The 72089-nt window shown below is 40.6% G+C and overlaps 1 protein-coding gene across 2 annotated transcripts; it reads left to right on the top strand.

The window, feature by feature from the left end:
* The first annotated feature begins 15496 nt into the window (after positions 1–15496).
* Nrip1 (nuclear receptor interacting protein 1) lies at positions 15497–60266 on the top strand. 2 transcript variants are annotated; one of them, XM_036203622.1, is made up of 2 exons: positions 15497–15551; positions 52690–60266. In XM_036203622.1, the coding sequence occupies exon 2, from the start codon at positions 53071–53073 to the stop codon at positions 56560–56562; it is 3492 nt and encodes a 1163-aa protein (XP_036059515.1). In that variant the 5' UTR covers positions 15497–15551; positions 52690–53070; the 3' UTR covers positions 56563–60266. The 2 variants fall into 2 exon arrangements, with proteins under 2 accessions (XP_036059515.1, XP_036059516.1); XM_036203623.1 differs by lacking the exon at positions 15497–15551 and adding an exon at positions 28237–28255.
* Positions 60267–72089: the final 11823 nt, after the last annotated feature.

The raw sequence follows: 72089 nt of genomic DNA, 5'->3' as shown, positions 1-72089 counted from the left end.
CTTATGTGAAGTCTTTTGCTTGGTTTTATTTTGTGGTATTCTTGGCTCCTGACTGCCAAGATGCTCTTGCACTGGAAAAAAAAAAACAACCTTACATCGAGGCACCTAGAAACGACACTCTCCAACCTGTTAAGCTGCCTGCAGGCTGTGCAGTATGTTCCAGGTTCTCAGCTTTGTGAGCTGTCACTCAGTATTGGCGTGGGAAAGCATCTGTCTTGGAGTCATTTCTGCTTCTTTAAGTTACCCTTCACCCTTATGCCTGTAAATAACCCCGATAAGACTCACTGGTTCGCCAAGTTGACCTTTGGTGGTATCTCTACTTTGCTCTGTCATGGGATCCCAGTCTCTATCTGGAGTGAGTAGACCTGTGGTGTGGTGTTTCACCTCAGGGAATGTTTTGTCATACCACATAATTGGCACTGGAACAGGGACCCAGCAGAACCAAAGATGAATTGGGAGGAATGAGTGGATGGTGCTGGCTATGGGGTAGCAAGGCATGCGACCAAGGTCAGGCAGCCTGAGGGGAGAGCATCCATGGAAGAAATTCTGGCAGTTTTCTTTTCCTATGTGGTGTGTGTTAATGTGCTTTTGTGCTATGACGGGGGTTGCATGGTTCTTGGTATGTGTATCGAGACCTGCAAGTAAAGGCTAAGCCATCAGGATTAGGAGTGTCTGTGGGAAAAATCCCAGGAGGGCAGCCTTTGTCTACGTGTTATTTGGTGGTATGCCTGCTGGATGAGTGGGGTCTACCACATGAATATGGAGGTACCCGGGAAACAGTTAAAGGTTTGGAGAAAATTTTGCACTCTTTAGGTGTAGTGCACAAGGGTGGGGCTCAGTAACAAGCAGTATCAAAAGTTGCCTGGCTGGACGCTGTGTGTGGTTTGGAATGGACCTGAGGAGGCGGCCAAGCTGACCTTGTTTGTGTAGAGGAGCAATTGCAGGAAGAAAGGGAGATGTGGCCAGCATCCTCCTTGGTAGCCTCTGATTTGGCAAGTGAATTAGATGAAACCTCTTTTTATCTAAGAGAGAGCTGCTTTAAAAAAAAATAGAAGACACCCCTCAAGCCCATCCTTCAGTAGAAAAAGTGGGGACATCTGTGGTCCAGTGTTCAGATAGGGGCCTTGATGATGGCCCAGAGTAAGAAACGAGTGTGATCAGGAAATACTCAGCCCTTGTGCTGTTGGAACTTGGGAAGGCTTTTCAACAAGCAATAAAAGCCTGTCACAGTCTAGCTAGTGCGGCTGTTGACCCCGGGAGCAGACGGGATCATTCTGACTGCTGTGGAGGCAGAAAAACAAGAGTAATATTACAGTGTTCTATCCTCTCTCAAGACAAAAAGCAGTATAATCTTGAGACAATGTGAGGGAAATCAGTGCCTGATGGACTGGCTTATTAAATCCATTAGGAGTTCTGGGTTATTTCCATCTGAGGTGCCTACAAATAGCGGGGCCCGGAGGCTCGGAGAGGAAGGCCAGATGCTAGTGAGGAAGTGGAACCATGAGAAGCTGTGTTTGAATAAGAGAAGCCGTGTTGGAGCACTGAGCCATATAGAAGAAGGCTGACAGAGCAATTAAAGAAAAGGAGATCCAGCAGGGGAGCTGGAGGCTGGCGTTGAGGGGTGGCGGCTTCGCTGAGTCTCTTGGTGGGACAAGATCTTTATGAAGCAGGAATGGCTTTGACAGATCTCAGGAACTTAGACCAACATGGGAAGAGAGTTGGTAAAGTGAGAGAGCGTCCAAGGGAGATAAGAAAAAGGCAAAACAAGAGAAAGGTCTGTCTGGATGACTGGAAGACAAATGTGAGGGTTTGTTTCGAGCTAGAGTTCATGTGGAAAAAAAAAATGACAAAGAGCCAAATTGTGTGCTAAGAGCTACTGGAAGGCTTGGAAGCCTGAGGAACAGTTCATGGAAGACACCAATGATAGAACAGTATGGGTGAAAATGATTAAGCCTGTCCCAGGGGTGGGTATGTATCCACCCAGAGTAAGGGGAGCTACATTTCCCTCCAATAAGAGGGTATGCTAGGGGTGGAGATGGTTTGCGGATCCAGAAGCTCCTTAGCAGCCAAGTATGGTGAATGCAGAGGCAACAGCTTCAGCCATAGCCTCTGTGCTGCTAACCCAAGGCCACTGTGACCCAGGGAGCCGGCAGGCACAACAGGGCAGAGCAGGGCCCTCTTCCCACCTTGGCCCTGAGGAGGTCTGAGCAAATTAAGTCACACCCTTGAAGTTCATCATGCATGGAGAAATGTGGGGGGGCTCCATGGAAGAGCTCCAGGATATGGAAATGTAATGGCTCAAGAGAGAATGACCGAGGGTTCCAGGGAGCTAATTAAGTTAGTACCTCCAATCCAACTTTGATCTGTGGGGGAAGCAACTAACGAAAGTGGATCAGACCTTTCTGTGCTGTATTAGAACTTGCTGTGTTTGACTTTAGTTTAATCTTAGTTGTGAGACCCTGGGGTCACCTGACACTTGCTCAGAACAGATGTCAACAGACTTTCAGAGTGCTTCGCCAAGGCTATCCTTGTAACCCCACTATTTGTTATGGGATGGAGGTTCAGGATGTTGTCTTGTCTGGCCCATCCTTTAGAAAAGGTTTTGTTGTATAGATGACATGATGATAATCTCTGGGTATTTCCCAGATTTGGAAAGCCTTTGGAGAGGCAACCAGGTACGACGGTTTGCCCACCTACCTCAGAACCCTATGGGACTGGGCTAATTAAGAAAAAAGAAAATCCAAGATGTACCCTACCTGCGTGGAAAAGGACACTCCCAGAGCCATAAGGTTATTGAATGAAAACCTTGGTGCCAGGGATGGGTGACCTCCCCGTGAACTGTTGGTGAGGGAAGTCCCTGAAGCCCCCCAGACCACAAAGGTTATTGCTACTCTTGTGGTTATATGCCAAAATGAAATGGTGAGCCCTATTGCTGAGGACAGTGCATGCACTTGCTGTGAGTTCCAGACCATGAAGAAATTAAACTGGGACTGAACGGGAAACTCCCACCCTGGAGACTGGCTTTCATAGTGCCAAAGCATCATGCAGGCTGCTGGTAGAAAACTGTCAGCAACATTCCTGTTTGGCTGTGGACCCTGTGTGCTAAAATATCACATGCCAGGCAGGAAATGCCTGCTTGTGCAATAATGACTCGGCTGTCAAGGGTAAGACCAATGGCCTTCTCTGGAATTTAAAGCCTGTTCTACAAGAAGGAGTTCACCATGTCTGGAACTGTAAGCCGGGATAAAAACCTGTGCCCAGAGAGGTCATAGAACCCAGCAGAAAAACAACCTTTTTTTTTTTTTTTTTTTTTTTGATAAATGTGTGTTTACACCCATAGATCACTTGTGGTTGTCAACCTCACCACATAACCACTGGTGAGGCTTCTGAGATCGTGTGACTGTTACTAGGGCATGATGGCCTATTTCTTAGCCATAGGTGGACGTCTGTCTGTAGTCACCCCCCACCCCAAGGCTCAGAGTAAGCAGCAAAAGCTAAGAGTCTCTTCCAGACAAGCCAAACGACAAAGAAGAAGACTCGTAGACCAGGGGAGAAGCAGAAACCAACCGAGCTGTCTGGAAGAGGTTTAGGCCAACTGAGTGTGTTGTGTCTCCTCAGGAAAATTTTTGTCATACAACACTAGTGTAGTTCACGGTCAACTTAGAATCCAATGCAAATGAAAGCTATCAGGGTGAATCAGTGCTGTGTCGCCATGGGATGTTGAAATGAATGGCTTTTCTTCCCCTTTTTTCTGAAGAGGTGTTAGTCAAGATGTCAGATTACTGCACTCATTTGAACTCGACAAGGACAGTAGCTAAAAACTTCAGTGTGCACATTCCATGACCTGCTCAGAGCATTTCAGAGTACCTTTAACATGATAGATACTGTGGAACTGTTTAAATAGAAAACTTGATCTAGAACATGATTATCATTTCTTATTTAAATTTTTAAAAATAATAACAGGTTTCCTACAATTGTTTTCCTTGAGTGATAGGCCCCGCCCCTGAAGCAATGCCATTGGGAACCTTGGATTTAATTGCTTTGGGGCTAAAAGCAGTCTATAAGGAATATAAGGAATTCTTTGTTGGGCAAATACTTTGCTATGAAGGATGAATTAGGCTTTTCTCATGACCCTTTTGCTCACCATGCCATATCTATGACTGGTGGCCTGTGTCATCAACTGAGGAGAGAAGGCTGTGAGGACCTGGGAGCTCCTGAGGAGCACTGGTTGACTTCCGTAACCATCTCCCATGTGATCCGCTGACATGAACCACAAGCTAGTAAGCACTTGCGTTTGAGACCTTGGTGCCTTCATGTTCTTCTGAGTGTGTGCATCTCCTCATATACTCCTCTGCTTTTATTATTCATTCTTAATTAAGGGAAAATCTACGGCCGAGCAGTTCGTGTGCATATGTGAAAACGTTTGAGATACACACACCAGCAGCTTCTTCTCATGGTAGAGTTCCATTTGCCAAACTGCAGTTGCTCATCTTATGTTAACTACGGCTCTCTGTAAATGGGGATACACTTGATTGTTCCCTGTCAGGAGTGCTCCAGACTTCAGAGTTCATACCGTTCTCCAATATTTGCCTGGATTTGACTGGTGCTCACAACCGAACACTATGAAATACTCCAAAATTGGAAGGTTTTTGATGTCATGTTTGAGACTTTAAAAGTTTTAGACTGTGAAGCATTTTGGGTTTCCAATTCTCAAATGAAGGATGCTCACCTGTGCTTGCATTATGAGACACATTATTGAAACAATGTCCCACGAACGGGCCACCTACTGCAAAGAGAACTTCATTAGCACAATGCGTCTCTCCTTACCCACACCTTTGCGTTACCACTACTGCTTCTGAATTTTATGTAATTAACTTAGTTTGTTCTTATTAGTGCTGATTTTATTTCTCCTGGATATTTAAATGCTATGTATTTTAATTTTATGCTTTTGTTAAGTCTCGTGAAATCATAGTATTTTGTACATAGTCTCCTGAGATTTGTTCTTTTTAGTTCATTGTGGGGTTTTTCAGAAATCATTTCCACTGCTGTATTTGTCCATTTATTCTCTCTGCTGGATAGTATTACGCTGCCGGAATTCATTCACTCCCTTGTTGGTTGATATGTGGGTGCTTTCGTTTGCTTACTTCATTTCGGTTTTGGACTTGTTACTTTACTGTTTCTGTGATAACATACCATGACCACAAAGCAACTAAGCCAAGAAAGAGTTTATGAAGGCCTGCGGGTGTTCCCGAGGTTAGAGTCCATTGTGGCAAAGGAAGACACAGCCCCAGAAGCAGGAGCAGGAAGTTGGCCGGTCACATCTTTCATCCATACACAGGACATAGAGGGAAAAGGAGGATACACAGGAAGTGAGGTGAGCCCATAAATCCTCTAAGCCTGCTCCAGGAATGTACTTCCTCCAGTGAGGCTGCACCACCTGAAGGTTCCATAACCTCCTTAAACAGTGGCACCAACTGGGAACCCAGTGTCCATTATGAGCACAGCAGCCATCTCTGTATTGGTATATTGATGCGCACCTATGATGCACTTACAGTCATATATATATATATATATATATATATATATATATATATATATATATACACACACACACACACAATAGCTGTTACAAAGCATTGTCAAAGTCAACTTTGGTTTCATGTGGTTTCACATAGGGAAGACTCTAGATTGCATACCCAAAAGAGAAATGTTGACAGCATTCAGTTATTTGAGACTGTGCTAAAGTGTTTTCAGAAGGTGTTATGTTTCCCTTATCATTGCAGAAGCTGCCATTCAGCTACGGCCATGCCAAATCATGGCACTATAAGGGACCTTAACTTTTCCCAGTTTGGTGGAAGCAAATAGGATTTTTCTTTTGCTTTTTGAAGCTGGTTACGATTTATTAATTAAAGAAGTGGGTTTTTTTAAAATTTTTAAATTTATTTTAAAGGATGGTGGTAGCACATCCCGAGAACTTCAAGAGATAGAGTTCTGGGAGATGGCATCTTTTTGTGGTATTATTTGCTTTTCTGTGCTTTCAAACAAGGTGTTGAACACTGCTTTACATCACTGTTCACTACTGTGAGAGTCTTCCACAAAGTGATTATGTGTGAGTGGTGTGGATATAGGTCAGTTGGTATAGTGCTGGCTCGCCATGCTCAAGCCCTTCAGTCCCCAGCACTACAGATAATAATAATTCCAATTTTTGTTATTGTTGTTTTGGGTTTTTATAGAGGAGGAAAGAAAGGAAGGCTTATTCATGTCTTCTAAAACTTTTCATCCAATAATTCACATACAAGTTGAAAATTGGTTAAGGCTACCTTCTCTGCACTTCATTTTTAAAATAAAATTTTGTGGGAAACACACACATACATTTGCACATGTGTGTAGGTACTATTTTTTTTTTTACCATGAGTTTTACAGTTTATTTTTTGTTTTTCTTTATTATATTTATTAATGAATGGATGTTTTATTATTAGTGCAATTGGATTTATTATTCTTTTTCGTTAGCCCTTTGTGTGTCTTAAGAAGCCTTCTCTGGTTGTTCATATTCTCTTTCTCTCTACCTCATTCTATTGCTTTCTCTCTCTCTTAGACAAGAACCCAAACTAGCCTTGAACTTGCTATGCATGTAGCTGCGGATGGTCTTGAATTCCCCATGCTTCTGCCTCAGCCTGTAACACCGCCCAGCTCAGGGTTCATAATCTCTTATGTATCGTTTGTAAAATATTAGACTCCTGCCTTCATGTTGGAAGCTCTAATTCCTCTGGAATGTGTGTTTTGTGACAACAGTGGGGATCCAGTTTGTTTTTGTCAGGCAGTAGGTAACTAATTGTTTCAGGACACTGAGTGACTGCCTCCTTTTCTCTGTCATGATCTGTGATGCAGCTCCTGTCACATGTGATGGCTCTGTCCAGAGGTCAGTTGTCTGTTTCCGCAGAGTGCGCTAACTCTACTAACTTAACTCTCAGAGCTTCATGGCGATTTCCGGTGTTTGGCAGAGCGAGGCTCCTCTGTAGTCTTTGTGGCTCAATGGTGTAATGTGATTGGCTGTTTCAGGTCCGTTCGAGTCAGTTTATAAAGGCTTTGGAAATTAGATGGACATTGTGTGGCGTGCGTTGGCTGGGGTTGGGAGGAATAGATTTCTTCCACCATGGCTTCCGGCTCATGATGAGGTGGGTTGTTTAGTTTCTACTGTTAATATCTCCCACATACTTTCCGAGACGAGAGTGGATGGTGTTTAGAACTTACTTGTATTCTTTAGGTATGTTTTGTTGTTGAGGGTTTCCATGTAAGTTTCTGGATTTTTTGTTTGTATGTTTTTTTTGTTTTTATTTTTTATACCAATGTGCTATTTTGTTGACTGGTTTCAGGAAGTGTAATAAAATTGACATGTTTGTAGAATGCAGCAGTACTTTCTTCTTTTTTTAATGGTTGAGTAATATTCCACTGGTGAAATTTAACAGATGTTATTCATGGTCTGCATAATGGACACCTGGGTTGCTTTTAGCTGTTTGCTATTATGAATAACACCCATGGGATAATGGGAATTCTTGTGTGGACAAAGTTTTCATTTCCCTTCTCCCTATACTTGGAAGTAGAATTTCTGGGGGCTATAGCAACCATTAAATTTTAAAGGACTGTTTAACCCTTTCCAGAGCTGCTGTACCACAGGCTACGTTTCCCCCACAACCTCCCTCCCCAAGTGTTCAGGAAGCGTCAGTTTCAGACTGCATCAGAATTCTCTGGAGAGTGATTGTAATACATTGTTTGTGTTAGATTGTAAATTTTTCTTTAAATAAAGAAGAACAGCATGGCTTATCTTAATCAGCTCCCTTTTGAGGCAGTTTAGTTTGCTAAATATTGTAGCGTGTGTTTTCTTAAGTCTTTGCTCCAGCTAGCACTGTAATTGAAACACCACGGAGTTCACACACTGGCAGGTATTGAGTTTGATGATTTCAAGTCAGTCATCGCAACCATTGTTTTTTAGAAGATCGGGGTCTCTCCAGTGTTCCCCTGTTCATCTACGGTAATGTCCCTTCTCTACCCAGGAGACAATCTACTTTTCCTACCTCAATTCAGCTCTTCTTACTGTACCATTACAGGAAAAAGGCAGTGCAAATATGGAGCTCCCTCTCCTCACTTATCGTTAATCTCTGAGCCTTGTTCCCTAGCCATTAGTGCCTTGGGTTTGTTGTTGTTTTGTTTTTAGTTACCACCTTAGACTTATCCCTTCATCAATGGATGTTTGCTTTGCTTACCGGCTTGGCTAAGAGGCTTGATACTGATCTCATTTGCATACAAGCTTTGGACTTGGCTTTGGTTTCTCTTGCTTAAATAATTGTGTGGGACATTGTTGGGACATTATGAATGTGTGTGTACATGGGACTGTACAGAACTGCTTAGCTCTTTCCCCAAGTGGCCAGGACTCTTATGTTCCCACCAGGAGTATAGGAGTGTGCTGGTCACTTTTTTTTTTTTTTTTTAATCAACTTGACCCAAGCTAGGTAGTGCCTTCTCAGAAGAGGGAATTTCAGTGGAGAAAAAAAATGCCTCTACCAGATTGGCCTGTAGGCAAGCCACAGGGCATTTCCTTGATGATGATTGGTGTGGGAGGGCCCAGCCCACTGTGCAAGGGTGCTACCCCTGGATAGGTGGTCCTGGGTTGGGAAGCCAGCTGAGAAAGTCAGGAGGAGCAAGCCAGTGAGCAGCACTCCTCCATTGCCTCTGCCTCAGTTGCCGCTTGGGTTCCTGTCCTGACTTGCTCTATTTGTGGACCGTTAATGGGTAAGATGAAGTAAAGCTCTTCCTCCCCAGTGTGGGTTTTTGGTGGTGTCTTATCACAGTAGAAAGTGAGTTTGTACAACAAGAACCATCCCCCACCTCGTCCAACTTCTGATTTTTTTTTTTAATTGAAGAAAATGATAGGTATTCTCGTGTGTTTGTACTGAGATCTCTCTCACTCCATCTGCATTTCTAGTGAGCAGTTGGGATGTTCACCTTGTCATGTGAGGCCTAAGCCTTCCTTGAAATGCTTTTCAATCCTCATCCAGTTTACTTATTTTTCTTTGGTTAGATTATCTCATTGTTCAGACTTTTAATACGTGCTGGACGCAATGTCTTTATCGTGCATATGAGTTGCAAACATTTTCTCCTGCTCTGCTACTGGCTTTTTAGATAACAGGTATCTCTGAGGGACTTCAGGGGAACTCACTTGTTCAGTTTTTATAGGTTGTGCTTTTATGGCTTTACATAATGTATCTTCTCTAACCTAAATTCTATGCCTTCTTCTAGAAGTTTTGATCTTTCTTGTTGCTTCATACAGCAGCCCCAATAATTAGTTTTTTTTCTAGGTGGTAAGCTAAGGGGTAGGATGTACTTATTTACCCATGTGCATGCTTTTGTGACCGTGTTCTCCCAAGACTGTGCTTTCTCCCTTGAATTTCTATGGCCCCTTTGTCAGAAAGAAGCCAACGTTAGGTCTGAGAATGTATCCTTGTGTCTCCTGCTTCTGTCCTGTTGTGTAGGAGATCTTGCTTTATATACCTGCATATTAGCTTTAGAGTAAGTTTGGGCGTGGGTGATTTTAAAATGTTAACTTTCATTTTTTAAAAGATGTCCTAAATGTGTTCTTGTGCGTGTGTATGTGTGTGGATATGTGCACATGAGCACAGGTGCCTGCAGAGGCCAGAAAAGGGTGTTGGATCCTCCAGAGCAGTGGCTCTCACCCTTCCTAACGCTGCAGCCCTTTAATCCAGGTCCTCATGTTGTGGTGACCCCACCAACCATAAAATCATTTTTGTTGCTATTCCATTAACTGTAATTTTGCTACTGTTATGAATTGTCATGTAAATATCTGCATTTCCATTGGTCTTTGGGGACCCCTCAAGGGGTCATAATTCAGAGGTTAAGAACAAGTTATAGGCAGTTGTGTGCTGTCCCACAAGGGAATCAAAGCCAGGTTCTCTACAATAGGTACAAGTGCTCTTAACCACCTCGTCACCTCTCCAGCTGTCATCTCCATGTTCACAATGATTTTAGACATCCTGGCCTATGTAAATTTTCACTTACATTCTCAGAACTAATGCCTACTAAAAGAAAAAATCGTCATAATGGCATTTGCAGGATCAATTGGAGACACTGAGAAAAATCGTATTTATTCTTGCAGTCAACTGAATCTATAGTCCATTAGAAGGACAATATATATATATATATATATATATATATATATATCTTTGTTTCCCTAGATCATTTTTATCTCTCTTAGCAGTTTCTAGTAGTTGGCACTGTACTGGTTTTTCACCGATGGTTAAGGTTGTTATTTGTATTTAGAAGTTTTCCTGTCTCATGCCTGGTCCCACAGCTGCTGGAACCCAAGTAATCACACAGAGGCTTATATCACTTCCAAACTGTATGGCTCATGGCTTCTTGCTTCTTGCTAGCTAGCTCGTATAACTTAACTCAACCCATTGCTATTAATTTATGCATTGCCATGTGGCTTTGTGGCTTACTGGCACTTTCACATCTTGCTTCTCCTGGTGGCGGTTTGCAGTGTGTCTCCGGCCTCTGCCTTTCTTCTTCCTGTCTGTCCAGTTTGAATGTACCACCTAACCTTATTCTGCCTCACCATTGGCCAAACAGCTTTATTTGTCTACCAATCAGAGCAACACATATTCACAGCATACAAAAAGACAATCCACAGCAGTTCTCTTCTTTTATTCTTTTGCTACCATTTAAACAAGTGTATACTGTTTTTGTAATCACTTTATTGTTAGCAAGTAGATGCGATGCAATTCTTTTGTTTTAAGTCTTGACATTTCTCATAATCTTAGGAGATATATAGTAGATGGCATACAAGATCACACTATCTGGCAACAAAGAGGATAATTAAAAAAATCTTTATGTATAGGTGTGTGTCTGCACGTATGTCTAAGCACCTGCACGTATTTGTGTTGGGTGCCTATGGAGGCAAAGGAGCGCATCGGATCTGGAACTGGAGTCACAAGTAGTTGTAAGCCACTACGTGGATACTGGGACTAGAACTCAGGTCCTTTGGAAGAGGAAGTGCTTTTACCCTCTGAGTCATCTCTGTAGCACTCAGATAGGATAATCGTAACTTTCCATGAGCTCTCTGTCTTCATATTTCTTCTTTTGCATTGAGTGGATGGTATTACTCCACCTTAAGGGACAAAGTCTGCAATCTTTTACCATTACTATGATGTTAACTGTGTTTAGACCAGCAAGGAAGGGGTTGTTTCAACTTTGAAACAAATAACGCAATGCACATTAATAATGGAGTAGACAGCAACCCCATGTCAAGTCAGGAGCTGTATAGTAAGAGCAGGTGACAATGTCCAGCACAGGAGTAAATGGACAGGAATGCACAGATGTTCCACTGATATCACAGCTGATAGTGAAGGAATATTTTCCTCTCAAAAAAAATGTGTTTCCTATTGTCATAATTCAAAGCACATCTGAAACATTGAGTTGTAGACTTGTGTTTGAGACTAACTTAAACATTTATTCACATAAGAACCTTGTAAATGAATATCTGTGAAAGCTGTTATTCTATATTAACCTTTGTTGTTATGTTTAAATATATATATTTTCTCTCTGTGGTCACACATAGCTCAAAAGACATATAACAACACTGGTGGAGATCAGTCATTGAAATAAATAGTCCTAAAATCTGTAGTAAGTATCCACTTAGATGTAAACTTGATTTTTAACTCTTTCCATGGAATATACAGACTTCATTTGGGTCATTGTTATTGTTATTGTTATTATTATTGTTATTATTATTATTATTATTATTATTATTATTTGCAATGTGCATGTGATTCAAGAAGGCTGTAAACAGATACTACTACAGAAGACTTATTAATGTTCCAAATAATTCCCAAGGCTTGGAATTTTTTCAAGTAAAATGTTAGTTCCCAGGTTTTGATTTCTCCTCCTCCTCCTCCTCGTCCTCCTTCTCCTCGTCCTCCTCCTCCTCGTCCTCCTCCTCCTCCTCCTCCTCCTCCTCCTCCTTCTTCTTCTTCTTCTTCTTGTGTTTGTTTCTTTTTCTTTTGTTTTTGTTTCTATTTCAAGACAGGACCTACTACATAGACCAGGCTGGCCTTGAACTTATAGAGATCTGCATGCCTCTGCCTTCCAAGTGCTGAGGTACAAGGCATGTATGTCCACACCTGGCCAGAGTTTGATTTCTTCTTTAGTTTTGTGATTTGGGATAACTTAATTTCAGGTTTTTTTTTTCATCCATCAAATAGCAATAATAGTTTCATGGGGCTATTTTAAATTTCTTGTGTATAGAAGGCTTCGCATTGTGCCGGACCATGATAACTGTCCGTCCTTGTGTAAGCGAGATTTGTGTTATACAGGCTCCACATGCTTCACCATTGTCACCATTTAATATGGTACTTTACAAATCTTTGCTCTTGCACTTGTCAGGAGCAGGTCGTGTTCCTCGTAGAACCTCCCTGTTCGGAGATAGTACTAAGGAAGGTAATTGCTTGCAGCAGAGCTTTGAAAGTTCCATCTATGCTGCATTCTTAAACACAGTCAGGTCATGTTCTTCTTCCAAGTGAAGACCAAGGAATGGTATTTCTCAAGAAGAGAAGAAATATAACAACACTGAAAACCTACATTTAGTAGGATGTCTGAGGTTTGGTATTGTCTTCCAAGGCAAGGTGGACTTAGAATTTATATATGTGTACACACACATACACACACACACACACACACACACACACACATACACACACACACACATACACACACACACAAACACACACACATATTTTTTAAATAATTTTTTAATCTTTATTATGTAAGAAGTGTTCTGTCTGAATGTATCCCTGCACACCAGAAGAGGGTACCAGATCTCATTACAAATGGTTGTGAGCTACAATGTGGTTGGTTGCTGGGAATTGAACTCAGGACCTTTGGAAGAGCAATAAGGGCTCTTAACTCTGAGCCATCTCTCCAGCCCCTAGAATTTATATTTGTAATAGCTTCCAAGACTAGGAATTATGATGTAGAGAACTCCCCAGGTCTGGTATTCTAATAAATATAATCAGAAATATGGTTGTAAGTTCACATGTGAATAACTTCCATATATATATATATATATATATATATATATATATATATATATTCAAGAAAAATGATTTTTGAACTGGCTTTTTGGAGCCCATTACCTATGATGGGACACCTTGCACAGCCTTGATGCATGGGGGAGGGGCTTAGACCTGCCTCAGCTGACTCCCCATGAGAGGCCTTACCTTTTTGGAGAAGGGGATGGGGGGTGGGGAGTGGTTGAGGGGAAAGGCAGGGCAGAGTGGGAGGAGAGATGAGAGAGGGATCTGTGGTTGGTATGTAAAATGAATAAAAAATGTCTTAATAAAAAAGAAAAAGAAAAAAATGAAAAGTGATTTCCCCCCTTACTCTTCTGAGAATTCCAGTCTAAATTTATCATCAGGGTCTGATTTGACTCTAGAATATAGAATTTGGGACCTTCCTCCATGTCTGCTGTTCCCATATAACCTCACTATAGAGGCCAAATATGCTCAAGCCCAATAAAGTGCTTTGTAACTGGGAAAGCTTGAAGCTTAATGATTGCTTCCCTGTTTCCAGTTTGCCCTCCCCTCCCTATTTAGTAGGTCACGGTGGAGGTGGTGTGGTAGCAGAGCTATCTCTGTGACTTGGGCTACCTCTTAGATGCCTTTGCTTTATACCTCTACTAGGTGGGAACAATTTTTCATGGTTGTTATTTTCATCTTTTATTTGTTAGTGATGTGTGTTTTGGGGTGGATTTTTCTGTCCCGCCTGCCAGCTCCCAAATAACCACATGGAGACTTCTTATTAATTAGGGAGGTATGGCCAGTAGCCTAGGCTTGTCCCACTAGCTCTTATAACTTAAATTAACCCATTCCTATTCCTCTCTGTGCTGCCCCAAGGCTTGTTTATCTCATCTACGTACCGTCCATTCTGCCTGCTTTGCATGCTGGCATCTCCTCGCCGCCGTGCTTCTTCCCAGAGTCTTCTGTGCCGACTGTCTACCCTATACTGTCTGACTAGATAATGGCTGTTCAGCTTTTCAGTTAAACCAACAAGAAGGCACATTGGAGAAGACACAGTATACAAAAAGACTACTACACAATGTATGTTCATTGAAGAAAATTGCAAAATATATATCAGCACAAAGAAAAAAATACTATTTTTTGAATGCAAGAAGGATGCCTTTATTTTTGTACAGTTTTAATGCAAAAGACTATTTATGCTAAACATAGGATTTTTCTTTAATTCTTAATAAATATTCAGTATAACTCAAATTTTTATATAATACTCTATGTAAGATACTGTATCATATATACTATAATGGTATAGTAGATTGTTAACTACTTTCAGCTTTTTAAAATTTGACATACAATAGCTATTTCTGATTTTTGCTATTAGAAATAATGTATATAATAAATATTCTTTTTTGCTAAATATTTTTACATACTCTCCAAGTTCTTTATTTTCTTCTTAGGCTTGCAATTGCCAATTAAGGGACATAAAACGTTTTGTGACATTTCAAGTCAAAATAAGACCATCACCACAATTTAAGACAGCACCTGTTCAGTTCCCTTCCGGCGTACTCTGCTGTCCCAGAAAATCCCATTGATCTCATGGTTTTTTTCCATAGTAGATTAATTTACATTGTCTGGGATTGTATGGAAATGTTTGTTTGCATTGTATGCAAATGCAAGTTTGCTTTTATCTAGTTTCTGGTTCAAGGTAATTTCTCTGTTCATTATTGTTATATCAATAATATAGTAGTGCTGGGTTCTACAGCTGCATGGACTTGCCAGAGTTTACCTCAACTGGCATTGTGTTTCTCTTTTTCCATTTGACGCAGTTAATACCAAACCTGGTTCTAACTCTGTTCCACTGACTTTGTACAAATGTAATGCAGCTGATATTATTGTCTTGGAAAGTTAAATTGTTGATATTTTAAAAATGAAGAAATTTAGTATGAGAAAACTACAGTTATTTTTCTTTTATATTTTCTGTTTTGGACATGACTTTAGGGGCACGTAGAAGTATGGGGTGGGTCATAATGGATGAATTTGTTGGAACACTAGGAAATTTGCAATTTACGTAATTTAACAAGCTCTTTATAGCAACAACACACTTTTGTTATGGTTTATTTTGTCATAGCACCTTCTTCTCATGAGTTAATGTATTTCTCCATAGCAAGGACCCTTTCCATTCCTTTAATAAGCTGATATTCATTAAAAATTTATATTTACCTGTCAAATGGCTCCTTGTGCATTGAATTTGAACAAAGAAGGATTCTGAGATAAATGTATTGAATGTCACAAAATAATATCCCTAAATCCGGTTTGGAGTAGTTGCCAAACTGTCCTTTTCCTCTTGGTAAGGTGCGCAGTTGCCTGAGGAGGCCGGGGGAATCTGAAGACTCCGATGACATCAGAGCTACTTTTCAGCAAGCTTCTCAGCTTCCTTTCCCACATAGCAGAGGCTCAGCCCGCAGACAGACGGTGAGAATCCCTCCATTCTTTGGCTTCCTCGTTGTGGCTTTAATGTGTTTGGACACTTCTTTCGAAGTTGTGAATGAGCTTGCAGTTACCAGATATGTATTCTGTGTTTTGTCTGTATGACTTATTTTATTTTGGCAGTATGGTTAAGAAAACACTTAAGATCCAGTCTCAGGAATTTATAGTAGAGAATCAAAGGTTAAGTGCATCAGAAAAACAAAAAATCAAAATTGTTGTGACTAGAAATGGGTAGATTACTTCTGTGTAGATGGACTGAGAAGTGAAAATAGGGCTTGTGTGGATGATATTTAATTTCTTATCCAAACCCATAGAAAACGTCAAGTCATTAACAGAAGTAGTGGTCCTATTTTATGTAAAAAGTTAATTGTTTGGAAATGAAAATAGAACTATGTAATTATTGTGGGCATGTCATAGTGTAGGTCAGTCATTACTTTTGGAGCTGTATAAAAATGGCATTTTTGAGAAATGATAAAATATTTTGTTTGAGTTAACAGAAGAGATGGGTGAATAAGAAACTCCAGTTGAAAGAACAGTACTATTTTTCTGGTGTAAATGTAGCCTTGGACCTTATGTGATTTATTCGTGGGCTCCAGCAGTCTGTGCAAGCTAGGAAAAAGCAAAGGGATTCATTGTTGTGTTTGTAAGTTTTTAGGAAGAGTTTGCTTTCTGCTAGAGAACTGAAACTGTGGTCAGAAAAAGTAGCAGCTTCCCCCCAGATTCACCTTGTATTAACCGACATGCTCCAAGGAAACAGGAGTGGTAATTTTGAGCCAACTGCTGTTCAGAAAACCTAGCCATGTGGGTAGCTTAATTGTCTCCTTAATGTTTATATTTCCTTGTCATTTTACGAAGAAAATCCTTAAAATGTTCTGTTTCAAAAACTGCATGAATTTAGCAGTATTTGGTCATTTGTTATTCTTCACATTTTTATACATTCTTTTCCTCTAAGTTAAAACTTATATCAACTCTGTTTCTATTTATTAACAACGGTTATTTCATTCATGAACATTCTGTATTCCCACGCTGAAATCTGTTTATATGGTGAAACTTTGAACTCCCTTCTCAACTTTTAAGTTGATTCATATGAATTCCAGAAGGTGGACCCCTCCCAGGTGTGATGAGTTTGCCGGTGTTAGCCAACACCCTGTTTTACTGAGTTACCAGAAGGTGCTATCACTTTGAGTTGAACAGGACGTTGACGATGAACAGAAAAACATATCGGCAATATGAAGTTCTTAGAAAATCAGCATATTTAGCTGCTCTAGTGGCCCTGTAATCCGGCACTGGAGGCTGAGACAAGGCAGTGTTTCGTTCCAGGCCAGACTGGGCTACCTGGGAGTGGTGCAAGACAGCCTCTCTCAAGAGAAGTGAGTGAGGGAAACAAGTGTAGAGCTTCCTTCTCGGTAAAATAAGATCATTGAGAGCAGTGGACAACTTTGAAAATACAAAAATACATCACTGAATGTGGTTTATTTGTTTATTTACTTTACATCCTTTATATACACTTTACATGAGTCAAGATTTTTAAGGTGAATATGTCCGGTTTTTATTTTCTAAAATGTGTTTATCAGGATTGGAGGTATAGCTTGGTTGATAAAATACAAGCACAAATACTGGGTTCAGTCCTAACATTGCATAAAACCAGACACCAGCACATAGGAGGCAGAGGCAGGAGACTGGGTACAAAACCACCCTTGGTTACATAGTAAGTTTCAAGCCAGTCTGAGATACTCTGTGTGAGATACACACACACACACACACACACACACACACACACACACACACACACACACGCGAACACTTGTTTGTCAGAGCCATGGTCAAGTAAGCGTTTTTATGGCAGGGTCATGATTTCTAATGCCATCAACAGGCTTTCCGTCAATAAGTGGACAGTGTCACCCTAAGCAAGATCTGGTAGGCCAGTGTTTGACAAGTTAAAGATTTCTCTATATTTTTTAAATCAGAGTTTATCATATAACCACACTAAAACCAGTTATACTTTTAAGAGCAGTAATGTCTTTTTTTAATGGAGAAGAGGATTGAAGTAACAATTTCTTTATTAATTATTGAGAACCATATCAAGTATGGCATGTGTATGGAGCTTTTAATGTCCTATGCTAGTTTATCCATATTTGTTAGCTCAGCCCTTTCAAGAAACGGAGTCATCCATCTTATGTAGTAACTAACAGAAGAAATTTCCCCTTAAAAGGGGGATTTTATAGGACTCTATACACTGAGCGCTACTCACTTTCTTTGTCCAATATTCATTACCTTATTTTTATAACAAAAAAATGAAAGAAAAAGTGAATATCTTGAGTAGAATTGATAATGCTAATTGACTGACTGTGAGTCAATTTAGCTTAAATATCTGAACATAATAATTTTTCCAGAGAAGGAAATGCTTTCTGTGATAGACTTTTTCACTAAGAAAATTTGTCTATAATGTAATCTTTGTAGCCTGATTAAATTGTGGGTGACTTTCAGCCAGTGTTTTGAGTATTCAACTTTTATGTCAGAGAAAGAGATTTGTATAATGACATAAAAATGGCCGGAGATTTAGTTGGTTCTGATAGACTGGAATGCCAGGTCATTTGGTTCAGCAGAAAAAAATACCTGGAAATGTCTTTCTAAAACTTCCTGAAACAGTTCTGGGGCTAGCGATACCTCAGTACTTACCTCTGGGACACCTGAGTTCGATCTCCCGGACTCACATGGTGGAAGGAGAGAACTTACTCCTGCAAGTTGTTCCCTAACACACACAAACTCACTAAATAAATGGAAAGAAAGACTGTTAAAAAATAAACACTCCTGAAAGAGTAGTACTCCTTCAGATCCAGAGAGCCCCAGTGGAGGCCTGACATCAGGTATTAATACAGAATTTCCTAGGTACTGTTCACACCTGTGATGAAGTCTAATTTAAAGCTAGCTGTCATAAGAGATTAATAATAATAACTAATGATAAGGAAGAATAATGTAGAAATATGGTATAATAAACCTTTTGTGGAGATGCCTTTATCTTGACTCACCTTACCCTGAGCTAACTGGGGTGGGCCAAGGGTCCTCAAACTGGAAAGCAAACTCTTAGCTATGCAGAGCTAATATTCCATTGCCTTTTGCTTAGCACAGAACCCTATGGAGGGCATTTCAACTTCTACACAAGGCCACAGGAATGTGGTCCAGGCAAAACCCAGATCAGTCAATTTAATTGGAATTAATTGCCGTAAGTCAAGTTGGCTGCCACCAACCAGTTTGGCTGCCCCATTGGAGCTTCACTGGCTATGGGCAACCCTGGTAAGAGGATCTAGATGCCTGGCTCAAATGAGGTGTTGTTAATCTCCAGCATTGCTTCCATCTCCTTATAATTCCCTTCCTCACAGCCAGCCATCTCACTGCAGAGGCTTAACCTCTACTCTTTCCTGAGGTCCTCACCCCAGTGTCTTAACTGCCAAATTTCCCCCAAACTCCAATTTATTTGTGTTGTATTTTCTAGACATTTAATACTTGAGCGATTCTCCCAGCTTAATGATCATAGAAAAATAACAAGGCTTTCTTAATTACTCCTAACTTACCATTACAATGGGAAAAACATAATTAACATTTCTTCTAAATTTGATATCTGTAAAGAATGGCCTTTCCTTGACTCTTCGGAATAATTAAACTAACGTCATTTGGGAGGAAAATCCCTACTGTACTAAACTTCCTGATGTGCCTGGAATTTCTGCTATTCTGTGATGGGTTCAAATGACGTAAATAAAACAATGATGCGGAACCAGCTGTAAGCCCACTCACTGTCTTGCTCTTTTTCATTTGGGTGGCTAACTGGATCTTCTTACCTCACTCTGGGCCATCCAAACTTGGCATGGTTCTAACAGCAAGGTTTTGGATTTGGGGAGCACAATTTCCACTTCTGGTATCAGACTCAACTCTCGTTTTCAAGTCCCGTTGGTCCCTTTGCGCTACCACACAGAAAGCTCCTTCATGGAGTGGCCTGAGCAACCCTTGGTGAGCAGTCTTGTCTCCAATGTTGCCACTGACTCCATCCACACTGCCCTTGCCACACATACCAGAGTTGTCCTCCAGTGTGCGCACGGTGAAGGTCCTGTTTCTCTTATGCTTGCCATTTTAGTGCGGCGGTAGCACACACGCTCTGGTGTTCAAAGGCTTCTGATGTGTCAGAGGAAATTAAGCAAAAGGCTTACAGATTGTACGTCCAAATCTTTCACCAGGCCCATGGATATCTAACGTATTAGTGTGCAGGTTCCTAATTACTAGCAAGTTCTGTTCTTTGAGGAGGTAACAATGTTTCTAGAATGCATTATGTGTACCCGTCTCTTCCTTTCTATATCTCAGGACCCTTCAGCTCCCTAAAGCATTCCAGTTGCTAAGACCCTTGATTGTCCCCAGTGCCAGCTCACACGCCCCGCCTCTGTAGACTCCTGCCTTAGAAGCACTTCCCTTCTCTTTCTCCATCTCTTCACCCCATTTTCTCCATGTTTTCTTGAACTGTTGTCTCAGTATGTTGTTGATGGAAAAGCTGGTAAAGCTTGTGCAGACGGGGTTGTCATTGGTTGTTCTTGTAGCCCCGGTTCTTACCACACGGCAGCTTCTTTATCAGCTGTATGGTAACACGGTCTTAACGGCATGGTAAGTTTGGAATGGTGCTGATGGCAAAGACGGGAAACGTCCCTCATCTTCTATTCATTTAAAACAAATATCCTTTTCTTGGAGCTAAGTCTTGGGGACATTTCAACATAGAGAATACCCCCCTTCTTTCTTTTCTTTTTTTCTTTTGTCTTCTGTAGTACCACCTATCTAAGGATTTGTGCACTTTAGGCAAGGGCTCTCCCACTGAGCCACACCCTGATCTGAGGGCATTCTTTATCTGTCCTAGTTACAGTCAACTAGAAAACAAATACTCTGCATGAAGACAGTGAAGGTGCCGCTTCTTGGCATTTGTGCCAGTATATCATCAGTGTTTCTCAGACTTCTCAAGGCTACTTTATATTCTTAATCAGCTGAGGACCCAGGTAAGCTTTTGTCTAGGTCAGCCATAACACCTGTTATTTACCATATGAGAAATTTTAACTAAGAGATATTTTGACATGCAAAAATCCTCAAAGATGCATTTCATTTGTCATTAAAAGGATGGCACGTGACTTCTGAATGACACCATGTACACACATCAGAATGATTCGCCAAAGCACATAGCATTTTAGTACCACGGAGGTAGTCCTGACTCTTGTGCATCCTGAATAAAAGGACCCTTGAGCTTCACTGGCCCATATTCTGAGACCAGTGTTATGGAAATTCACTTTCTGAATTTCTAGCAGAGTGTTCTATCCATCTTTCCTAATGTAACCTAACTTCGGTGTTTTAGATTTGTTAGTTTTTTCCTTAACTTCAACAGAGTTCATCATGTTACCCTCTCTTCTATTAATGTCTAGACATAGAATGTGCTGGAACCTAGTACCAGTGTCAGCTGGGCAGTCGTAAGACAGAGATGCTTACTCAAGGAGAAGTCATTTTATTTGTGGATACTCATAAGGTCATTCCTAGTCATGCACTGTCAGTAACCCTGGCTTTCAAGAGCTGTCCCTTTTTATGACTTCTGAAACTCCATGTCCTTCTCCAGTGGAAGTTGGGTCATTAATGAAGTCTTACGATGAAGTCTGTATCTTCTTTTGGGACAGTGGTAGGCTCGCCTTCAAGTCTTCCATTCTCCTCTCCTCTCTGTGTCCTTCCCTTCCTCTGGCCTCAGCCTGACCCCTGATGCTGGCTCTTCTTTTGTTCTCTGGCAGATGCTCCTTTGGCCCCAGTGACTCCTGGTTGGTTCTTTTTTTTTTTTTTTCTTTCTCACTCCCTGCTCTCTTACCTTGGCTGATACTCTGTTAAATTCTTTCTGAGGTCTTAGCAGGACAATCAGTCTCTAGAGTATTAATGACTCTTCCAGTCCCTGAGTACTGGGTCTTCCTGAGAGTTCTGGGAATGCAGCCTCATGTACCTTGCAGCTGGATGGTAATCCTAAAATGGCTGCTCATCAAACACTCGATTTCCTAACAACTCATAGTCTCCTATTGGATGGTGATGTCATGATGGGAGCTGGAATCTGGGGACTTAGCGTGACCACCAGTGATAATCTCGAAGCACAGCATGAAGCCCACAGCATATTGGGAGTCTTTTAGTCCTTTAATCTTTTGTTCTAAACATAGTAGACCTTCACTCAGTAAATGTTTACCAAGGAAGTTTTTGTTTTGTTTTGTTTTGTTTTTTTCCCTCATTAGTGTTGTATAAAACCCTTAGCCCTGCTGGGCGGTGGTGGCACATGCCTGAAATCCCAGCACTCGGGAGGCAGGTGGATCTCTGTGAGTTTGAGGCCATCCTGGTCTACCGTGTGAGTTCCAGGAAAGGCACAAAGCTACACAGAGAAACCCTGTCTCAAAACAAACAAACAAACAAACAAAAAACCAAAAAAAAAAAAAAAAAAAAAAACCCTTAGCCTCAGAAACTGTTTAAAAATTTAAACCAGATCTCTACTCCATGTTCTCACTCATAGACAGAGGAATGTACCTTTGAGCTGGGCACAGTGGCACATTACTATAATCATGGTACTTCAGAGGCTTCAGCAGGTAGAATGATGAGTTCAAGGCCAGCCCAGACTGTGTAGGATATAAGACCTTTTCTCAGATAAACAAAACAAAAAGAAAGAAAAACAGAAATATGCCTTCACAATGTTATAAAATGGTATACACTGCTTTTATAATAAGCAAAACCTTTGCCTAGTAATAAAGGTTGTGTTTGTATTACACACAACTTGTAATTTAAATTTTTACTTCTGCCAAAATTTTGGTTTTTCTTGAGATTTCATACACATCATATCAACACAATATTTCATACACCTTTGCTAGAAATCTAGTAATTATTTTGCTTTCCTTCTCTCCTGTTAAATAGTATCTATTTTGTAGCACTGTCTGTGGCACAGATTGCTTCCTAAATATTCAGTCCTGGTTGTATTATTGTCTAAGATGTGTGTAACTTGGCTGCCCACACCTTCATTTGACTGTCTCTGTACCAACTGGTCTACCGCATCTTCTCTCTAAGCCATCCACAACCCCACAGCTTCTGTATTTTGTTTGCTTTGTTTTTTAAAATGTCATTTCATCATATCATTTCCTATAGACCTTCCATTCCCACCAGATAAAGGCCTGAGCTCCTTGGCATGGCCTTGACTCCAAAGTCCTTGGTCCTCGTGGCATTGTTAGCTCAATTTGCAGTCACAATAGACAGTCACCCCTTCCTGGTTAACAGCAGCCCTGCCCTGCCTTCACCTCCTCCGTCTCTATGGCCTGGGATAGTTGCCGTTCTCTCCGGGTGGGTTAACCCCTTCTCCTGTCTTCAGCCACCATTCCCACCATCTGCCTACACCCCGAGAACTAACGCCCAGGTTACCTCTACTCTGTGTGTTCAGTGCCCCTGTTAAATGCTTCCATCCCACAGCTTAGGCCCATATGCTCCCTGACTTTTTGCATGGAGAACCACGAAAAGATTTGTACGTGCAATACACAGCCCTGGTACATACTCACTAGGTACTACAGCCCTCACCCTCTATGTTTTGCAACCGCATACCTGAATTCAAGTGAGTGAAAATGTGGTTGAGATTCCAGCAGAATCTTGAACTTATTTATTCTGCTTTTTTTTTTTTTTTTTTTTTAAGGGAATCATTTACAACCTCCTGGGCACTCATAAATACCAAGCCTTATACTAACTACACTTTTTTGTGATTGTGGGGATGGAGTGTGCACATGCCATAGTGTACATGTGCAGGTCAGAGGACAACTCCGTTCTCTCTCATTCCCTTTACTTAGGTGCCAGGAACCGGACTCAAGCAGCCTTTACCAGGAATCAACGAGCGCCTTTAGTTGCTTCGCCACCTCACTCTTTAGTGATGACAGTGGCCAGTTTATTCCACTCCGCTACAATCTGAGTTCTAGGACCATTTTTTCATCCTCTTTTTCTATTAGTTTTTGAATAATGATTTTACAACTTACCTGCTATAGCTGCTAAATTAAAACACGAAGGCATTGCCTAGGAAAGACCCACCTCTTTTGAGTCTGTTTTCTGTTGCTCTAACAGAATACCCAAGGCTGACTAATGGAGGAGGAATGAGCATCTCACGCGGTGCTATAGACCGAGCGAGCGTTCTCAGAGCATTACGCTGACTTTTGCTTGGCATCTGGTGAAGGCTTCTTGGTATATCCTAAGATAGCAGAGGGCATCTCATGAAGAGAGAAAAGCCTTCCTTTATGAGGCCTGGCCTTCATGGCATCATTTAATCCTAATTCCTTCAGCAGCGAAGGTGCCATCTGCTTAGTACCATTAGTGGATGAAATTGAGGATGCAGTTTCTAACACATCAGTTTGGGGAGACATACTCTAGCCAGGGCAAGCCTCAACTGACAGTCTTCTCTTTGGGCCTGTGCATGGAGATCATAAGAACAGTGACAAAAATGGCCTGTTTACCTCTCACAACAAACAGGACTGGGCTTCCCCACGTTGTTCTCATGTCCACTCTCAGTGTGCTGATGGTCCTTCCCAGTATATCTGTCCCGAATTGCATGATACCATTTAATTGTCATTTTAGCAAGATAGTCGCAATTGCGTGAAGTCCGTGGTTTATCCAGTCCAACGCTTATTTTTCAAAGCCCGAAACTGCTAGATTAAATGTCAATGTAATGATTTCCATAGACTTATCTTATCTTGTCCTTGTGCTCCAAATCTGAAATATGTAACTGCAGTTTTAAGGTTTATCTCTATGGCACTAACGTGTGTATCCTCAACAGAAATATCCAACTTGAATTCATTGTAAGCAAAATGGAAGGACTGTTTACTTTAGAGGACTAATGGTTGCCCCATCCTTTTTCTGATCTCTTGCTTACATAATTTGTTATGAAAGAATGCTCCTAGGTGAGCCATCTCTCCAGAATGCCCGTGACTCCTTCTGTTCTGCTCTGGAAGGGTTAAGAAGAGACAACATCCTGTCAAAGACCTTGTTTTTAATTTTGCTTCTCACACTGGCACTGATCCTGCTAAGAGCAGCCCAGATTAGTTCGGGAAACCTTTGAAGAGATTTAAGATGTCCTTCAGCCAGTTTGAAGGTTTTTGTCTTGCAAATCCAGTACAAGGGCGCCTGCAGGCATCTCGACCCTTGCTGGGTTGCTGATGCAGCTCAAGGTCACACTAACCCGCCCTGTGACATTCAACAACAACAACCAAAAAAAAAAAAAAAAAAAATTATGCAGTGAAACTGCCTCAGCGTTCAGCCAACCAAAAACTTCCTTAGTGAGGAACTGGGAAAGAAGTCTGTTCCCCGTCCTCTCCCCTCTTTCTTTTTTGGGGGGCTTTATGAATTTTTGCTGTAGGAAATAATCCCGGATTTCTGGTGTGTGTGATGACAAGGTCATTTCTTAATTAGAACACATGTAAAGAACAAAGCTAAATGGCTTCAAAACAGCTTTGTAGTTGATGGAGAGGATTTAAATTATTTAAAGAGATAGTCACCCATGTATGATGGAAACTGAATTCTAAAGGCATTAACTCCTTCCTTCCTGACTACTTGCTCTTTCTTTGCATGCTTCATGTCTGACATTTCAGGGTTACATTATAACATAAAGTAAGTTTGTATTAATGTCTAGTTTTTTGGTTGTTTGTTGTTTTTGTTTTTGAGGCAAAGCATCATTTGTAAATCTAATCCTGAGATAACCTTTGAATTGAGTTTTCTCTCCATGGTACTTCTGTCCTGGAAGTGTTCTCAGCTGGCCTTAGGAAGAACCAGGGATTCCTGGTGCACTTTTCTCCCTAACTGCTGTCTCGGAGGAAGGCCAGTAAAGGTTAGTAAAGGCTGGGTCACTTTCCTTTCTCCTCCTGACATTATCCAGTTCTGATTTAGGTGGCTTGCTGAGCATTTTAGCCTCTGTTTCTTTAAAATCACCAGTCCGTATTATTCAGGTTTGCCAAGTTTTGAAGAACTGAAATACATTTGAAATGGGCTTCACAAAATTTGCTCCTGAGCACAGTTGACATATTAAGGCTCTTGCCACCATGTCCATTAATACTCAGCAGCCTTGTTGGAGTACCTTTCCACTAGGCATTGCTACTCAGTGCCCGGCTCCCCTTCTGTTGTGGGCTAGTGCAAATTAACCAGTATCCAGTGGGGTAGAGGCCAGGATAGTTGGTTTCTTCTACTTAAGATTTCATGCATGACACTGGTGAAGTATTGAGACCCAATAATGAAAGAGAATAATGTTATTGTTGTTATCTTTATAAGTTATGTGTGTGTATATACATATGTATGTATGTATATATATATATATATATATATATATATATATATATATATATATATATATATGTATATATATTAAAATAGTTATTTTCTCTTGTGAAAATTACATTTGGGTAGAGAAATTTTATTTCAGTTTTATGATGTTAGCCAAACAGTTTCCTTGGAATTCAGACCCCATTGCTTCCCTAAATTGTTGTTTTTCTGCAAATAGGACTGAAGTGAAATCCAGCCAACTAGGTATAGCGATCAGCTTGACTATTTTAACAGATATTTTTGATTTTTGGGGGCCACACTTAAAATTTTTAAGCTTGAGTGGATAACATGGTAGTTTGTTATCCTTGCGTAAGGACTACCTAGAATTTATTAGACCTGATATTCCGAAGGATTTTCTTCCTGTCAAGAAACATTTGTTTGAGTCCATGAAAAGAAAAAGGACCCACACATCAAGACACATGTTTTTAGGTGTGGAGATCTTAAAGGATTTCATGTTTGCCAAAAGACATTCTGGAAGGGAATCTACACGCAAGGACACAGGGTGATTCGGTGAGCCTTGCCCTTGCCTGGAGTCTGCTGTGCCCTGGATGTCATCTATGACCCAAGCTCACCTGCTCGTCATTTCTAATTTACTGTCCTAATTCATCGATTTGTTATTGCTAATTGTTCTTCATTTACTTCTGTGTAGTTCCCAGTACCTAAAGGGTTGAAAGGTTGCTCTAATTGGCCCCCGCAGCTGCTCTTTCTTTTGACAGGGGATAATTTTGCAGCCTATGCTTTGTGTGACAGCTGCCTAATTGGGCATTCTCCTCTGGTAGCAAGCCTGCCTCCTCCAGCCTCCCTGCTGACAAATGGTGGTGGATTATAGATGAGGACAAGCTGACCCATTCGACCTTGCTGAGACAGCGGGGAGGGGCCTCCTGCTACTTGAGGGAAGCTTTAGGTCATTTGGAGGACAAGGTCAGGAGCCAGGTGGAGAAATGACATGATATCACATGACAGTAGCCTGATGACATGGTCAGCATGTCAAGGACAAAGGTATCAGTATTGATTAAGCAATACTGCAATACTTTACTGAATTCCCTAGTATTTCTTAATGGTTGCTACTATTTTTTTTTTTTTTTAAGAAAAGAATGCAGAGCCAAAAAGGGAGAATACAGAATAAGATAAGCAGTATTTTAACGATGGTAGAGTATTTGTTTATATGGAAATAGACCTGGTTGAGGAAGCTTCCTAATGAAGTTTGTTCAGTTCTATGGAGCTTTCTATTCTGTTCTTAATTACAGCTTAGTTTGCAGCCCTTTGAATATCAGGACTTTTCAAGGTATTCAAACATTAAGGCAGGCGAATTAGAATGAGGTGATGTGTGTTGTTATAAAAGTATTTAACAACTTCTGTCATTGCCCTACCCAATGACTGGCATACCTTTTGTGTGGTGAATAAAAGAAAAATAAGCCAAATGAAAATGCCTAATTAGAAAAACCTTAAAGCTGGAGATTTGAGAGATCAAATACACTACTGTGCCTCCAAATTATACAGTGTTACCGATACTCTTGAAACCATTTCTGAGAACTGAAAATATTTTTTAAATAGTATGGACTTAGACTTAGTGTAATAGCTTCAAGATAAATGGAATTGTTTTCATTGTTATTATTAAGGCCCATGTTCTTTTTGAAGTAGGTTTGAGCTATTCCATTTTAAGTGTGAAAATCAGAAGAATCCAGGCTGAATCTATTAACCCTGTCATACTGCCTGAAAGTTGTATCTGTGAGTTATGTAGTGGGTAGCACAATTTGTAAGAATGTCTCATTTTTATAAACAGGAAGCATTTTAACAGAACAGATCATGATTCTCTTCAGTGGAAAAACATTTGCTTTGGATGCTGTCAGGTAGAAGCCCTCAGCTGAACAGTGGGAAATTTTATCCCCCTGAGATTAAAAACTGAGGAATGATAAAATATGATGAATTATTTCACAGAAGTAGACACATCTGTGTTTTCATGGTCGTGTGTATGTGTGTGTGTGTGTGTGTGTGTGTGTGTGTGTGTGTGTGTGTGTGTGGTGATTTTGCCCATGCTGTGCATGTATTGAGCTCTTCTCAAACCCTGACTCAGGCTTGGTGGAGGTTTAATCCTGTGCGTACATGTATACTTGATGAGTAGTTAGTTGTGGTTTTCTCAGCGGAAGACATACCGCCCTCCTCCTTGTATTGGTCGGGACCCGAGCATTGGGGAGCCAAGGCAAAGGAGAAAGCAAAGAGCTTTGGCATTAGTATTCTATGAAAGCCTTACTGGCTGCAGAACAAATTGATTGCTCCGGTGTACCTGTGCTTGGCACCACTGCTGAGAAAGAAAGGTAGGGCTGTGATCTGTGTGATTGTATGACATATTGTGACACTCCGGGAATATTTAACATGCGCTCTTTCTGTGGCACGAGCTATAAGTCTAAGGAAAGGAAAAAAGAGAGAGAGAAATGAATGAATGAAAGTGTATAGGAGTAGGCTACAGCTTGGTTGACTTTATCCATGAGTTCATTCGAGTAAGATAATTTTGCTAAAAGGCAGCCACTGGGAACGTAACCTGATTGATAGCGAAACCCTGGCAAATCTTGAAGCACTAATGTGTTTCTTTGCTCGTATAATGTGTCAGGCAAAGACAGGATTCACGCTAACTCTGTGAGATTTTAACTACGAAGTGGGAGGGATCATGGAAATTGTTATGCACATAATTAGTTTAGGAAATTATTTTCAGTACATCCTAGTCTTAAAGGTCCAGTGAAGAGCAGAGGATCAGTAAGAGATTTTTCATTTTAAAAAGAAGAGAAACAGCTGCTATGTTTTCTTAAACTACATTAAGAAATGTGTTATTTAGGTTTTTCTTTCGATGGTTCTTCTGTATAAACATTATGTTCTTAGATTTCTGTGGTAGGAAAAGAAATTATATGATCTCCTTTCTGAGAGCTTTAAAAACAAACAAATACAAAAACTGAAATCTTTTCAGATAGGGTCTTATAGTGGGCAATTTGGGATTGTCTATATGAACTGAATGGATGTTGTACTATTTTTAAATACGACTCAGATATCTGCAGTTGGAGTGGGATCCCTCACCATTCTGGGGCACTAATGAAACCTGGTCCCCGCATTTCTGGCTGTGTGTGCGTCTGTCCGTCCTGTAAGGGGAGGAGAAGTGATCCCCCTCTTGTCCAAGTCTCTTGCCACATGTGAACTGTGGGTGTCCTTTGCCTCCTTTGCTCGTGTGTCACTCAGCTGAATACAGTCCGGGAGCACTAGATCTCAGAGCAGAACAGCATCTGTTAGTACAGTGGTGAATGGAAGTTGGTCCATTGTTGACGTCTATGTTGTTGAAATGAATCTACCGCTTTGCATGCGGTCGATTAGATTTCGCTTTCAAGTAAATGAACGCGTGATGGTTCTGTGCATCCTAACTTTTAAGCCTCATAAAGACCTTCTAGGACAGGCAGTGATCTAGATTTGCCCTGTGTGGTTTTAAGGAAAATGGGTGAATAGGGAGGAAGCATTTCGCACATTTGCTCAACTCTGACATAAGACAGTGATAAAAATCAGCCACTTCAGGTCATGATGCCTGGTGAGGATATGTTATATTTTAAAAAGTCCCTTTATATTACATGGAGAAATTAGCATTATTAAGTATATTTTGAATTGAATATAGCCATCAACTGTCTTATACTGTAACTTAGTGCAGCTAGTCTGTGGGTGTTTTACGTCAGAAAGGAGAGAGAAAACAGAAGTACAGAAGGAAGAGGCAATGTTTTCTTTTCCAGAATTAAAAAAAAAAGTTGTTAAAGTCTTTCCTGGCTTTAGCTCTATATTTTTTAGTTACTTTAAGTTTTTGATGAATGTTTGGAATATTCTACCTCTTTTTACATTTTTTCCTTTGTATTCGATGTGTCGTTTGACAGTCCCTGGAGTGTGTAATGATTTCTTGTTACTCTTTCTCCACCATGCTCTCCCATCGCCTGCCTCCCATCGCCTGCCTCCCATCGCCTGCCTCCCATCGCCTGCCTCCCACCCTTGTTCGCCATCACATCTCCGTTCCCACTGCCCACTCTTCATCTCTTTCTGTTTTCTTTTGTGACCTAAGTTGTTCCCAAGGGTTGGGAACTGTTCACTGGAGCCTGGTGGGATCCCCGTAAGAGCAGAGCTGAAGTCAAAGACTGCCCGAGGGTGGAGTTGGCAGGCAAGGAGGAAGGTTAACCCAAAGGTTGGATGAAACCTCATGGGAACCTGCTATATTAGTTACAAGCCATTTTAAAAAATATAACTTCAGAAAAGATAGAGGGATGGTATCATACATGGCTGGAAGATGCTCTGTCTAAAGGCCAAGAGTTATTAAACAGAGTTCCCAAAATATCCCTTAAGAGTTGTTCATTTTGCTGATTGTGGTGGCACACACTGGTAGGATTTGCTGAAGGAGGCAGAGGCAGGAGGATCACGGAGTTCGAGGCCAGCCTGGGCTACAGAGTGAGTTCCAGGAAAGGTGCAAAGCTACACAGAGAAACCCTGTCTCGAAAAACAAAACAAAATAACAACAACAAAAGAGTTGTTGATTTTTTCAGACTTTAAAAGCAAATACTAGTCATGTATGCATACACACACACACACACACACATACATACGCATGTACAATCATGCGTATATAGACATATATACCATAATAATTAACCAGGGAAAATAGGTATGGAAGACAACAAATCCTGAAGGCAGGTTTGGTTTTTATATTTTCTAGTTTCTCATCAAGGACCAAGGGCTATGTTTTGTTGTTCAGTGTGTACAGGATGCTTACATGTTGCCTGGCACATAATAGCTGCTTAGTAAATTGTTCTTGAACAATGGAAGATAGCCTGCGTGTGAAGTCCCTCCTGCCACACATTTCCTTTCTCTTGTCTCTTTCCGTCGTCAGTTTGGACTGTGCCCAGAGAAGTGAATTTTTAGTGTCTGTTCGCTTCTGAACGTATTGTGGGTATTGAAGGAACGAAAATTCGGTTGTTTTAGAACCAGGCACGATACCATGTCTTTGGCTGCTTTGGCCTAGTTCAGTTGTCTGACTGAGCCTCCGCTGGCCCTCTTCAAGTGCATCCTTGGAGCCTTTTTTTCTCCTCATATGCTGACCTAGTGTGATATTGAGTATTTTTAAAAGCTATAATACTTTCTTGTAGTTTCATGTGTGAATTTACGTGTATGTTCACTAATATCAACTAGTTATTTTAAAAGTTCGGGAAAATTATACCACTACTTTAGTCAGAGAGGCCTAGGTAATTAAATTAGGAAGAAAGTCAATATTTAGTTATGACAATTAATTGAAGCCATAAAGTAAATTATTCACGAGGACCACATGATGCATATGACACCTTCCTAAACCTACCTAAAAAGCAAACTTTTTTTTTTTTTTTTTTTGCCATTTAACTCTATGTGGGCAAGGACCAGTACTCTTTGAGCCCCAGAACCAAGGAAAATAAGAATGGAAGAATGCAAATACCAAAGAGAAGTTTGATTTTTTTATTTTATTATTATTTATTTACTTCTTTTTTTAATAATATTTTTCTTTATTATGTGTTTTAAATTTTATACATCAGCCATGGGTTCCCCTGTCCTCCCCCCTCCCACCCCCACCTTCCCTCCAGTCCCTCCCCTCCATTCCCATCTCCTCCAAGATCAAGGCACCCCTGGGATTCATTTAAACCTGGTGGATTCAGTACAAGCAGGTCCAGTCCCCTCCTTCCAGGCTGAGCAAAGTGTCCCTGTGTAAGCCCAAGGTTCCAAACAGCCAGCTCATGCACTAAGGACAGGTCCAGGTCCCACAGACTGGGTGCCTCCCAAACAGATCAAGCTATTCAATTGCCTGATCTGACTAGGTGATCGGATGACTAAACACCCTAACAGTCGTCTTGGAACTCTCGTCCAATAACTGATGGAAGTGGATGCAGAGATCCTCAGCCAGGACCCAGGTGGAGCTCTAGGTGTCCAACTGTCGAGAAAGAGGAGGGACTGTAAGAGCGTGAATTGTTAAGACTAAGATTGCAAAAAGCACAGGGACAAATAGCCAAACGAATGGAAGCACATGAATTATGAACCAAAGGCTGTGGAGCCCCCAGGTGGATCAGGCCCTCTGGATAAGTGAGAAGTTTGATTTTTATATTTTCTTGGGTTTTTGTTTCTTTGTTTGTTTGTTTTTCTTATACAGGGTTTCTCTATGTAACAGCTGTGGCTGTTCCGAATGCACTCTATAGACCTGGCTGGCTTTGAAGTCACAGAGAACCACCTGCCTCTGCCTCCTGAGTGCTGGAATTAAAGGCGTGCACCACTACCGACCAGCCTATTTTCTTGTTTCTTATCATAAACAGTAGGAACATATAAACTGGCGTCAGAACAGCAGGCTTCACATAGCTTGCTACATAGCTTAGCACCTAGGGTGGTCCTGACATACATCACCTAGCTTCTTGAAACTATTTTTCTATCTTATGGTATCAACTGTGTTTATTGATTGTACTAAAATATTAGTATAATTTAAGTTTTATACCTGTGTCCACAATTAGTTTATGCATAACTACAATATAAATCAAAGAAAAATGACAGTATGCATGCACATATGCGTGTGTGTGTGTGTGTGTGTGTGTGTGTGTGTGTGTGTGTGTGTGTATGTGCATGTGCGTGCGTGTGCTGTGTATATATACCGCATGCTATTATGGATAGCTTCCTAAGTGTGGTGCTACTGTGTTCCCCAAAATATTGTGCACCCTAATAAACTTATCTGGGGTCAGAGAACAGAACAGCCACTAGATATTGAGGCCAGGAAATGGTGGCACACACACCTTTAATCCTAGCTTTCTGGAGGCAGGATTCTGTGAGTTCAAAGCCACACTGGAAACAGCCAGGCATGGTGACACACGCCTTTAATCCCAGGAAGTGATGGCAGGAAGCAGAAAGGTATATAAGGCATGAAAACCAGGAACTAGATTCTGTTAAGCTTTTAGGCTTTAGCAGCAGTTTAGCTACGATCCATTTGGATGAGGACTCAGAGGCTTCCAGTCTGGAGGAAACAGGATCAGCTGAGGAATTGGTGAGGTGAGGTGGCTGTGGCTTGTTCTGCTTCTCTGATCTTCCAGCATATCCCCCCCCCCCCCCCGCCCCATACCTGGCTCCGGGTTTGATTTTATTTAAAAAGACCTTTTAAGATTAGTGCTACACTAAGGATATAAAACCAGAATTAACTTTATGCCAAGGATGGGTGACAAAAAATTGTGTATCACCAAGAAAAATTAAAGAAGATTTAAAAAGAAGATTTTACAGAGACCTGTAATCAATTTCTGAATAGTACATGCATAACCACAGTGTGGTCTCTGGATACCTACAATCTTAGGGGAGTGTTTTTCTTAGTAGTGTCCTCATGCCTGAGCTGAGAGGGGAAGCCCTGACTGGACATGGATGCTTTCAAGGCCAATGAAATACTGAGCTGTCCAATCCAAAAAGTGTGCTTTCTCTAATCTCATAGAGAGGTTAGACTGCCAGAGTGGTGTGGGTGTCTGCAGGTCTGTCCCTGCAGAGAGGAATCTAAGGAGGTCCACAAATGAAGGCCTAGTTTGGGCAGTTGACAAAACTTGCTTTAGCTGTGGGTGTGTTAGTCCTTCATCTATCTTGGTTGATATCAATGGCTAGGTTTTATTTGCAGGGGAGAAATGAACAAGGAGTTCAAGATTCTCGTAAAAAGCCCAATCAACCAAGCATGGAGGCACAGAGGAAACCGGTGTGCACTAGACATGTGGTTGGGAACGTAGGCTGTCACGTGACCGTAGATACCGTGATTAGCTTCCTAGGGTTGGCAGTTTAACTGTTTCTAACCCTTTCCACTCCATGCCATTATGTAAAAGAAATCTCCAGGTCTGGTCCTTTAGTTCAACAGTTGGGCAAAGTGTACAAGCAAATTAACCTCCAATGCAGTCCCCCCCCCCCCCCGACTCTGCAAAATGGGCTGTTTCAGCCTTTCTCCAGGGTACCATGAGGATTAGCTGGAAAGACATAGACTAGTCATGGAACATCACGTATGAGATGGTGACTTTGCATATTTCCCATTTAAGACAGACGTGTCTCCACTGAGTTTGCTTTTTTCATTCTTTTGCACTCACTGCAGAGGGCTTGGCCAGGTCACACTATTCTGTCATGCATCTAAGTGCTGTTCTAGAACTTCAAAGTTATTGCCGCAATTTCCCCCTTTTACCTACATTGCTTTTACTGATTCTACCTATTAATATTTGCTCAATACTTAAAATAACCTTAAAATAAAGTCTGTGGCTTCATTAATAATATGAGTCTCTCCAATGGGCACATTTTGTCTCTATCCATTAGGTAATTTTTATTTGTATTGTTTTTATTAAGATACTTATCAAGTCTGTACATAATTTCAAATGAGCACATCCCCATATGTCAGGGAATTATGTGTTTCAGTCAAAAATACAGTAATGTTCTGGAAAAATGAACAGCGAGAATAGAGAAAGACTGTTTAGCTCAAATTATAGATTTTGCTTTCTTTAGGTACTGCTCAATTAACAGACTTGAGGATTCTTTCTTTATTTTTTTTCCCTTTAATTGCAGGAAATTTCTGAGAAATTAAGGAATTCTGAGTAATCTTTATTATTTTTTTTAAGAAAATAGGAAATGCCCAGTGGAATAGCAGTTGGGTTGGTCTCCTCCAACAGGCAAGAGAATGGGAATGTTAGACCTACCATGTGATTTGCTGTGAGTTTAAATAATGTTTTCCTTTTTTGTTATACAGTATTCTGATTGTAAAAGAAGTAATCATTAATTCTGTGGAACATAAAACCATGGTACTTAAAAATAACCATTTCACTTACAGAGTATAAAGCACCTTCGTTTGGTTTACGTGGCAGTTTGAATAGTTGTGCACATCTTTTCCTTTTATCCCCTTGCAAGGAAGCTGTTCCCATGTTTTCTCAGAATTGTATGTGTGTGTTTGTGTGTACTTTATGACTAGACATGCATTTGCTCAATAAAATGTGCCTCAGATGTCCTATAAAGAAGAGAATAAAAATAGCCTGTTCCTTATACCAACAACTGCAGTCTGGTGGTGGTGGGAGACGATGCTAACTATTTTTAAAGAAAGCAGAAGTTGGACTGTGAAGAAGTCCCAGCACAGCAGGGTCTCCTGGGCACTGTGTCCAGACCTGGATGTAGACACTGTTTAGTTGTGGAAACAAGGTCTCCTGAGCACTTTTTCGGGGACTGGGCATAGAGACTTAGTTATGGAAAGGCTTGTTTCAGGAAGGGACGTTTAGGAGGCTGTGGAGCCCATCATGAGAGGAGCCAAGAGGGGCTGTCTGGGAAGAGGAACTGCGAACATGCCGGCCTGAAGTAGGAATACACTATCTGTCCATGGTCAAGGATGCAAGGGATTCTGTCTGCCTAGAGCTGCCGGCCCTGTGTGGCAGCAGAAAGCTATCAGTGGCTTTTCCCAATGCAGAACACAGTGAGGATAAAGGACACACAGCATACAATGAGAAGAAGATTCAAGTAAAGCTGGAGAATTTTTATTGGTTTTTGCATGATAAAATAACATTTTGGATTAAATACAACATTCTCTAATTTTACCTTTTAACGTTTAAAAGACTTTCTATTAGGAAAATTAAAATTCTGTCTGTGGTCCCCTTTTCAGTTTTGCTGAACATTGACAGAGAGAGGGACTGGATGACTTGAGGTCATTCTTCAGATTCACTGTAGCAGTCAGGCCTTGGAGTCTCAAGAGTTGGCTAGAGAGGAATTTCAGCTTTGGCCCAAATGCAGTCAGAAGCAAACCATGGGACAGGGTAGAATGTGTGACAAAGAGCACTGGCTACAATTCATAGGATGTGTCACAAGGGTCCAGTTAGGAATAAGTGCAATAAAACACACATGCGCAGACACCGTCGTCAGTCAGCCCAACAGTTGCAGAGTGTTGAGTTGTGAGTGTCAGCCTCCCACAATTGTGCATTCACATAAACATTACTGCTTTAAAATCATACAGAAACACACACATATGACATAAAGTGCATACTTATTCAATGATGTGTTGGGAGCTGTGTACATCTCAGATCTCCAAGGCCTACACATCAATTATTTCATTTTACCGGTGGGTTGTTTGTTCTTGTTTTTTTTTTTTCTTTGTTTGGCTTAAAGAAGGTCTCCGTTGTGACCTAGGCTGGAGAACACCGTGTGGCCATGGCTGCCCTGGAGCTCACGGCAGTCCTCCTGCCTCACCTTTCCAACTGCGAAGACTACGGAACATCTCTCCCTGACTTAAACAGATTTTTTTAAAGGAAGTTAAACTAGTGTTGTTGTTGTTTTGCTTCTCAGGGATAGCTTTGCTCAGTTTTTGTAAATACCATCTGTCTGCTTCCCTTTTAAAATGGTGTAGTTAAAAGGCAATGCGAAGGGAATTCGTACCAATACATAAATCTTCATGTACATACCATACCATATATGATATTACCAGTATCATGCATTTCTGTGTTTTAATCTCACAATCTGTGATCCAGTGATGCAGAAATCAATTTGACCCGTTTACTCTGAATATAAACACCAGGTAGGTCTACTTTGTCAAGTTCATGCTATCAACTAATAACATTAGAAAAAATAAATTAGCAAATATAGGGAGAGTTTTCGTGCAGCGTAGGTTTTGATTTTCGTCATAATGAAATGTTTTGTTTTCTCTCTTCTTCCTCTGTGTCAAGCTTTCTTCTGTGTACATACTTTTGTGGACGGTCATCTCCCTCCACAGATGAGCTTTTTCGTTTTTTTTGGTTTTGTTTTGTTTTTTGTTTGTTTGTTTGTTTTTAGTTTTTCAAGACAGGGTTTCCCTGTGTAGTTTTGGTGCTTGTCCTGGATCTCGCTCCGTAAGACCAGGCTGGCCTCGAACTCATAGACATCTGCCTGGCTCTGCCTCCCGAGTGCTGGGATTAAAGGCATGCGCCACCACCGCCCGGCTAATTTTTTTAGACATAACATTCCTTTTATTACTCTTAATTACTTGTATATGTGTGTATCTGAATTTAGGTGTGTGCACATGAGTGTCAGTGCTGCAGAAGCCACAAGTCTGGGATCCCCTAGAGCTAGGCATCCCCAGTAGTTGTGGACAGTTGCGAGCTGCCTACCATGAATGCTGGGAATCAAATTCCGGCTCTCTGCAAGAGCAGTACATGCTCTTGACCACTCCGTCTTCTCTCCAGTCCCCCTCTGTTAGCTTCTTCATTAAAAGCAAATGTGGCATCATACATAAATGTTTTTCTTCTAATATCAGTCATAATTATCATTAAAGCTTCGCTATAAAAGGTCTGCCATGTTACAGAAGAAGTACTGCTTCTTTTGTAGAAAAAGGAGGAAGATTACATCAGTGTTTTATTCCATCTGGAGTCAGACGTGCATGCTTAGGCCTGGAAGGAACATCTATGCTAAAGGGCAGAGCCGAGCAACAAAAGGCAGAGGGATCAGATTCAGCTGTGCCAGCCCTTTGCAGTAAGGAGGTAAAATAACCATGTGCCAGGAACACGCAGAGGAATCATAAGGAGGATCTTTGGGAGCCTTCTGCTTTTAAGTGAGGAAAGCAAAGGACACAGAGAAAATAATATGCTCTGTTTTTCTTCAGTATCTCTTATAGCTCCAGAGTTCAGAAAATGGGCCCATGTGGCCTATGTATGCTTCTGACTCAACTCCTTAGCCCAGTACGATTAGCAAAAGGCAAGAAGGTGCTTGACGGAAGTGATTTAGTGCACTGTGGCTGGAGCGCACTAGCAATAGAACTCCTGCCTGTTTTTCCAGATTATTCTCTCGTGGAATAATTAACACACCTAACTCTGTAGTTTAGCAACTATAAACATTTTGGACCAGGGCTGTAATCTAAGACTAGGAACGTCCAAAGTTCAGGCAGGGTTGGAGACATGGAAAGGCCCAATAGTTTACAGTAGCAAAAGAAAGGAGTTAGGTACAGGTAGCCTTCCCTGGCCCAGGGTAACCCTTCTTCCTGTTCCACTTCATTGATGAACTTGGATATAGTATGAGGGCTGCTTGTTGTTTAAAGCTGTGTCTATTTTCCATTCAAGATGGAGCCATAATTGTCTAACAAGAGTACAAGTTGGCTAAATCATGATCAGTCTCATCGTCTGAGGAAGAAACATCTGGCCTTTGCTAGCCAGTGTCAACATTCACCATCTTTTTCAAGTTCTGCTTGGAATTTTACACATCTGCCTACCCACACAGCTTGAATTCCATGGCCTCCTGTAGGGCCTCATCACCTCCTCTTTGGTTCTTACTTATGCTTCCTGGCGTGGACTCTTAACTTATTATATACACAACACTAAGACTTAGAACATCCTACTCTCAATCACAGTTAAGCATGAATACTTGCATTGCTTACAAGTAACCTATGGTCTGGAGAGATGGCTCAGCCGTTGAAGGCCAAGCTCACAACCAGAAAGAGAAGAGCAAGTCACCCCAGTGTAGCATTCCCCAATGTTATTTTTTGTAAGTGCCTCTTTGTCAAGAAAACAGGAATGAAGGTGCTAATGCTGTAGTTCTTCAGCTACTTCTCACTTCCTGTCGGAAGCCTTGCTAGTTCCCAGTGCCCAGAGTTTAAGCACCGAGACTTACAAAGAGCAAACCATGTAAGAGCGGAAGCGGAAGGAGGCAGGAAAGAGGAGGAATGTATGTGTACCTAATGCTGGAGTGGCACTGAAGACCATGACCGAATCTCACTGGATGGGTGTCCATCTGGCCTCAGATACTAGGCAGCTCTCTTGAACTTAACTGTCCCGATTCTTGTCATTTAGTAGACTTAGGAAATGAGAGACGGGAAACAGACAAGGAAGTAGGGTCCCTGGGTTCTCTCACATCTCCTTTTTCTTGGGTTGATGGAAGGACCCATATGTTTAGTTTTCTTGTGAAAAGAATTGCCCGAGTCCGAGTATTGACTGGCTGTTGGCCTAATCTTCTCTGTGAATGAAAATTTTATCTTAAAAAAAAAAAAAAGTCAAGCCTCAATACCACGCCTAGCCTACTCACACATGCACAGACAGACACACACACACACACACACACACACACACACACACAGGCACGTGTGCTCACACATATATGGTGCTTCTGTTCATATGTATGCAGTAACTTCGAAGTCACTGAAATTGCCTGGATCCTATGAAAATAAAGATTTATTTACTTTTACATTTCACAAGATGAGAATGACTAGAGGCAGGTAATGATGTCTTATAAAGTGGACATAAAGGTAATTGTCTCTCTAGTCTGACTGTCCTGGATTTTTGTTGTATTTTTTTGCTAGTAAATAAGGGCACACAAACATATTCACTAGTGGAAGTAAAAAGTCCACTGTGCACCTCCATAGCTTCAGAATACCTCTTCTCAGTGTATGGAAGTACACTGAGATGTTGGGTCTGGTTAATTTCACTGTGAATGTGATATTTTTTTTCTGAAGATTTTTTTTTGGGGGGTGTTATAGTAAAGTTAATATAAAATTTTGAAATATGTTGACTGGGACAGAAGGGAAATAGTAAAACGATATAAGGTAAGAAGTTCTTCAACATCATTGAGTTTCACACAGCTGCAGGGAAAACTTCAGGAAAGGACATGTGCAGCCAGATGGCCTGTGCTGGCCCTCTTCCCATTCCTGCAAAAGATATGTTATTCCCTCCCAGGGTAGCGCAGGCAAAGAGCTGATTATGGAATTAAAACAACCAATGTCCAATTAACCCCTGTTTTGGTCAGTGTTTCCTACACAGTTTGAGTAATTGGCATCCTTTCATTCCATCAGGGGAAGCAGCTGGATTCTTGGTTAGTGTAGACCCCTGAGAGTGAGACGTCTGAAGTGCTGTTATCATCAACTCTGCCCCTACCAACTTAAGTGTGACCTTGGACATCTTATTTTCTTCTCCGTGTCATTAACTTCCCGTCTGTGAAAAATGGAGATGTGGGTTGCTCTTTAACCATTGGTGAGGGGAAGTCACTAAAAGAAAAGTGAGGCTAGGAACACTCTTATTGGTCAATCTTTAGGGTCAGAGATTCAATGTGTGGTCTGTCTTCCACGTTCTGAATGCAGTATCTCAGCCAAGGCGTGATCACATGGGGCAGATAGCCCCGCACCCAAGTTCAAGTGCGGGAGAGTTTGTAACAGATGCGCACCAGCTCTTCAGGAACCTGACAGGAGGTTTCTGCTGCTCCCTGCAAGAGGAAAGCCAGGCTCCGTTTCCGGACTGGTCTTCTCTCTCTTCGGCTCCTCACTGTGTGACCCCTCCATTCCTCTCTCTTTGCCCACTCACTCACTCTTCTGTCTGCTTGTAAAATGTGACTTCATCAAAGCCACTCCTGATGACACTTTCTTTCTCTGCAGTATATGTCCCAGGGAAGCAAATGATTGGTCCATTCTGGTTAAGTTCACAGGTGGTTTAAGAAGAAGGTCTAAGGAAAGAAAACTTACTAGGAATCTTTCATACATGCAATTTCTCCTTGACTTAAAACTGTAGTGAAAAATAAAATTACGGAATTTCCTAGGTTAACTAACTTGTGTTGTGTGTCCAAATGCTCCCACCTCTACAGATACACATTGAATATACTGAAAGATTCAACAGATAATTGTCAGTACCTGTAAAATATCACGCATGGGAATACAAAGGCATGTACAGTTGACTCATCATCTAGGAACTTGATAGGGGTGTCCAGCAAGTCAAAAAACAAGTCAAGAAAGCCAGGCATGGTAATTTTTGTCTGTAATCTCAGCATTCAGAAGGCTAAGGCAGCTTTGCGATTTTTTTTTTTTTTTAAATTTTTCGAGACAGGGTTTCTCTGTGTGGTTTTGGTGCCTTTCCTGGATCTCGCTCTGTAGACCAGGCTGGCCTTGAACTCACAGAGATCTGCCTGCCTCTGCCTCCCGAGTGCTGGGATTAAAGGTGTGTGCCACCGACCCCTGGCTCAAGTTTGTGATTTTAAGGCCAGCCTGTGCTACATAGTAAGACTGCCTCAAAAAACAAACAAACAAACAAACAAGCAAAAAAACAAAAAACACCTGAGAGTAAGTTCCTCAGTTTGTGTTGTGTCATCCATCTATAAGTAACAAAATTGTTGACAGTCATCTCGAAAATGCTAGGCCAATAGAGTCAATATTTATATTAAATATATATGAATAGTATACATATGTATGTATTATGAAGTAGATACTAGATTCCTTTTTCACAGCTTAAAGAAACTGAGCCCCAAACTAGAGCAATAAATTGACCAGAGTTGCCGACCTACGGAGCTGCAGAGTCAAGAAATGAGGCAGAGACTGCCCTCTTCAGCTCTGCCCTGTGTAGCCTTCCTCAAATAGAAAACAAGATGTTAGAATAGCAGAGAAGAGATGCTGGCATAGAAAAAGTAACCTTGTATTTCCCAAGTGCTTCAAAAGCTTTCGGTTGGCCGAATGGTCGTCTTCTTGTCTGTAGAGGTGTCACATGACAGGAAAGACTGGAATTCCTAGGACCTTCATTTGGTTTGGGCTTAGCCGCTGACTGCAGCCATCACCAGCCTCTTGAATGTTCCCAACGTTCGTGCCCTTGCCTGGAAAGATGATAGTGAAGGTAAATAATACACCAACCACCTCCTGAAAGAAATCAAAGAAACTATGCCTCTGTATTTCCTTGGAGGAAGGGATATGGCTGCAGCACACCCCTGAGAAAGCAGGACTTTGCAAGGCCTGGCACTCTTAGTAGGAGTCAATAGTTCGTGACACAGTCGTCCCAGGAGTTTTGAAGCCGCTATTTTGACCAGTCAAGAGTTGATGAAAAAAATTGTGACTTTATGGCACCCAGAGACCTGGAGTGTTGTCATCTTTTAAGTGCCCTTTCATAGACTTCTCTCAACAGCAGATTTTTACTGTCTCACCTAGACCTCCCGGTTGAGAGAGCTAGCCAGTGACATGACACTGTTATTTGAAGTGATTGGCCTTCTTTCCGGGACTCCCAACAGACTAATGATCAGACTGGAAAAAAAAAAACAAACAGAGTAGGAGCTGTGGACGTAGCTCAGTCCGTAAAGTGTGCGCCATGGTCAGCATGAGGCCTCGAGCTGGATCCCAACACCCAGAGGCAGTGCTGCATACTGAGGAGGCAGATACAGGAGCATCTCTGAGACTCACTGGCCAAGCAGCCTAGCCTAATTGTGAGCTCCAGGTCCTGTAAAAGACCCTGTCTCAGAAGAGAAAAATGGGGATGACTCCTTAGAAAAAACACCCATGGTTGACCTCTGACCTCATGCACATGCATGCGTGTGCACCAACACACAAATAATTGAATGGAAGAAAGAATAAATTAATACGAAAGATGAGAGACAGATTGTTGTGGTGATATTGTATTCCCTAATATATTGTGCACCCTAATAAACTTATCTGGGGTCAGAGAACAGAACAGCCACTAGATATAGAGGCCAAAAAATGGTGGCACACACACCTTTAATCCTAGCTTTCTGGAGGCACACATCCGTCTGGATCTCTGTGAGTTCAAAGCCACACTAGAAACCGCCGGGCATGGTGACACATGCCTTTAATCCCAGGAAGTGATGGCAGGAAGCAGAAACGTATATAAGGCATGAGAACCAGGAACTAGAGCTGGTTAAGCTTTTAGGCTTCTAGTAGCAGTTCAGCTGAGATTCATTTGGATAAGGACTCAGAGGCTTCCAGTCTGAGGAAACAGAATCAGCTGAGAAGTTGGTGAGACATTGGCAAGGTGAGATTAGCTGTGGCCTGCTCTGTTTCTCTGATCTTCCAGTGTTCACTCCAATACCTGGCCCTGGGTTTGTTTTTATTAGTAAGACCTTTTAAGATTCATGCTACAGATTGTAATCCAGTACTTGGAGGAATTTTATAGTATCATTTGTGCCAGTATAGAACCAATTCTTGAGTGTATGATCCTTCTGCATACCTGTGCAGTGTCCAGACTGTATGTGTGGGACCACATTTACTCCCCACTGTGGTTTTGTGCATTTATAAATAATAGCACACTAAAGAATGGCTGACTTGCCCAAGGTTAAACAGGTGATAAATCAAAGACCCAGAAATTGAACCCAAACCTCTCAGTCTTTTGAGCTCCTGGTTTAAGTAAGGTTTAACACTAATACTACTAATAAATAGTCTGTACTTTTGTCATGGAATAATTAGTTCTTTTGCTAGATTTTTAAAAACCACAGAATTAAATTCATTTAATAATATTGCAGACTCTGCCAGCAAGAGTGAACCCTTTGTTTTTAATACAGCTCCCAGGAACGGTTTCCCTTGTATTTCTACTGATGGCCACAGACCAGTGTTTTAAAGACATAACAAAGAAGTGCTGCTCACCGTCTGGGTCAGTATTCGAGAAAGCCCAGCTTGGGTTATGTTTGTTCTTGTTGAATTGGTTTTCAGTCTTTCTGATTTAGGTTTTAAAGGGTGACTTGACTTGTTGTACCTATTTGTGAATGCATGTGTGTTTATATGTGTGTGATATGTGGGTGTACTTATGCATGTGTATAGAGTGTGTGTGTGTGTGTGTGTGTGCGCGTGCGCGTGTGTGCCCATGTTCATGTGTGTGAATGCTGGCGTATACATGCCCTAACGTGCATGTGGAAGTGAGAAGAAAATCGCAGTGTGGATCCTCAACCTCCATCTTATTGCAGACAAGGTCTCTGTTGTTTACCTGTTGTGAATGCCACAACACTAGTGGGCCCACAACCTCCTAAGGAGCCATAGTCTCACTGTCCCTCCTGTAGGAGTGATAGGATTACAGACACTTCTGCAGCCTGTCAGCTTTTAAGTAGGTTCTGGGGATTTGAACTCAGGTCCTCACACTTGCACACAAGCCATCTTCCAGCCCCACTTTGACACAATCTGATGGAATCACTTTAGGCTAAGACACTACGATTATTTAGTCAAACTAAGTGAAAGCTAATATTTGATACTCTCCAAATATATGGGTACAAATGAAATCTAAGTTCTTTAATAAATAAATATTAACTTCAGTGTTTAATAGTTAAAATGGGCGTAAAGAGTATTTTCTTGGTTATATTTGATACAGTAAAATCAAAAAGCTTTATTTTAGAAGGATTTCCTTATTTTGCCTCATTATCATTATTTTTATATTATTTGTGATTTCTTTGGCTTTAGAGAACACATCTTTCAGTGTGAAACTTCATTTCTTAATATATCTTCATCCAAAGACATTTCACAAATAACATTTCAGTTACAAATGAGTGTTATTCCTCTTTCTATGTGGGCAACAATTAGAAAGAAGAAAACGATGGAAAATGTAGGGTACCAGTATACTGAAACATACGCTTACTCTTGACGTGATCTTTGTACACTGAGTCTTCCTAACATAACAGATACAGCAGCAATACATGTGCATTTTAAACATCTGTGTATCTTCTGGGTTTTTACCAGAAAGGTAGCCTCTCGTGTCAAATTAAAGCAAACATCTTTCGTTACTTCTGGGGGTTGTTGTTGTTGTTTATTTCTGTTGCTAGGGACTGAACCCAAGGCCTGGAATTTGTTCGATGACAGGCAACCTACCACTGAGTTAAATTCCTAACCAACCTATTACTTTGTACCTTTGTAGTTTTTGTTAGTTCATATTCAGAGGAAGCAAGTCTTGAATTTGAAGCCAGATGTTAGTACTAACACCATACCATTTTTAATTCTGAGCTCTCTCACAGTTAGGATGGCTTGCTCCATATTTAGCAGAACTAAGACTCCCAGAGATTGACTTTTTGAACATTGTAAGACTATATCTACCCAGTCCTGGAGACACAAGGATGAAAAACATCTCATTCTTGCCTATAAGGAACTTACCCTCTATTCAGGGGTTGGGTATGCACAAACATTCAAAAACTCTAATTTTGCAAGTGAGATCACTGAAAATTCCTCTGAGTGCTGGGGAGTCACAGATAAAAAGCCACCCCTGGTTTGCAACTTGGGGAAGGAGTCTCTTAGTTTTTAACTGAGACAGTGCATGAAATGAGGGTGATCATGGGGATTAGATGGACACGTGGGAAGAAAATCACTGAACATGACTCCGTCTCCCATATCACAGCACTTCTCCCTGCTCACTTATTAAGTCCTTATGTACATAAAACAAATTATCCATTTGTATAAATGCTCTAGTGGAGAGCACAGTGAGGACAAAAAGTCAAAGCAAAATGTAAAGATTAAGAACTCTTGCTGCAGCAATTTAAGCGATTTCAGAGACAACAAACTAAACAGTGGGGTGATTACCATAGTCCATTTACCACTGCACACCCCTCCTCCTGCAGGAAACAGACAGAGCAGCCTGGAAGAATGATGAGAGATTTTCACAAAGCTGAGGTAGTTAGTTTGTTAACTCTGGCACAGTTACTTTCATTAAATGATACAAACAGTAAAAGTTAAGTAGTTTTTAATTATCGTCATTGTTAAATAAAAAGTCATTCAGGAATATTCTCGACCCAGTTTGTGAAGTCACAAAAGGCTGACCCATGTCACTTAGACCACTGACTGCTCTTCCTGTTTCTCTGCCAGCTCAACAGAGTGCTCTTCTAAATCCCCCTTCCTAAGCCTGACCCCCATCTGCATCTTCTTCCTAGTGGCAGCTGCCATGGTGAGGGTTATCTCCAAGCCACCCCTATGGTGGAGACTTAAATCTGAACACCAGTAAAGCTGTTTTCAGATTAGCAGTTCACGGGTGAGATCACTTCAAACGCTGGGTCGTATGCACAGACAGGCAAGAGAGAGGTCCAAGAAAAGTACGCACGGCAATTTCTTAAATAAATAAGAAGTCATTAAAGTAGCCTAATAATGGTGTGCCAGTAGCTTCCACTTACCAGTTAAAGTTACCTGCTAATATTTAAAGGCTTAGTCTCCTAGAACCTTAGGCTTATAGTGTTCTTGTTCTGTGGTTAATGTTTGGGCTCAGGTTTATAACTTCTCCCTTTTAGACGAGTCCTCATTAACTATGCCTGTCTGTCCACAGATTGTGTCTAGTGATATCTATTCCATAGCCTGCTGAAACTTCCATTCTAAAGATATTTGGGTTCTGGGCCAGCATTGGCAAGAGCAATGGTACCTTATGTTTACCGTTTCCGGAAAATGATGGTCTGTTCACAGCTAGTCAGCACTTTTACCCAGGCAATATGTAAAAAGGAACACATCATTCACTGATAAGTGTTCCCACTAAGACAGCTTGGATGATGTGTTTTATGAGGTATTTTCCTTGTTTTCCAAAAGAATTCATCAATGGAACTTCCATTACTTGGCAGAAATAACTTGTGGTTTTTATCAAAATAATTAATGTATAATAACTTGCACATTACACATTAAGCTTTCTTTTTATTCTTATTTATTTATTTTATTTGTTTGTTTGTTTGTTTGTTTGTTTGAGACTGTCTCTATTATATAGTTCTGGAACTTGCTATGTATACCAGGCTGGCTTCGAACTCATAGAGATCCAGCTGCACCTCTGCCTCCAGAGCTCTAGGATTAAAGGCATATACCACTATGCCTAACTACGTTATTTTGTTAGGTAATTGCACTTTGACAATAATTCCATTATAAGGCACTTTCGTAGCAGTTGTTGATAACTAAATTTTCTACCTGAATATATGCTAGAAATAGTGATGGAAATATTACAAAACATTCCTAGAGAACCAGTATTCAACAATGAAATCTACACATGGTCTGAAATATTGGGAAATGCAGTATTAGATTCAGCCTCATATAGATTGAACCTGTAAGGGAGCGGGATATATGCAAGTTAAGTTCATTTTCAAAATTATCACACCAGGAAGATGAATTACAACAAACAAAAACACAAGCAAAAATAGGCATATACATGAGCACACGCAAACATTCACAGTTCTGAGACACAAAGAATTCTCCCACTGTTGATTTGGGGCAATGTATTCAGCAGGATCATGCTTTGTAAGGAAAATGGTATATGAAGAGCTTGCCTTCAGGATGTAAAGAATATTTTGAAAGCAGAGTGCATCCTGTGAGTAGAGGCACAATGTCTGCGAGGTATACTGGAAACCCAGGGAGCTTGGATCAACTGCCAGCTGTTACATCAGTTCTCCTGGTAATCTTTCTTGCTGATCTGTGACCTTGAGCTTGGGCTGCTGTCTGTATGTCACATCTATTTTAAGGATGGAGAAGCTGGAGTTGAGTTCAGAAGAAATTATGCATCCATCTCCAAAGATGCCCCCGTGTATACATATTATAAACAGACAATGCCCAGAGAAAGGGGCTCGTTTGCCACGCCACTCATTATTGATAAAGATTGGGAAACAGACTTTGAAAACTGAAAGAATGGACTCGTTACTTTGAGGAAAGTGAGCCTTAAGAAACTGTCTCCTCTGCCATTATGGATTTAGTCTTTAAAAAAGAAAAAGAAAAAAAAAAGCTGGTCCTAGCTACCTAAATAATTTGTTAGTGATTATTTTCTGTTGTTTCAAGTCTTCTGAATTCAGAATTCAGGTTCAGAATTTTATTACATCAACCTAGACACATTCATTTCTGCCACCAGGATGATTGTGTCGTCACCCTTGCGTTTGTTTATCTGGGTACTCGAAGATCCTGAATATTTTCTTGCATTTTATTTACGATATAATTATTATGAAATAAGTAAAAGTTCCAATGTGAGTATTCATTCATATTTAGCTTTTAAATAAACACAGGCTTCAAACATTGTGTGAAAATTAAACAATTGGAGGGGATTGAGTAGACTTCAAAACCATTTTCTTCCTCTAGGATTCACTATGAAGGGCAAAGTCATAAAATACATTGTTTCATCTTTTGTACAACTCTTTTTTGTTGCTGTTTTGTTTTGTTGTTGTTGTTTTTCGAGACAGGGTTTCTCTGTGTAGCTTTTGCGCCTTTCCTGAAACTCATTCTGTAGCCCAGGCTGGCCTTGAACTCAGAGATCCTCCTGCCTCTGCCTCCCGAGTGCAGGATTAAAGGTGTGCGCCACCGCCACTGCCCGGCTTTTGTACAACTCTTATGACAAAGTATCCTCTGGTTAAAGTGCTTGTTACTCGGTCAACTACAATGTAACAAATCGCTTGGCGTCAGGAAGAGTTGCAGAGATCCTTATTAGCCCTGCCCGTGGTGAATGCCTGAGTTAGCCAAACAACTATGTCTCCCGGGGAAGCTTTTTGAAATGGGGAATTTAAGTGACAAGTGTTAAACCTGAGCTAGCCAACAGGCAAGCTGAAGCCATAGACCTGGAAGTTAGGAGCAAGTGTGGCCTTGAGCAAAAATCTATAAACGTGCCCCCCCCCACACACACACACCATTTTCAGTAGAGAGAAATTGGGAGTCATGGGTACCCTCTGCTTTCCCTACCTCTGTTGTTCACTTATACAAACTGAACCTTCACTGGGGTTGTGGGAGGGGACTCTTAAGTTTTAATTGCAGAGGGTGTGAGGGTCTCATTTGAGCAAACTGATTTAAATTAGGTGGGTTTGGGGGTTTTTTGTCGTTGTTTTTGGAGCTCATTAAACTGCCCAACCCCACATCTATCTTCTGACAAAGACAGCGCTGCAAAGAAACTCATCTTGGCATTTGGCTTCTCTCAAAAGATGCACATTTTGATGAGAAATAAGGCATTTAGGGGGAACTGTATTTCAGGTTACGCTTTTACCTCCCGGTTCTCATCCCTGTTGTGAAGTAGCTGTAAAAGGATGCTTGTTTCACTCTCTGTGAAGCATTTCTCGCAGCAACAGCCTCATGTGTGATTTGTAGTAGGGGAAGCGCAGTAGTCCCCCCCCCCCCAGTCAAGGTTGAGGACCCTCATCTCAAGTGCTTTCTCCTGTCCCACCTTGTGAAGTTACGTGTGGAGTTCTTCTGTGGAAATTTCTAGTTGGTGCTGGTCAGAGAAATACTTTCTTCTCTCCAGATGGAGCGTTGCATGGTGTAGCATTTTTCTTTCAACTTTTGAAACTTTTCTTGGTCAATAAACAGGACTTTGGGATGTTCTTACTTCTTTTTCTATTAGTGCTTAATGAATACTGTATTTTTTTAACCATTTGTCTAGAAAGACCCCTCAAGGGACCCAAAGTACAGTCCACAGTAGATGTTATTGTCACAGGAGTTATTATTGAATGGCACAAGGTAGTAATCCTTGTATCTTTCTATATTTTCTAGAAACTAGAGCAAAGAATCAAAATGTTCATTAAAGCTTCAATAAAGAAATTCCTTGAAATTTAATGCTCAGATAATTATGACCTGACAATGAAGAAATTGAGAAATTTTAATAGAAACAGTTGGAAGTCGTTCCTTAGACTTACCTTAAATTGCATGCTATGTGGTATTATAGATGTCAATCATTTAAGTGTAGTTTTAATGGAGAATTTGATTGAAAGAAAGATACTGAATGTAAAAGCAACTGGCTAGTGATCTTTATTATTTATCTTCAACCAAAGGTAAGCTCGCTCACAAATAAGAATTCAGTGAGCTACATCTTTCAATGTCTAAATAAAACCTCAGTATTTGTTGTCACTGTTTTGAAGTATATAAAATTTCAGCAAAGTTTCCTTTTTCTTAATAAACAATTTTTAAATGAAGAATATAAAACATTGCTTTGGAAATAATCTCGTCACTCAAAGGAATCAATATTGTGAGCACTTGTGAATTCCTCACATATGAACAACTTACAACGGTTTGTTTTTTTTTTTCCTTTGAGACAGGGTTTCTCTGTTTAACAGTGCTAGTTGTCCTAGAATCAGTTCTGAAGATCAGGCTGGCCTGGAACTCACAGAGATCCACCTGCCTCTGCACCCTCCCAAGGTTTGTTTTATTGATATATCCCTTGTAAAGCACACACACACTTTGGTACTTTTCAAGTATGTTAAATGCCAAAGTACATTATTTTTTAAAATATACTCTTACAGTTCAAACATTGATAGGGGTTTCATTAAAACACTCTGTGTTGAAATATCTGCTAAGCATATGATCAAGATTCCATAAATTTTTTAATAGTTTAGGGGTTTTTTTTTTGGTAGAATTCTCTCAGAAATACTGTCATTTTTTATACTACATACTAAAGAACTAGTAAATCTTTCATAAGGAAGGTCTAAAAAATATTTTTATGCTTATGAACAATTTTTAATTAATGAAAGCAGGGTTTACTTACAATTCTAATGTTGTTGAATAACTGACATGAATTGCATTATTAATCTGTGAAATTAGTGCCTGGATCACTATCATGGTCTTTAGACCCAGCTCTGGTTTTCAAGACTTATTTAAAATTTATTGATAATAAGGATTATATTACATGAAATCCACTTTTAAAGTTATAACAATCTGTGTGTTTTTGTGTATTTGTAATTATGTGTGCTGCTAAGGATCAAACCCAAGGCCTCGGACTGTGTCTTGTCCATTTGAAGCAAGTATTTAATACTGAGCTGCATCTCCAGCCCTGGAATGTGTTTATAATGGAGTATAATATTGTATTTTGCTATCATTATATATGTATATCCATATAATATATGGTATATATGTATATACACACATGTGTCTATGTATATGTATATATATACATATATATGTCTATAAATATATATATGCCTTTTATGTATTTTTGTAAATTTTCTTCTTGTTTTAAGTGTTTTGCCATTTTGCTTTTGTCGGAGTGGTGTGAGATTTTTGATGAAACTGTGTTGAAATACCAGAGCAAACTAACATAAGAATGGAAAGATTTAGGCTTATGAAGTTCACACTTGCAAAGGTTTCACAGTCTTCTGGATGGAGAACAGCGCACATCATGGTAGACAGGAGCAGACTCAGTTTATCCCTCCTGGGGTCCTAGACTGGGATAGTGCTGTCCACATCCAGGGTGACTCTCCCCACTTAGCTAATCCTCTCTGGAAATGTTCTCACAGGTACACCCAGGGATGGGCTTTACTAATCTAAGTGTTTCTCAATCACACCAAGATGACAAGATTAACCATCACAGCGATTCACTGTACATAAAAAGACAAAAGGGAAATAATTGAGTGCCTAGCAAGATGAGGCAATGCTGGCATGTCTTCACCATTCAAAGCCATCTGCAGAACCATTGTGTAACCCATTATGCTGCGTCATCCTTTTGGATGTAAAAAATCTGCAAGATCCTACTTCCATACTCATATTTAAAAATTTTTATTAAGCACAAGTTATAATTCAGCATTTTTTTTTCATTTTTCTATACAGAATGTATACCTTTGAAAACTTTCAACATCTAATTATGCTACCTAGAGGGCAGAGACCTTTCTTGTCTTGTAATTGGTAAATTATTTTTTTTATTTTTAGCGGTAACGAATTGAATAAATGATCTCATTTTCACATCATCTCCTCCCTTCCACCTTCTCTTGCTACATGCCTGTCTTCAGTCTTTTTCCACTTAATGAAGAGTCTCACATGTATTTTGGCTGTTCAACATCTTGAAAGTCTGAAAGATGCTCTGAGGCTTGGTTGACAGAAGGGTTCTGTCTTCAAGACAGTAAGAACGCGGAATGACGAAGTCTTCCCCATTAAGTAACTAATTGGATGAAAACACCATATTTCTTGTTATCTTTAGAACTACATTTTATTCTTGAGTTTGAGGAAAAACCACCTGGATATTAAGATATCTGAACACTTGAGGCAAGGTATGGCATGTACAAGTCAATAACATCATCATCATCCATGACCCGGGGTTAAGGGTCTCTGTATTCAGATTCCGATTCATCTAATGGGAATCCTTCCTTTCTCAACTTCCTTTGATATTTGGGGCCAAAATGAAAACTATTTTAAAGAAATACTTTTCTTTTATTAAATTTTCCACTTAAAAATTTAAAGCAGTCTTAAAGTATTTACTGAATCACATTTGCTTTCTAAATGTATCCGTGTTTGTTGGGCGTGTAAAAAGAAGGAAGAGGAGGAAAGGACTTTATACTGAGACTATGCTAGGAATGTGGGTACAGGTTCCCCTTACCCAGTGCTAGTGTTCCCTGTCACAGATCCCTTTTCCAGAGCATTCCACAGCCCTCCATGCAGACTAGGATCGGAGAGACTGATGTGTAACAAGAACAAAGTGACTGCTTGGGATGGTCTTTCCCTGCTGTTTCCCTGTGGAATGCTGATGAGTTCACAGTGTCCAGTTTCAAAGTTGTGGCTTCAGTCTTTGGGGTTCACATTTATCCAAATTTCAGAGGGCAAGAACATTTATTCATGCGTGTGTGTTTTTATAACTGTTTTCCTTTCTAGAATTAATATATAAAGTTTTGTATCTAGTGTGTCGTGTGTGCTAATTACACTTCGCGTAGTCAGTCTCAATCTGAAGGAGTTTTTGCATGTCATTTTTTTTTTTGTCCCTGAAGTTAAACTAAACATCCAGTGTGCTATCTGGTTTAGGAAATGATTACTCATAGCCTGTCATCTAGTTCTTCTGGTAAGGTAGAAAATAAACAATGAGACAGGTAAGTGAATATTACTGTACAACATTGGAGCCCGTTTGCAAACTGTGCTTTGAATAATCGCATAGAAGTTCACAAGCCCTTATCTCATCCTTCAGTTGCAGTGGAGTATTTTTGAAGGCTACTTACCTACAAATCACATATCGGACAGACGTGGCTATCGTGTGTCTGTGTGCTTAGTACACATCTATAGTTTATGTGCATAAATTCATGATGCTGTCTTCTGTTTCTTAGAGGTAATAAGCATGAGTCTGGTTCTGAACCTCCTTAACTATTTTTACTTATATATTTTTAGATACTGACATGTGCATTTGGTGAACAACAGATGATGAAGAAAGAACAGCAGCATATGCCCTAAGAAGTGTTACCTACGTGCCACTACATACCTCTGTACTAAAGGAGGGAGTTCTCTGGCTGCCCTAGCTGCAGATCAGTGCTGAGGTCCACCTTGGAGTTTGCCTGCCTCTTACCTGTCACTGCCAGACGACATCCTGGTCAGAATGTAACAGCACATCACTCTCTGACTGCTAGGGAAGGTGATCGACTGACATTAACTTCCTGAAGTTGGATCTTACAGACAAAAGAAAAAAAAAGAAAAAAGAAAAAACCAACAAAAACAAAAAACGTATCTTTAAAGTGAATAGAAGCCAAGCCCCTGTGAACACTTGTATTGAACATGACTCATGGAGAAGAGCTTGGCTCTGATGTGCATCAGGATTCTATTGTTTTAACTTACCTAGAAGGATTACTAATGCATCAGGCAGCAGGGGGCTCAGGTACTGCCGTTGACAAAAAGTCTGCTGGTCACAACGAAGAAGACCAGAACTTTAACATTTCTGGCAGTGCGTTTCCCACCTGTCAAAGCAATGGTCCCACTCTCAATACACATACGTACCAGGGATCTGGCATGCTGCATCTCAAAAAAGCCAGACTGCTACAGTCTTCTGAGGACTGGAATGCGGCAAAGCGGAAGAGGCTGTCTGATTCCATCGTGAATTTAAACGTAAAGAAGGAAGCTTTGCTGGCTGGCATGGTTGACAATGTGCCTAAAGGCAAGCAGGATAGCACATTACTGGCCTCTTTGCTTCAGTCATTCAGCTCCAGGCTGCAGACTGTTGCTCTGTCACAACAGATTAGACAGAGCCTCAAAGAGCAAGGATATGCCCTCAGTCACGATTCCTTCAAAGTGGAAAAGGATTTAAGGTGCTACGGTGTGGCCTCGAGTCACTTAAAAACTCTGTTGAAGAAAAGCAAAACCAAGGATCAAAAGTCTGGCGCCGCCACCCTCCCTGATGTGACACAAAACCTCACCAGAGATAGCTTTGTGGTGGAGTCACCTCATCATGTCGGGCAAAGCGGAACAAAGGTCATGAGTGAACCCTTGTCATGTGCTGCAAGATTACAGGCTGTGGCCAGCATGGTGGAAAAAAGGGCTAGCCCCGCCACCTCCCCTAAGCCTAGCGTGGCCTGCAGCCAGCTAGCCCTGCTCCTTTCCAGTGAAGCCCATCTACAGCAGTACTCTCGGGAACATGCTCTAAAAACCCAGAATGCACACCAAGCAGCAAGCGAAAGACTTGCTGCCATGGCCAGATTACAAGAAAATGGTCAGAAGGACGTGGGCAGTTTCCAGCTCCCCAAAGGGGTGTCTGGCCATCTCAATGGGCAGGCCAGAACCTCGTCATCCTGCAAACTGGTGGCTAGCAAGAATAATGCCACAACGTTTCAGAACCCAATGGGCGTTGTTCCTTCTTCCCCTAAAAACACGGGCTATAAAAACTCGCTGGAAAGAAACAGCATAAAGCAAGTTGCCAATAACAGTTTGCTTTTACATCTTCTCAAAAGCCAGACCATACCCACGCCAATGAATGGGCACAGCCAGAATGAGAGAGGAAGTCGTTTCGAGGAGAGCAGCACCCCCACCACCATTGATGAGTACTCCGATAACAACCCCAGTTTTACCGACGACAGCAGCGGAGATGAAAGCTCCTACTCCAATTGTGTTCCCATAGACTTGTCCTGCAAACACCGCATGGAAAAGCCAGAGGCCGACAGACCTGTTTCTCTCGAGAACCTCACTCAATCCTTGTTAAACACGTGGGATCCCAAAGTCCCCGGTGTGGACATCAAAGAAGATCAAGATACCTCAAAAAATTCCAAGCTGGATTCACACCAGAAAGTCACACTTCTTCAACTGCTCCTTGGCCATAAAAGTGAAGAGAATGTTGAAGGGAACGCCAGCCCTCAGGAAGTCCCCTGTGATGTGACTAAGTTCAGTCCACAGAATTACACAAGGACTTCGGTCATTGAAAGCCCCAGTACAAACAGGACTACCCCTGTGAGCACTCCACCACTGCATACATCCTCCAACGCAGAGTCTCCCATCAACCTTTCTCAGCACTCGCTGGTCATCAAGTGGAATTCCCCACCCTACGCCTGCAGTACTCCCTCTTCAAAACTAACCAACACCACCGTGGCTGGCCGCCTGATGGACCTCACAAAAAGCAAAGAATCACCAGCGGAGAAACCAGCCCCGAGTGAAGGTGCACCAAATTCGGCAACGTTTAGTGCCAGTAAACTGTTACAAAATTTGGCACAGTGTGGAATGCAGTCTTCCATGCCCGCGGAAGAGCAGAGACCCAGCAAACAGCTGTTAAGTGGGAATGCAGAGAAACCGCTCGGTATGATTGAGAGGTTAAATAGCCCTCTGCTCTCAAACAAAACCAATGCAGTTGAAGAAAACAAAGCCTTCAGCCAGCAGCCAGCAGCACCTGACCCGGCACTTCCTGGTTGTGAGATAGAGAATCTGCTGGAAAGACGCACTGTCCTTCAGCTGCTCCTGGGAAATTCCAACAAGGGGAAGAGTGAAAGGAAAGAGAAAATTCCTTGGCGAGAGGAAGGTACCCAGGAACGTGCAGAGAGATCTGTGAGTGAACAGATACTGATGGTGAAAATCAAATCTGAGCCTTGTGATGACTTCCAGGTTCATAACACAAACGTGCATTTAAACCATGATGCTAAGAGCGCGTCGTTCCTAGGCGTCACTCCCACCATGCAGAGGAGCACAGCTGCCTTACCAGTGTCCGGGGACTTTAAATCAGAGCCCGCTTCACCTCAGGATTTTTCTTTCTCAAAGAATGGTCTGTTAAGTCGATTACTGAGACAGAATCAAGAGAGTTACCCTGTGGATGATCAGGACAGGAGTCACAGAAATAGTGAGTTGACACCCCCGGAGTCAAAGAACTTTTGTATGGTCCCCAAGAAAAGGAAGCTTTATACAGAACCACTAGAAAATCCATTTAAAAAAATGAAAAATAGTGCTGTAGATACTGCCGGTAATCACAATGCCCCGGAAGTACTCTATGGGTCCTTGCTTCATCAGGAAGAACTGAAATTTAGCAGAAATGATCTTGACTATAAATACCCTGCTGGTCATAGTTCAGCCAGTGATAGTGAACACAGGAGTTGGGCCAGAGAGAGCAAAAGCTTCAACGTTCTGAGACAGTTGCTTCTCTCAGAGAACTGTGTGCGAGATCTGTCCCCACACAGGAGTAACTCTGTCATCGACAATAAAAAGAAAGGACATAAGAATAATGTGCCCAGCAGCAAACCTGATTTCAGCATTTCCTCTTTAAATGGACTGATGAATAGTTCCCCTCAGCCCGGCAGTTGTGTGGATAACAGGACATTTCCTTACCCAGGAGCTGGAAAAACTCTGAGTCCTCCTTTCCCGGAGCACTTGAGCTGTGTGGGGTCCAGACCAGAACCTGGGCTGTTGAATGGGTGTTCCGTGCCCATTCCCAACGAGAAGGGACCCATTAAGTGGGTCATCACAGATGTGGGTAAGAATGAGTATGAAAAGGATTCCCCACGACTGACCCAAACGAACCCAATCCTCTATTACATGCTTCAGAAAGGAGGCAATTCTGTTACCACTCGAGAGACACAGGACAAAGAAGTCTGGGGGGAGCCTTCATCTGCTGAGAGTGTCTCACAGGTGACAATCAAGGAAGAGTTACTTACTGCAGCCGAAACTAAAGGTTCCTTCTTGAATCTAAGAGGCCCTTACAATAGCCATATGGGAAATAATGCTTCTCGCCCACACAGTACAAATGGAGAAGTTTATGGACTTCTGGGAAATGTGCTCTCAATAAAAAAGGAATCAGAATAATGTGTATCTGCCATACCATTTTGGGGTCTTTTTCAAATTAATCAGTATGAACTTGAGATCTGTATAAATAAGAGCATGATTTGAGCAAAGCATGGTATAATTGAAACTTCTTCATTCTGAAAGTATTGGTTACTGGTGATGTTTAAATATGCATACTAATTTTTGCTTAACATTAGATGTCATGAGGCAACTATTGAATTAGAAGTCTGTTGTTGAATACTTCTGTATACATCAGATGACACGTGTGAGTAGCCTATGGATGAAAGGATTGTATAGTCATAAATAGGAGGCATACATTCAAATGCAAAAACTCCATCAATAGTGGATTGATGCAGTTTGCTTGCTCTCTGTATTAGGGTACTTCATCCCGCATCTCAGAAGTCAGCCTACAGAACACATTTTTAAAGTCCAAATTGTTAACTATTGAAAGATAATCAAATTAAGAAAAACCCAGAAGCCTTCTGCTGATTCATATCTCATCAGTTCAAAAGTAAGAAAACGTAATGCTTACATTTTTCACTTTTGCTAAACAAAGATTCTTTTTAACTCTTGGAAGGGGTTTTGAGATTCCCATTGTGTCTGCCCCACCACAGACCTTTTCAATGTGTATTTCTTTAAACCTTGTACTATTTAGTAAAACTTGATTACAATGGAGGGGAATTTGATAGATCCTTCAAAACAAAAGGCAGATTTCCATTTTTTATATTTTGACTACTTTCCTAAATTAATACTCCTCCTTTTACAAAATTAGGGAAGGTAATGTTCATCTTCAGGCAGTTTCCTGAACAATTGACTACTTAGAAATAGTTTTTAACAAAAGCAAAATGGATTTTCTTTGGACGGTTTTCACCATCTCTTGTGAAAGTTAATCCTCCCCATTCCTGTGGTACCTGTAAATCTTAGGACCAGGATTTCTTAATTCTGGGCACAGAAACTGCATTAGGACCATCTGGAGCAGTTGTTTAAAATGCAGGTTGCTAGGCAGCATCTCTCAGGTCTCCAGAACAGGGTCTCTGCTGGACCTGGGAGTCAGTCTTTGGCCTGCATCTTAACATGTTCTGTATGTGTTGGAAACCATGGCTTACTTTTTCCAGAACATGGGACTTTAAAGAAACTATTTTATGCCTATACTTACCCCCAATACAGTCACACATTGACTCAAAATTTGCAGTATTGTAGTTCCTATATTGCTGTTATATCTTTGGAAATCAGGTTCAGAATATTTTTATGACAAAAAAAAATCAGGTAGAGGGGACAACTTTCCTATCTGGGTCAACATCTCAGGAAAATCTGTGATTATTTATTTGTTCTAATTAGTAACATCAACTTAATTAGCCTTAGGGATGGAATAACAGGGCCACTTAGCAAACTCAGGTGATCCCAGGATGGTTGGGAAACTTCTCCTGAATACATCCTTACCTTCTATTCAAACAGTCTTCTGCAGAACAGTGCTTATGAAGATACCAGTTTAAACCCAAGAAAGTCATTCAGCTCAGATAGCCTGAAAACCAATGAAAGGGCACTTACCATAATATAACAGAACCTACACAGTCACTACATGGCATCAACTCGTCTTAAACATGTATTAAAAGTAAACACTGATACTATCTTGGAAGAGCTTAATATATGATTGAGCCACGTGGAATTTCAGTCTTGAAACAAGTTACTTTTTAAGTTTAATTTTTAATAGCCCACAATTCATCCACCAGACAATATTTTATTTTCATTCTTGAACCAGGTTAGCAAATGACTTATCAAAACATTATTGTATACTCAATAATTAAGTAGAAGGAAGTTTATTTGAAGTTGTTGTATGTACTTGACATTGTTTCTAAGATTTTTTATATTGCAAATGGACATTATTTCTTAATTACCTAAAATTCTAAATGGTTATTTTTTTCTCAAGATGATTTGTAAATAGTTAATGGATATGTTTTATGGTGATTGGAGTGTATATTATGCTACGTCAGAGGGAGGGGAAGGCGTATGCTTATTCTGCTATGAAAAATTCCACTGGCCAGTGAAAATATTTTACTCCATGTCCATACTGTGACAATCTCATTGTCTACACTCTATAAATAAGCTTTACACTAAGTCATTTTTCTCAGTTATTGTGAAAGGGTTGGAGCCTTAGAAGTATATTGTAGGATGCTGGTGTTCATCCTCAGTTGGAGGCAATGTGTTTCTTACGGTGGAGCGGCACTTAGGTCAGGGAAACGTCCAGAGCCAACATTGCTTTGTTTGTTTGTTTGTTTTTTGTTGGAATGGGAATATGTAATACAGAAATCAATGTGACTAATGAATGCTGTTCTGACTTACTAGAGAATACCTCCACGTGGAGTTTAGAGTAATCCTAATGAAGAGAAAGTGCATACATCCACAAATTTACCTTGTTTATGCATATGTAGATTCAAATATGCACACATACACATTTTCCAGGACTATTTTCGATACCTAGGCAATTTCTTCCTAATAAAGTCATTTGTGAAAGGGTACTACAACTCTCATTGACATCAGTAAGGTAGCATTACCTGTTTGTTCTCTGCTACATCTTACAGAAGAATAAACTGGTGAGAGTATATATTTTCTATATATATATATATATATATATAATGTATATATATATATTGACTTGTTACATGAAGATGTTAAAATTGGTTTTTAAAGGTAATGTAAATAGTGATTTCCTTAATGAAAAAGTACATATTTTGTATTGTTCTAATGCAACAGAAAAACCTTTTAATTTCTTTGGTTCCTGTATATTCCATGTATAAGTGTAAATATAATCAGACAGGTTTAAAAAATTGTGCATGTATGTATACAGTTGCAAGTCTGGACAAAATGTATAAAATAAACCTTTTATTTAAGTTGTGATTACCTGCTGCATGAAAAGTGCATGGGGAACCCTGTGCATCTGTGCATTTGGCAAAAATGTCTTAACAAGTCAGATCAGATGTTCATCCCAACACAACAGTATTCCATTTCTGGACATGACTTCTGTGGCTTAAGCTTTGTGAGAGAATGTGCTTTGAATCCAAGGGTCTTAATTTTTTTTTTTTTAAATCAACCACTTTTCAACATAAAGAATTCACACAATGACTTCACAGATATTAAAATCCCACTATAACCAGGAATAGTCCAGTTTTCCTGAATGCTGGAATGCAGGCACATTACCATTCATGGTAAGAATTCTGGGGTTTACAGCCAGTTTTGATGCAATCTGCTTAGTAATATAATTTGCCGTTTTTATTAGAAATTTAATTTCTTCATATGATGTCATGAATTGTACATACTGCAGTGTGAATTTTTTGTTTTGTTTTTTAATCTTTTAGTGTTTACTTCCTGCAGTGAATTTGAATAAATGAGAAAAATGCATTGTCTCTAATTTGAAATGGCTTATTTTTGTGAGTTTTCTCTGGTTTTTAGGTTATCCATTAATGTCTAACTCCCAGGTCATTTAAAAAGAAAAAAATAAATAAAAGCAATAGATCATATATTTTGTCTGTCTCAGAAAAATGAAGGGGAAAAAATAAGCAACTACCAGCAAGTTAGTATATTTAGAACCATGTAATTAAAGCATCACTCAAGCTGACAGTCGGCCTGTGGTCTGTCTTCCATTTCTCACTATGTAACTGAATGACCACTACATTTTTTTTTAAGACTGGAGTTTGTACAATGTTCCAAAATAAAGCTAATTAGATACATATACTTTGTCTTAAGATTTTTATCAGGGGGTTTTATTTTATTTTTTAATGGGTCTTGTTTGTTTTTAATGCAAGAAAAAATTCGAGTCTGTTCCAAATAAAATTGTATACAGGAAAAAGTTAAACATGGAAAGCTGTATACATATGTGGTCAATGATGGAGACCATTTTACTTTATGTCTGTATTTGCAGTGGTGAAGACTGAGCCCAGGGCCTCCATCTGGACAAGTGTTCTAACCATGGAGCTATAGTCACAATTTTATTTTTACTTTTTATTTTGAGACAAGGTCTCACTAAGTTGCCTAGGGTATCCTTGAACTCACTGTGTTGTCCACACCAGCTTTGACCTGGAATTATTCTTGCTTTGGCCTCCCAAGGAGCTAAAATTTTTAGATCTGAGCCATCAGACCCAGCTAAGATCAGCTTATTTAGGGAGAAAAGAGTAAATTAAACCTCTATACTCTCCTGATCTGATGCACTAACCGTTTATACTTACATATGAGTTACTGGTAATTGAGGAGGGAGGCATTTGCCCAGCAACAAATTCCATTTCCTGGGACTAAAATTAGCTTATAGTCCCAGCAGGTATCTCAACATGTTTATGACATTTAGGCTCAATGGCAGAGCTGTCTTTAACATGCACAAAGCCTCAGCCCAGCATCAGTATCTGTCACTGCACAAAAAAGCTAAAAATAGAAACATTTAGGTCTTAAAGACACACCTTGCTATTGTATACCATGTGTGTATTGACAGTTTTCCTCTTACTGTGTGCATAAATGTTAACTTCAAAATGAAAGATGGAAAGCCATGTTTTTATTTTCAAAGTGAGAAAGCCTAAGTGTGTTGCCTGAGATGGATTTTTAAAAGAACCATTAATTAACAATTTTTTTGAACATTAATATGAAGAGTCTTCAAAACCAAATCAAGTTAGAATTACCCATGCTATGCAAGGTTCTAGTTCATGCTTATTGGTGTGGTAATATCAACAACAGATTGAAAGTTCATTGTCTGCCCCTGAGATCGCTGAGCTGACCTGTTCTGCTACAGATAATAATTTTACATTATTATTATAATAATTTTACATTATTATTACCCTTTTGGTTTTTATTCCACAGAACTTATAGGCAAGCTGGTGCTGTGCTGTCTCTTAAGGGTTGGTATTTTTTCGGCAGCATGTAATATTGAGTTAATAACCCAATTCTGGACACAGTTAATGCAATACTATTAGCGTTTTCAAGATGCTGTCTTGTGGAGTAAGTTAGTTAATGTAGTCCTGAGTTAGCAAAACAATTGGAAGTAATGGTAAAATCCTATAAGCTCTGCCACACTGGACCCCTCCTGTGAGCATCTACAAGTAAATGTTTTAGAATTTTTGAGCCTTTTTGCAGCTTTTTTTTTTTTTTTTTTTTAATGAACCAGAGACCCAGAGGAGCTGCTGTTTTCTTATGGCCTTTACCAAACAAAATGGACATGTTACTTTGACAAAACTGTGCAATCCTTTTCTACAGACCTCTTCTCTCATTTGCTTATAAACTCTGGCCTTTGAGACCACTGGTACAGGAGGAGATGTGTTACAGATATAGATCCTGTCTTTGTAAAGCTGTGTGAACAGTTTGTAGAGAAGAGGGCTGTAATGGGCTTACTGCCTGAGGCTATTTAATTCAAAAACAACAGTGGGATGGTTTTCTTACAATCAGAAAACTACTCTTTGGTCCAGAGTCTGAAGGCTTTCCTCCATCACCTGTTGTGTGAATCTTCCCTAAAGCTTGAACATCCCATTGTTCCTGTTAGCTACCCTGTGGTGCCGTGCAGGATGCCTGCTGGCCACTTTGCCTCTAGCCTGATTTTGTGAGTTTGTTTATATTCTTCTGTCACAGTCACATTTGCACCTTTGGAAAGTAGTTGTTTCTGGGGAGAAAGTGAGAGACAGCTACATTCTGTCTCCTTCATAACTTCAAAGACTCTTTTTAGGCTGGCTAACTTTGTGTTAATTTGACACCTGCCAGAGTCATCTGAAAGAATGGACTCCCAATTGAGAAAATGCCTTGATGGGATCAGGCTGTAAGCAAGCCTATAAACCGTTTTTGTTTTTTTTTAAAATTAGTGATTGATGTCGGGAAGGGTCCAGACCATTGTGGGTGGGGCCACCTCTGGGCTGGTGGTTCTGGTTTCTATTTTAAAAAAAAAAAAAAGCTAAACAATCCACCAGGAGCAAGTCAGTAAGCAGCATCCCTCCATGGCCTGTGCATCAGCTCCTGCCTCCAGGTTCCTGCTCTGTTTGAGTTCCTGTCTTGACTTCCTTTGGTAATGAACAGTGACATGGAAGTGTAAGCCAAATAAAACCATTCCTCCCCAAGTTGCTTTGGCCATGGTGTTTTGTCACCTAGTAATAATAACCCTAAGACACACACACACACACACCAAATTGTCATGCTTACCTTTGCTCCTTCCTCAAGCTCTTAACCACAAGTCTTTTTCATTTATGTCAACTTGGGGCAGAGTATCATTCACTTACTTAAAGAGAGTGCTGACAACTAAACATGTATAAACAAACTCGGTGCAGTCATTGGGAGCCTCTCCAGTGAGTCTGATGAATGATGCACCTCACATACATAAGGTGGAACTTCCATCTAAGGCTTTTCCCTTCTCCTAATTGTTTTCTTACTGCTAATGAAAAGAAACTTTTCCCTCACAAGACCATGGCCTTAGATTTGATAGCGTCTCTTACCCCATTTTAGCATTTTAAAAACTTTAAAGGTATGGTGGGAATGTTCTAAAAAACCTTTTAGGAGGAAGAGGTGGGGCAGAGTCTTGTAGTGTATGTAGTACTGTACTTATGTAGTGTATGCTAGCCTGAAATTTACAGCAACCTACCTTCATTCTCCCAAGGGCTGGGATTACACACATGAACTACTCATACCTATTCGTTCATGCTTTTAAAAAGGCAGGTGGTTAAAATATAAGAAGCAAATATCTTCCATTCCTCCCCACTTGCAGCAATACACAGACACTTAGACATCTTACATAGAGTCTAAAAGAGGGTCTCACATAGGTAACTGATGATCTGCACAGAGGGTGCACCTAATACCTCACTTTGCCTAGGGTAATGCTACTAAAGGTCATTATAATCATCTTCGTAATATGAAGAGCATGAGGTGGGGATTTTCAGACCTCTTTGGGATTGCTTGCCACTCAAGAGCTATTATTCCTTCAGTATCTAGTCAGCCAGCCCCTCTGCTACTGAACATGCCCCTCTGAAGGGGATGTTTCCTGTTCACTTTGGAAATGTGTGCTTAGAACAGAACTGCACCAAAGAGAAAGTCTCCACAAGTAAAAGATCACCTACTCAGACACCGGGCAAACGGAGGCTAACACCAAATGCTGTCACTCCCTCCCATCCTGGACTAGGAGAGATGTCAGCAAGTGATCTCTGGTTTCATAACTCGGTGTCATGCAGTCCTCTTAAGACAGCTAGCTAGCATCCTCTCTGCTCAACGCTCTCTGCCATTAAGGTGCCTTCTTCTTGTATGTGCTTTCAGCGACACTAAGCATCCCTGTCTTCAAACAGCTTGGACTTTGAGTTCCTTGCTGTCTTAGGGTTCGTCTCCTTCCTCTCACTTATGTGTCTATCTTCCTCGGCATGTTATGAACATCTGAACTTCAGATTTCTCCAGGTTTGAATTCAGCATGCATGCTTTCTTCCACTTGGTTCTAACAACCTTTCTCCATGTTGGAAAAACATTCCTCCGTAGCTTTGGCTGATGGCCACTATTGCTCACCTAGAGTCCCCCTAAGCCTGTTACCCCCTCCCATCTACTAGGCCACTGCTCTGAGCCTTAGCCCATCTTGTCTCAAGTCTTCAGCGTCATCTGCTCGGTCTTCCTCCTCCTGCCTCTCTAAAGACATTCTAGTTCAAAACAGGTCAAGAGCCCACTGTGCTTTCAAACAAAATGGCTGTTCATGACAGCCGGAGCCGAGTGTGAGTTCAGATAGCTAGAGTTCCCATTCTCCAAGGACTTGGACTGCTAGCCCCACCTGCATTTTCATGTTTTCAACTTCCCTGCCCTCTCCCACTCTCCTCCCCATCTTTCCCAATCATGCAAATTAGAAACTTTGCAAATGGCTCACTGCCTCTGAGAACTACAAACCATTGGTACATTCAGTTCTTCACCATTCCTTACCAAAGGAGCTTCACCTTTGCCCACTTGTTCCCATTATCAGAGTAGTGAGCTATCATTCCCTTTGTTCCCATTATCAGAGTAGTAAAGTGCCATTCCCTTTTAACACCTGCCTTCTTCACAAAACCCTCCATATTTCACTGCTGTGGGGCAGATGTGTTGTTGAGCTCTCCACTCCATAATGCTTTCTGTAAACTTCTCTTAGTGCACTTAGTAGAATGAATAATGTACGTCGAGGCTCCTTTTAAAAGACATCAGGTAGAGCCGGGCAGTGGTGGCGCACTCCTTTAATCCCAGCACAGGTGGATCTCTGTGAGTTCAAGGCCAGCTTGGTCTACAGAGCAAGATCCAGGACATTCACCAAAACTTCACAGAGAAACCTTGTGTTGGAAAAAAAAAATAAAAAGACAATAATAGGTAGGCAAACAAAGTTCTTAATGATAAGACACTCATCCACAAAGACGCTGCAATTCATGTTAACCTGCTTCAGATCCCTAAGGAAATATAGAGTATTTCCTTAGGGTATAAATGCCAACCAGTACTAAATATTAATTAGTTCACTAGTCTTTTGTTGGAGTGTTTTGAATGTAGCTACTTATCTATAATGACCAAATCCCTACAATTTTGGTGGCTCAGTCCATGACAAAAAATGTACATGAGTTGATGTAAAGCTTATCTCACATGTGAAGCTAGGCTGCTAGAGATGATTTTTTTTCTTTATTCTGATTCCACAGAATTGGCATAAATGTGTTTCACGAGAGTACATTCCATTTTCTTGGGATTGAGATAAAAATTCATTTCCTAGCCCTCAAAAGAAGAAACATGCTCTTGTCTGAAATGTTGTTGTACTCAGAATCTTTGCAACCAGGCCTGATAGTGTAAATCTAGGGCATACTCAGGATGAGTAGGTGTGTGCAGTGAGGACGTAATAGTTCACTTTCACTGTCCAAGCAGTGCTGATGAATAGGTGTATGTTTTTGGATTTTTCTGGGTGTAGACCAGATGCTTTATATAAATTAAGGATTTATCCTGATTTCTCCTCATTATAAGGCTGGGCATTATAGGGGAGAGGGAATGTGTGTCTGGCTTCAAGGCTTTTTAAAATAGAAGGGATATTTTAAAGTTAGTCCTCGTGTAGTTGAAGAATCATGAGGACAGGTGGGTATAAGTAAAAGTGAGAACAGCAGTTACATGCCCAGGGTCCTGCCTTTGCTAAAAGTGAGGTCATTTCCTTGTGATCTAGGTTTGATTTCCAGAACTGCAAAGAAAGGGGGAAAATACCCTTTCCACTTGAGAAAAACAGGATATCTTTTAGTCTAAACTATTTAAAGGATAATCCTACTTCCTTCATCAAAGATGAGAAGTTTGCTGTGAATCCATATATTTAAGTCAGATTTATTTCTAGTGTCTTTTGTCCTGGGGTAAGAGTGTTGGCTCACAGAAGCCATGGGCTTCATGGGGATAAAAGTCCCCACAGGTAGAATTTGGTTCTGGAATGTACCCCCAAAGCCCATGTGTTAAGTGCCTGGCCCCCAAGCCTTTGTGTCATCCCTTCATCCCTCCTTGGCCATGGGGTGAATGGTTTGCTCTGGCATATGCTCCCCATCATGTCCTACCATCACAGACCCAAAGCAACAAGACCAGCTACTCACTGACCAACTCTAAATCTAGAGGCCCAAACAAACCATTCTGCATCATAAGTCAATTGTCTCAGGTGTTAATTACACATGCACTTGACAATATTTCAGTGGCTTTTCGGTATCTACCACATTAAAACACTATTATTTAAAGTTACAGAAAAACTGAGTAGAAGTAGCCAACATTTACCATATCCAAGTTTCCCCTCTATTAGTAACATTTTGAATAATGGGGTATATTCGTTATAATTGATGGACCAATAATATTGTACTATCAACTAAAGTCCATAGTTTACATTGAGTTTTAATCTTGACATTTACTCAATATATAGAATTTTATGAATGTATGGTGTGTAACACTGTTATGTTATTATATAGAATAGGTTTTACACACAAATACTCCTCCATGTGCCATGCACAGAAGTTGTTCCTTTTCTAGAATGTCCTGTCATCAGAACCTATGGACATGGAGCCTCTGCAGTGTTGCTTCTTTCACTTAGTGATGTCACTAAAGATTTTTGTCACATCTAGTCATTTGATAGTTCACTTCCTTTTATTGCTGAATAATGATCTATTTCTGAATCATACCAAAGTTTTCTTATGTATTGATCTGTTAGAAGATGTATTGGCTGTTTCCAGGTCTGGGAAATTATGAGCAAAATTCTATAAACATTAGTGTGTGATTTTTAGGAGAACAGTGTTCTCTCCATTTCTTCCTTCCTTCCTTTTTCTTCCTTCCTCTTTTCTTTTGTTTATGTCTGACAGAAAGTCCAGCCTTTCTATAATTTAAATTTCCCAGCTTTCTGGCAATAAAGTGATACTTGATAGTCATTCCAAATCAGTCAGTTTCATTGACTGTATCAGAATGGACTAACTTCAGTTGTAGTATTACACAACCCTAGCTACTTGGTGACTAGGAGCCACACAGTTCTAGTTCATATTTGTGGTTTCTGCCCATCCTGAATCAGCAGAGGCTCTCTTCAACCCTGTCCTCACTGCAGAGTTTAGCAATATGGTGCATTAATACCTCAAACTATCAATGGAATAGCCACAGTAGAGGGGAGAGAAAATGGTAAAATGAGGGCTGAATTTTAAAGAACATAACACCACATTATTCTGCCAGTATATTGTTCTAGTTTGCTCCCATGGGATAGGAAGAACAATTATGTAACTTACATGGACGAATAATCATAAACATTCACTAATACAGTTTAATACTTTGTTTTCTAATGCGTAATAATGATCTGTAATCACCAAATTAAATTTGATTCTACTTTGATGCTTGCCTTTCTTCTTCCAACTATGGACAGTAGTGTCTAGAAGCAAAAATTATCCAGCCTTGAGGACTCAAAGCAATATTTGCTAATTCCAAGAAGAGGCTTAGTTTGTGAGACCGCTCTTTGGGGTTTCTAGAAGGAAGATAAGCTCATCTAATAAGACATTGATTAAGTTTGACATTTCTGACAACATAGGACTCAAAATGTATGAGAATAAATTCTTTTCATTTAGGCTCCGTATAAGAATATAAGAGTATTCACTTGTAGGCCAATATAAATGTGTATCTGTCATACTTCATCTCATTATCTTAGTTTTTAAAAGTTTCTGCTAGTTTCAAAGTGGGATATTCATTTGAATCTAAACACACCTGTGGTGATTTGAATGAGAATGACCTCCTAGAAGCTCATATGTTTATATGCTTAGTCCTCAGTCAATGACCTGTTTGGGAAGGATTAGGAGGCGTGGCCTTGTTGGAAGAGGCATGTCACTGGGGTGGGCTTTGAGATTTCCAAAGCCCATGCCAGCCTGGCATCCTTCTATCTGCTACAGATCAGAATGTAGCTCTCAGCAACCTCCCCAGTACCGTGCCTGCTTGCCTGCAGCCATGCTTCTCCACACGATAACAATGACCCAACCATCTGAAACCATAGGCAAGCCCCCGAATAAATGCTTTCTGTTGTAAGAGTTGCCTTGGTCATGCTATCTCCTCACAGCAGTAGAATTGTGACTAAGACAACAGCGTAAAGAAAATTTTAATTCAAAAGACAAGTTTCAGTTAGGGCTTTCAATCCATTACCCTTGAATTCTTCCCCTGAATAAATGATTTCTTCTTCAGTATTTGCCGGCAACTTCTGAATTACCATAATCTACCTGGTGAACGTTCTTTATTGTTGTTGGAACCATTCTGAGAACTAGATGTTTACTCCTTTGTTTGTCTGTCTAAAGAAACTTCTCTTCCACCCCGACCTGCTGACCTCACACAATGACCCCCTGCTTCCTTCTTTCTTTCTCCTACATTATCACAGCATTTCTGTAGTCAAGGATAACCCATATCTCTGCCAGGCCCTCCCAGTGCCATTTGAGCCTCAAGTCAGTCAGAGCCAACATCCTGGTGCTCCTGCTTAGGTCCCTAGTACACAAAAATTATCCCTTGTTCTATCTCAAACTTTAATTTTTTCCAAATGAGCTTTTCCAGAAACTTCTCTAAACCGGCATGGAGCAGGAGATTCTATGTGTGAGGCAACTTGGAACCTGAAGGAAGCAGGAGTCATTATCTCTCCAGCATGATACACACTGGCTGCCAGTCCAACCCATTTTAAGTGGGGAGCGTTAGGATCTAAAGTCTTGAACTTAAAAATCCTTAAAATTAAAGAGATTCTGCTTGCATTTCAGACTTGTGATCTGAAAAAGACCTTGGTATCCTGAATGTGATGTCTACTGCATCAGCGTCTTAGATAACGAGGTGTTCATCTCTCCTCCCTTTTCTAAGTTCATCTATGTTTTTAATCATAATGACTATATCCACTCCTGAACACTATCCAAATTGAAGAAAAAAATTGAGATATCATAATTCTAACATCACTAGATTGAATACTGTCTCTATTAATATAAAATAGTATTATTATTTTCCTTTAATCGTTTAAATAATTATGCATGTCCTTTACATTGTGAAGATCACCCTGTATATGGAGCTTGTGTTGTGTGTGGCAGACTCTCTTTTCCAAAGATGAACATGTGATATTCCTTAGTGGGCTCTTACTTTTCATTCTCCATGCACCTGGCCAAACCCTGTGACTGCCTTGATGACTGATCATGTCACAAGTAACATTTCATTAGCCCAGAAGGCTGAGTCACAGCAGGTGATGCAGCAGTTTCTGTTGGCTGTCACGTTTAAGCCACTGGCCCTTGGGCCCCAGCCACCATGTTGTGAGGAAGGCTACGTCACAATGAAAACCTGTGTGGAGTTGTACTGTCCAGCATATCAGTTGCCGTCAGGAGTAAGCAAGCTGTGAATAATTCCTGCCTTCAGGCTACTTTAGCTAAAGTCATATGCAATGGAGAGAAGTGTACTTACAAAGCCATGCCATAATGAGAGAGTCATGAGCAAAACAAACACTGTCATCATTTCAGTTAAATCCTGCATGCACATTTTTCTCATGTTTGTCACACTTTTCTATCAACTCAATGTGGTGGCATGTCAGTTGTGCCATATATATCTTTCTGTGTTGTTGTATAGTTATGCTAGCCTCTCTTTTGGGGTGTGTGTATTTTGTTGAGTGGAGGGGATAAGGAATTATCTCACTATGTAGTTTAGGATGATCTCAAATTTTAATCCTTTTGCCTCAACCTCCCAGATGCAACGTTCCTATTGCTGTTGTTGCATAAGGTTGCTAAAAATGTCTTTTCACACACTCTGTTGAGTATTACAATTCTGATTTTTTTCCCCACAGAATCAATTTTAGAAGATAAAAGTAAATGTTTTCCATCTCTCAGTTACATTAATTAACTTCATTTAGCTCGGTAGAATAAAAATGGTCTTAAGAAAAATGTTTTCTTGGAGTGCTTGTACCCCAGATGAAACCGGATTTTAGTGAAGCAGTGTCTTCACCACATGCAGTAGGGTGAATATGGCCTCCAACCACCTGCAAATCACTGGAACCTACAAATTTACCTTAGATGGTAATAGAGATATATGGTATATATGATATATTTAGCATATATTTGATATATCATAGATATAGATATGCAATTAAGGTGGAGATTTTTCAGATAAAATAAGTAATATCAATAATCTAGACAGGTACCAAATATAATCACCAATGTTCTTATATTCTTGTTTGTGGGAAGAAGACAGTGTCACTGTGGAAGCAGGGACTAGTCATTGGAGGCACACATGCCAAAGCATGCCAGGGCTCACCTCAAGTTGGAAGAAGCAAGGAAAACATTCTCCTTTAGTGACTCTGAGGGAGTGTGGTCTGCTGGCACCTTGACTTGGCCCACTCACACTGGTTTCAGACAGCTAGTCTCCAGAGCATGGTAACTATAAATTTCTGTTGTTTTAAGCCTCTGGAAATTTCTATTATTTTTGGTTTGGCCTAAGAATCTATCACTTGCTACTTTATGAGATAAAAGCAATATATGGGAGAATCCATTTCTATCCCTCAAATGGCTTTCTCGGGTAGGTACAGGCCCTAGGAAGCATGTACAAAATCCATTGGAGATTGTGCTTTGTATATGTGTATGGGGTGGCAGTAAGTTTTGTGTGTTTGCTGTCCTGTAACAACTGTAAAGCAAAGATGAGATTCTGGTGCTTAGGTATTTATATTCTAAGCTGAGATTCTCATGCACATACATAAACTTGCATGCGTAAAAATATGCACACCTATATAAACAGAATCCTGGGTGCCAGATTTTCTTAGGGTCCTCCCTGAGGCATACACTTTGATGTATGTGGTAATTCAGCACACATAACATAAAACTATAGCTTGATTCTTCCCCCTTCGGAGATACAATTGCAGTTATGGAATGGAAAAAAAAAAAAAAACACAAAGCATCAAAGATAACAGAGCCCCAAAGATCCTAAAGAAGTAGGTTAATCTCACTGTGGCTCCTAGCATGTCATAAAACATCAGTGCACACTGGCTTCCCCTTTCCTTCTTACATGAAAACTATACCAAATGAGTCGGCAGTGATGTTTGAAAAATATGCCCTGACACATTTGGAACATGCCCACTGTTCAAAATCTGCCAGCTAAGACATGCTGATCAGAAGCTTGGGTGGCCCACGGGAAGCCCCATCCAGGTACCTGTTACCTCTGCTGGCAGCTCTGCCTGGGGCCAGACTGCCCAGTATGGCCAGTTGTCTTTCAGCTCTGTGTAAACACCAGGCTGCTGGGATAGTGTCAGCCATACCGTTGATACAAACCAGACGGGAAAAAACTACTGTCCTGACTAGACTATGTGAGGAGCCAGCCCCTTTCTAACCATGAGCCCCAGACTTTTAGAAGCACCTCCTTAGTGAAGAAAACATCCTGGTTTGCCTTGACATTGCAAGTTTTGTGTATGTCTTCATTTGTAATTGGAAAATATCCAGTTCAAACTTCTTCTGTGAAGTTCAGAACCAAGAGAAAATTAGAGTGATTGTCTCTGTTAGTGTGCAGATATAAAATGAAAAGGAGAATTCTAAGATTGGCCCAAAGCCCTGTGTTCCATCACCACATGGTAGATCTTAAATGTATTTATATCCCCCACTTCCTTCCTTAGGGTGAAAAATAAAACCTGCCAGATTTCATTTAGCATGTATCATTTTTATACTATAATACATTCCAAAATAAATCATTAATATGATTATGAATAATAAAACATATAAAAAGTTCTCTAGGAATGAAATAAGTCAAAATGGAACAATTGATGTTGTAAGCCATGGGCAAAACAGCCATGATCCATGGTATAGAGAAGTTCTAGTCAGAGGAAAAGCAATTCATACATATATTCATTCATCCAACAATATACTTGCTAGCATCCACTTTATAACAGCACTGTGCAAAGTCCTCAAAATAGGAAGGCTAATACAGAGCTGGTGCCTATGCCTGTACCAGAGAGGCCAAACTAGTTACCAGTTAGTGTTAAGATAATGTCCAGTGGGAAAGCATCTAACCTAAAAGAAGGACAGTCAGACTTTATCGGGGAAATAATACTTCCTGAGAACAGTAATTCTCAACCTTTTTTATGT

This window comes from Onychomys torridus, chromosome 12 (assembly GCF_903995425.1).
Source record: "Onychomys torridus chromosome 12, mOncTor1.1, whole genome shotgun sequence".
Classification (NCBI taxonomy): Eukaryota; Metazoa; Chordata; class Mammalia; order Rodentia; family Cricetidae; genus Onychomys; species Onychomys torridus.
This window is presented reverse-complemented; position numbering and strand designations above follow the sequence as displayed.

Excerpts from the sequence above, each read along its gene's own strand:
- Nrip1 (XM_036203622.1), top strand. The coding sequence starts at position 53,071 with ATGACTCATGGAGAAGAGCTTGGCTCTGATGTGCATCAGGATTCTATT.